Raw genomic sequence first — 62,784 nt, 5'->3', positions numbered from 1 at the left:
TTAACAAATTTGGTTAAAAGAACTAAATTCATGCATTTTTAAAGATGAGGACTAAATTGGTCAAAAGTTTTGAAGATGGACTAATTCCAAATTTCACTGAAACTTAAGGGACCAAAAACATATTTAACCCAAATTTCTTTAATTTCTCTACATCTCAAACCCAATCATCCCCTCATTTCCTTACATTTCCTTTCCTATTTCCGATTATCTCTAGTGCACTGCCAATTTTCATCAACCTTTCTACAAATTTATCTTCTTTATATTTTCAATTCACAAAAACCTTTTCTTTTTCGTTCTTCATCTTCCTCTTCACTACATTTTTGTTTGAGGTAAAAGTTTCATTTTTTCTTTGTCGGATTTGTGGTATGAATTCTTGGGTCTTGTGTGTTGTCCGTGTAGTGGTTTTTGGGCCTCCATTGTGGTTGTGGTGTTTTGTAAGGAATTGATTCTTTTATGATTTATGGTTCTATTTTTTTTTCATTTGAGTTAGGGTTACGCGTTTTGCGTTTATGTGTTGTGCATTTGGGTTGTGGATTTTTGAGAGAAATTAATTTTCTAAGAAGGTTTGCGGTGTTGTTTGTTTTTTTTTTGTTTTAAAGTTGTTTCCCATTGTGTTGTGTATTTATAATCGTGGAAAGCTTTCTGGATTATACCTCTCCATTGTGGTTGTGGTTTTTCTATTGTGGTTGTGGTTGTGGTTGTGGTTTTGCTTTTGGGGTTTCAATTAGATTATTGTTGTGTTTATACATTATTTGTTCTTTAAAGAGAAACCTGATGGAGTAATCACTATAAGAAAATGCTTCATTAGTAACCAATTTTAGTAACCAAAAGTTGTTAGTTACTATAATTACTAATTTAGATACAAGTTTACAAAGTAAAAAAATCATTGGTTACTAAAATAGTTACTATTATGAATAAAAAATTATAATTGGTCACTAAATTGGTTTTTAAAATTAATTACCATAGTTTTGGCTACCATAGAAAATTGGTCACTAAAAATTAGCTACCTAAGTTTTGGCTACCAAAATAACTTAGTTACTAAATTGCTCTCTAATTAATTAGTGACAAATTTAGTGACCAATTATAATTTTTTATTTATATTAGTGACTATTTTAGTAACCAATAAATTTTAATTTTGTAAATTGGTATCTAAATTGGTCACTATAGTGACTAACAACTTTTTTAGTCACTAAAATTAGTTACTAAAAAGACATTTTCTTGTAGTGAATGGAGTAATTAGGTTTGAGCATTTGAAATTTGGAAAAGGAAACAAAGAAACAAATGGCTTTAATCATTCTCTTCTTCCATTCTTACGCTTGAAAATTTACAATTTTAGTGACTACTGCAAGTTTTGATAACGAAATCAAGTTAACAATAATTTGAACAAAGAATAGTTTCTTTCATGTCATATATTCTTTCTTTCTTCTTTCTTTCTGTTGGAAGTCTTTCATCTATGCTTTAGAGATTTACAAAAGGCAACATATAATCTTACAACACTCATAGGTCAAGGTGAATTTGGTCCTGTTTATAAAGCTCATATGTCTATTGTGGAGACTATTGCAGTTAAAGTTCTCTCTACTAATTCTAAGCAAGGGGATAAAGAATTTCACACAGAGGTGAAGATAGTAAATTTTTTTCACTTTGGTATGAGAAGAAGGTTTGATGATATTTAATATAACCTGAAAAATAGTTTCTTTATATGATGTATTTTCACTTGCTTATATTTTTCTTTCATAAATATGTAGATAACCTTGTATGTAGTCAGGGAATGGGTTGCTTCCCAAGATATCAAGCTTTTAGAGTTTTGTTTTACTTCTTGAACACTATAATCAATTGCCTTATTATATTAACACAACATTTCGAGCTTATATAATGAAACTCTAAATGATAGGTTGTTGCTATAAATAACTCAACCAGTTAAAGTTCAACCCATTGAAGTTCCTAATGTACGAGCAGATGGAGTGAAAGAAATTACAGATAAATTTTTTCAAGATGTTATGATTAGAGAGATCTCCTATTGGAATGAAAGAAAATGAATATGTAGGTAAATTGATGCTTAATTGTTCACTTCATATCATGTACTAATAATATGTGTGAATATATACCATGTCATTTTCTAAAGAATTTATAGCATACATACACTATACTCATTCAATATCATGTGTAGTTTCTCACCTTGTGAGGAGTCTATATGTTTCTTTTCTTGATTCTTCTACAAATAGGATCCAAGATTGTTTAATAGTTTAGAGGAACTAAACAAATAACAGAATAAAAAGCAAGATTTGAATTTACTTCTCTACAGATCAAGCAAATTTAGTTAAAACTCATTGCATTCAATTATTATTCATTCTAAAAGAATGAAAGATATTATCTATCTATCTATTTGTACATATCTATCATTTTATGCAGTTGAAGCTAACTAACAGGTTTAATTAGAAATAACATATCTTTTTCTTTTATTTGAGAAATTATATCAAACATTAAAGAAACGTTTTTAAAAATGTGTACTATATTTCTTCGGATTATTTATGGCTTGGACCATTTTCTGAGTTTAGTATTGTTTCCAAATTTGAGCTAATTATGTGTTAGAGGAATTCCTTTCAACATCTCAATTAAGTGAAATATGCAGAGATATAAAAAAGAAAAGTGAAACCAACTCTGATAATATATATAAACTTGATATATACGATTGATAGTTAAACATATATTTGTTGAGTATGATAGAAGATCTATTAATACTTAGATTCATGTGTATTCAAAATTAGATTTTTAAGCGGATCTAAACAATTTAACATTACTTTATGACTCCAGGATAGAGGATTTATACTCTAGAAAATCCTTAGTTAATGTAATGCAATGCAATAATGGAATGCATGTATAAATGGTGAGAAATAAAAGATTGTGGGTAAATAAATTAATCAACAAGCAATATAGTATGTGCATGGAAAAAATAGAGTAAGAAAAAAAGTGGAAGAAAGATGGTTAATTTGGTAGAGGAAAGGTGCACATGCAAATGCCATATTAATAAATGTACATGTATGGTCTTATCTGATGGCATGATGGTGTGATTGTTGACATGAAATATTGGACATGTGACATTGAATGGAAGTGCATGAATTCTAAAAGAGACACTAAGTATTTATTAAAATTGATTTACATGTTTGAACATTATGTTCATCCTTTTTTATTTCCCAAGTTACAACCTTTGCTTAATTCCATGAAAATCCTTTTCTAAGGTGTTAAGTGTTCCTTTTATTTATTTCAACTAATCTTTATAGATTTGATCTGTTTTATTGGTGGGTTTCAAGACTGTGTCGCCACTGAAATCACGACGAGACGACGAACCAAAAGTTAAATTTAAAAAAACAAAGTTTGGAGTCTCCACCATAGTTTATACTGAAAAACTATGGAAAAACAAAAAAGATAAGAGAAGGTCTGCAAAAAACCAGATTTCGAGTCCGGAAGTCGGTTATGCGTGGGGAAGGTATTAGCACCACACAGTGCCCATCCTAAGACGATACCTTTAATTAAACGACATGCAAAAGGATGTGATTTTTCAAAATATTTATTTCTCAAAAATAATAATAAATGAATGTACAAAAGAAACAAAAATAATTTTTTGGTTCTATGGGCCCAACATGACTAATCCTCGCTCCTACGTATCTCCATTTACACTGGAAAATCAGGGTTACGTAGTTCTTTTTGAATCTTTAAAAAATTTGTTGATTTGACTTTTTCTTTTATTATTTTGAAAACTTGTTTTATGTTTTTTTTTATATTTTTAATTATTTGGAAATGTGTGTTATATTTTATATGTTCTGAAACCAACCCTATATGTGTCAATACATTGTGATTGCCAATTGGCAATAACTATAGCTAAAAAGAAGAACTACAATGGAAAGAACATACATATACAATTGAGACATAATTAGGTTAAGCAACTGCTAAAGAGTGGAATTATTTCCATTGATTATGTGAGGTCAGAACAAAATCTAGTAGATCCTCTGACCCTTGGGAAGAAACATGATATTAGAATCATCGAGGGGAATGAGACTTAAGCCACTTGCAAACAAACAAGTGATAACAACCCAACCTTTTTTATTGGAGACCCCATGAATAAGGTTCATATGGGTAAAAACAAGTCAATTGTTAGTTCTAATAGCATTAAATTGATTTTAATCAATTATGTCCATTCTTATGGTGTGCGTGAAAGTGCCAGAGACTGCATTTTTTAGAGGTTAAACTTTGTGATTAAAATTCTCTATGGTGTAAGAATTTTAGTTTAAACAAAGTTTTAATGATTTTCATATCCCTTATGGGTGGTGTGTGATATGTAGCATACACTTGATGAAATCACCTATATGAGTGTCAAGTGGGGCCGCTTGTATGAGATCTTGGCATGATCTCTAGAGCACTCATGAATACTCGGCACGCGCATGGCCTAGTAAGCGCAACACAACGATAACAACAAGTGTGGGGGTATATTGTGATTGATAAACCACTAACATACATCAAGTGTCCTTGGTTCATATAGCTTGCTATACCAACTACACTGTGTGTTAAGTTTCTCAATCTAGGACTGGTTCATATAGCGTGATATACTAGCTTTGATGCATTACATCTTATTTGAGACCCAGAATTTTCGTTCTTTCTTTTTGTCTCTTATCTTTTGCAATATGTGGGGGATTGTTATAAATATATATTTATAACTGTATTACAAAAAATAAAATTAATGTTGTAGTTGTTGCAACGTTCGCAAGCTTTCCTCCTTTTTCAGTCTAATGCATGTTGTTGCAGCGAACTTTCCTCCACAAGTTGATCCCACTTCCGCAAATCATGGGATATTTGCTTTTGTCACCAGGCTTCAACTATAAAGCATGGGATTTTTTAAACCCATTCATCACCTATAAATAGGTGCTTAAATCCTCTTCCAAAACACAACTTTTCTTATCTCTCTTTTCCTTATCTTTTTTCTTTTCTCCTTTCTCTTATATCCTGGTTATACATACTCCATTTAAGAATTATCTTGCTAGTTTCTGAGATCCTCAAAAATTCCAAGAAGTTCATGTTGTGTCCTGGGGGCTTGCGCAATACACCACAGATAAGTCCTTAAGGGTAATGAATCTATACGCCTCGGGAAGTCTTTGGTTTGTGATTTTGTCAATTACTACAATAGTGTATTGGTTGTGTTGTTGGTTTATTTTAAATGATGATGTTTGGTGGCTGATAAGGTGTGATGGAACTTAAGATTGGGTGGTTCCTGCAAAAAACCTATTATTGATGGGGGAGTTTTGAGAGGAAAAAATGAAGTTAGATTCTTCAAGATATCCATAAGACCCGTGAAAATTAATTAACTAAATAAATAAATAATTAATAAAGGCGGGTAGTGAGAGCCTTTATGGCATTAAATATTAATTGATATGATGTGAAAAAGTATTAGCTCAGATGGTTGAAAGTACTTTGATTATGTGAGAGGATTTGGGTTGGAGTCCTATGTATGCCATTTGCATGTTATTTAATTATTATTGTTTTTAATAATATAATTGAGCATGTTGAGTGAGGATATAATTATAGAATTAGATTAATCATCATGAAACATGAATTGGTTGAATGGTTGTGCAAATGATTTGACATTGGCATGGTTATGGGTTCAAACCTTGGTAAACCCAAATGAAACTTTCTTTTTGCCAAAATTTCCTTTGGCATGAAGGTGAAGGGGCATGGAAAACCTAGACGGCTAAGGAGCAGCCAAGAGTGGTTGTAAAACAACCCATAATGAGACAGATAATGAATGGTCATTAACATTCCATTAAGTCTCATTTTCGTTTTGGGTAATTAACCTAGCATTAAGGCACCCTTAAAAGGCAAAATTTAGGTTAAAAGAAAGGTTTTGCAAGGCTGCCACTGTGGTTAGAGCATAGAGAACGAAATTGAGTGTGTATTGTGAGAATTGAGTGAAGCAAAGAGTGAGTGGAGAGAGGAAGACAAAGGAGGCCATTGGTGATCAAGGGAGAACTTTCAAGAGTCAAAGCTAAGCTAAGGAAACCAGGTTAGGGGAGTTTTACACGATTAATTTTATGTTTAAGCATGAATCACATGAATTATAGTATGAACTGCATGAACGTCCCCTTTGTATGTTGAATTTTTGGGTTTCTGGAAAATTCCCAGAAACTGCCTGGCGGCACGTCCTTGGCCGCCAGGCGACGCATGGCTTTGAACCCAGTTATGGGTTTTCTAGAAGAAGGGCCTAGCGGTATTGGTTGAACTGCCAGACGACACGAACCTGTGGTTCGAGTTTTGATAATTCTGTGCGTTCTGGGGTAATTTTGATCGGGGAAAAAGGAAGTCTTACTTAATTATTAATGATGTGTTGGATTACATTATCGAATTACACATGGTTGGGAGTTCAATTTAATAAAATGGTTATGAACACCCTGTAGGGTTGAAATTTGGGGTTTTTTGATAATTTTAGTATGATTGTTGTGAATTGACCATGGAACGATGTTAGATATTGCTGGGTTTAGACAACTATGTCGCGGTGAGTAAGCTGATGTTCAAAACAATGAACGTAGGCAAAGGAACGTATCAAGGAAATGGAGAAGCATAGTGCAGGTGCGAAAAATTTTGGTAAATTGCCAAAACTGTATGCATTGCCTGGCGGCACGGGGCTGGCCGCCAGGCGCCATCACAGAGAGTTGGATTTTTGTGTGGTTGCGAGCGTTACTGATGGTACTGGACTGTGGGGAAACAGGTTCGTGTGACTGGTGGAGTGGAATTTGAAATCGATGGAAGAGTGGATGATGATATGTAGAAATTAGTGGTGAATTCTATTATTTAGAGGGAAAAGGAATGTCATTACAGTGGGGTAAAATTCGCAGAGTGATTAGTGATTTTGTGGCCTAACCCTCTGAGGTATTAATTATATTAAGGGTTGCTAAAGTTAAGTTGAGACTATGAGATTAATTGGAATTGCCAATTTGGAAGAATGGTGTAAATATGTTTAGGCACAATTGTTAATTCATATGCAAATTGATGGAAACTGAGTTACTGATTGGTAAATAACTGAGCATAAAGAGTAGAATAATACAGTGACGTGTTGAGTCTTAGAAAAGTTGAACCTAAGCAATCCTATATTGATAAACTAGTTTGGTGATCCAAAAAGGGAATTGAAGAGTGTCCTATTTTATGAGTTGTAAAAGATGGTGACTAATGTAAAAAAAAAGGGGTACATATATGTTCAAGAGGACTCAGGAATCTGGAAGCATGATAGCCCAAGACTAAAATGGTGAAACTTGGTAAAAAGTTTACAAAACCAGAAAGAGTGAGGTTACTGGTGTGGCGCCTGGCGGTAGAGTCTGGACCGCCAGGCGATGGCCACAAAACAGGGGGGTTTGGTGTGAGTCCCGCCTAGCGGTGAAGATGGTTTAGCCAGGCGGTTGTTGTAACGTCCTAGCCGGAAATTACTTATTAAAATAAATAAGAATATAAATAAAATAACAACCTCATTTATTTATCATCAATTCCCAAAACGCGGAAAAATTTAAATTTAGAAATCCAACGCGCCATTACAAATAAAAAAAAATGAGTCGCATCGTTCATATTACCAACAAAAGTGTCTAAAAATTATTACAATTAAATCCATAGTGCAACATAGTAACTAGTAATAAAATCCCTGAGATATCCCCACTCCATCTCTAAGCATCTGCTTGCTCACCTGCATCAACATCTGCTCCCATGTAACAAGTTACATGATCATCGCCACACACACACAAATAGGGTGAGCTTATTTAAATAAAATCAACAATATAATATTAAATACCATATTAACAAATGTAAACCCGGGTTAGTACACTTTCCCATTTTTTTTTACTACTTCACTTCCAACACTTGCCTTTAGACGTTTATCATTTTTATACCCTTTAGGTGAGAACCATGATCGATCTTCGCTGCACGAGTGTCTACTCGCCCCTCCGACTATAGGCCACCACCTGATAGTCCACACGTGGGAATAATCTTGCCACAACATCTCACCGTGACACCAAGTGGAGCTCCTTGAAACAAACATACTTGTAGCTGTTCCAGACTACCAAAACTCTATCAGAATACTCTGAAGAGGGCAATCACCTGAACCTCGTCGTACGAGCCACAGCTCGCACGCTGCACTAGACTTCCTAAACCACTAGGCTACAACCTACAGTGGTCACATGTTATTCCAATACGGGTTACACTCGTAACTGGACCCCCAACCAAAGCCTCGCATCATGTACCACACCTAAAGCTGTGTAGAACCTTTCCTCGCGCACTATCACTGAACCAAAACCGTCTGGCGCACATCACACGCCACTAGGCGAAACTTAGCTCCAGACCGCCTGGCGGGCATCACACACCGCCAGGCGCCACGCGCCTGCAGTACCCTCTCAGTACCGCCACCGCCTGGTGGGCATCACCACGCCGCCAGGCACCTTATCTCGTCGTCATCGCCTGGCGCATCCATTGCCCACCGCCAGGCGCTCTGCTCCCGCTGTGACTGGTTTATTTCCCGTCCGCCTGGCGACTCGCTCACGCCGCCAAGCGCTATACCAGTAGCACAATGCTACTGGTTTTTGTGCACTTAAACAGATCCCAAAGGATCTCCAAAACATACCAAGCACCCAAGTATAGTACCATTATGATTTTCCAGTCATATACCAATGCCAAATTACATCACACATATTTAGACATGCCAACAATCAAGTATTATCATGCCTCCATGCTCACCTTCGATTACCTCTTTTAAACATGCCTCATACAATTCACGTACAACCAATCATATAATCTTACATTTTGGAACTTATATGAATCATGACACCACACTTTGATCAATATTGCATATGCACCTCAATACAATTTCACAAGCACAAAACCATACCATATCTCACATAACTATCTCATTCTTACCCAATTAACATACATTCTAAATTTTTAACTTGCTATAGGCACCCTGATGTTCCAAGAACTCCACTGTCTATATCATACTTCACATTCTCATTATCTTAATCCCCCTAGTCTCATTTAAGTCAAATTCTTCCTACATGTTAAATTTCCATATCATACAAATATAGTTTGCCAATGAAATACCCAAGGACACGAACATACACACGACTGTCTGAAAATTTACTGCACTGACAGGCCGCCTGACGGCAATTCATGCGTCGCCAGGCGGTGCATACATATCTGGGTTTTGCCCAGATTTTCCAACACTGAGCTGCACCCCGATTTTTCCAATTACAATACCCACTTTCACTCCAATGAGTTTCTATTTGTACACACCATATAGGGTTGGTACAACATTCATACTATAGTCAATTCAGGATAATCAACACACTAATCATTGAAACATTTCATGCTTATTATCCCCAATTCCCGCATAAACCCTAACACCCAATTCCATTCACGAGTTCATGCAATTTCCATCGAGTTAGTTACTGCGAACAATAATTCATCATGCAGTTGATATATGTGCAATAAGAATTCAATCCAATCACCACAACATCACTGATCAACCAATCAAAATGGAGAAAAACAGTAACAGCAGTACAGCGCCTGGCGGTTCACTCCCAATCGCCAGGCGGATCATCCTCAAACCCAGAAAAATGAGTGTAACCACATGTGCCGCTTGGCGGCAGTTCATGCGTCGCCAGGCGGTTTCTGGAAAAATTCCAGAAACGCGAATAACACAAAAAATTCAATTGTTCACAATTCAAACATGATCCAAAATTCATCATCATACGAAATAACAATAAATAATACAAGCAGAACTCCCCTAACCTAGATTTTCCTTAACTTCGCCTTGACTCTCGCAAGCTTTCCCTTGACCACCAATGTCTTCCTTCTCCTTTCTCTCAAGACAGCCCTCAAGCTTCACTCAAAACTCACCCAAAACCCACCAATTCGTGCTTTGTACTGTACCCACACTGATAACCTCACCAAACCCTTTCTACTTCTCCTAATTAGCTTTCTATTGAGTTCTTAAAATGGTTAAATTGCCTTAAAACGAATTTTGCAATTAATCTATCATTAATCTCCCTTAATGGCCTATTACCTTCTGTTTTCCCAACCACTCTTGCTGCCATACACCCTAGGGTTTACGTGCCTCTTCATGTGCATGCTAGAGTAAATTTTAGCAAAAAGAAAATACTTTGTTCAAACCAAGGTTTGAACCCAACACCACACAATTCCACTTCAAATGTACAACTAATTCAACCAAGTCATATTACATGATAATATTCATATGTCAAATATTATATCCTTACCTATCACACCCAAGCATCTCTAAAAAAATTACTAAGAATTTAAATAACACACAATTGGCATACATAAGACTCAAACCCAAGTCCTCTCACACAATCAAAGTACTCTCAACCACTTAAACTAGTACTTTTCCACATTATGAAGGTTAGCAGTTAATGTCATAAAGGTTTCTCTCACTCGCATTAATTAAATAATTAATTATTTAATTATTTAAATTTAGTGGGTCTTACAGTTGCGAGAGAATCAATGGGTTTTTGGAGCGCGTGCGCATGGCGATGTAGGTTGTCCTGCCAGGTGGTGTCTTCAATTATTAGTGGTTTTGAGGCGCTACGTGCCTGGCGGTACGTGTCCCCCGCCAGGCGGTCTGGAAGCGGCAGTGCCTGGTGGTATGTGTTCCCCGCCAGGCGATTTTGCTGCAGCAGCCTTTGGTTGCTGGTTCTGCATGCGTGATCTACAAGGCTTTTAGGATGCTTTAAAGGTTGGCTTGCTGGTGTTCCTTGAGTTGAGCTCGGAACGTATCCCTTGAGTTGAGCTCGGGATAAGGGTTAAGCACATGGCATTCCTCGAGTTGAGCTCGGAATGGCATCCCTCGAGTTGAGCTTGGGATGGCGGATGAACACGAGGAACCCTTGAGTTGAGCTCGGGTTGGCGAGGGTTGCCGATATGAGTGTGCTGGTTGTGGCCAGTATAGATGGGTCCAGATAGATTGTCCTCCTCAGTAGTTAGCTGACGAGTTTGGTAGTCTTGGGACGTTGCAAACTATGTTCGCATTTGTGAACTCCACCTGGCGTTACGGTGTATGCTCCGTAGCATTGGTTTCTCGCACGTAGAAGATGTAGAACACAAATAACATGGTTATGGCCATGTGATATAGAATCAAATGAGGGGATTCCTTTGGGGGTGATTGTATGATATATATGAAAATAAGTGTGTTTTATATATGTATAAATATTTAAATGTTTATTATGTTATGCTCACCATATCTGCTTGTGTTTGGCGATGATCGTGTACGCGGTACACGTGAGTAGATGATGTTGTTGCAGGTGGTTCTAGTAAGGCTTAGCCACGGAGCGGGGAAAGCTTGGGAGTTTTGTATTTTACGATTTGAAATAAGTTGTAAACACTATGGACGTTTTATATTATTTTGAGTTTTATAAATTATGAATTTTGGACGATTCATAGATTTAATGAAGTTTTAATTTTCCCATGTTTTTGGGAAATGAGTTTTCTATTAAATGAAGCTGATGTGTTAATTTCTTATTTTATTATTTAAATCCGTAATATCCGGTCGGGATGTTACAATATCAACCGTGTCAAATGGTTGTTTTGCAAGTGAAACTTCGTTTTGAAAACTTTACGAAAATCTTTTATGTTTGAAAACTAAATTGAAATACTTAAACAAACTAAATGGGTCAGTTGATACAATTTATGAGTTAACTACAATTGTGCAAAGAAAGCGTTAGATTATTGGTTTTGACAAAAGGAGATGTGAGTTTGAGATTATTTGGCTTAAAGAAAAATTATTTTATGTTTTAATATTAGATGATACTTTTAAAAAGATTTAAAAGGGAAAAACTAAGTAGCTGCCAATATTTCTAAATAATCCTAAATTGACGTACTAGTCAAGTTGTTATGAAAGGATTAGACAAGATACTCATTAGAGAGTCATTACCAATTGAGTAAAAGGACTCATAAATTATTTTAAGAGGAAACAAAATGCATTCGTTGAGCGAATAGTATTATCGTTGAGTAATAAGTGTCATTAAGGCTATCAAATAATGGTCACTTCTTTAAAGCATTGCTGCATAGAGAGTGAACAAACAATATAACTAGGTTAAGTCAACCTAAATCGACCTAAATCGTCTTTCGATAACTTCATGAAAATTTCATCGAAAAACATTAGTTATAAAAAATTGAAGAAAAGTTAGAACATACAACAATAGAAGACATGATATTTGAAATAGTAGATGATTGAAAAGAAACATAAAAAATAATAAGATAAAATAGGATAATTCTCCAATTTTATTATAATTATATTATTTATTGGTTATCAAATTATTGTTTGTTATTCATTAACTTGCATATACTATTTGTTAACCAAACAAACTTCAATTAATTTGTTAACAACTTTATTTCATTCCAGATGTATACGACTAGAACTCAAATTATATTTTACTCAATCCAAACATCAATTACTAAAATATTAATATATTCTTTTATTTTTTTACTAAGCAAACAGTATATCTTTTCTATTTATATCAAATAAAAATTAAAACGGTAAATATAGTATGATAAATTAATTTACAGAATCACAATTAAAAAGAATTACAAATAAAAATATATCTCGTTAACATTATAAATAATTTTAAATATATATATATATATATATATATATATATATATATATATATATATATAAGTTTAAATGTTACGTCCCAAAAACTGGATAACCTCAAATTGATAAAACGTCACATACATAAATAATCAGAGAGTACAAAGTTTGGAGTATGCAGGCATACAATACGCCAGGCATTTCCCCAGATTACATAAAAGAGGCTCCACACGGCCTAAACAAAGTACACTGGAAAAGCAAATAACTATACTATGTCTTGTGCGGACAAAAGAAACATAATTAAATAAAATCCTTCAGTGATGTGCCCCACAGTGGGCCCAATACTCATCCCATCCATCAAGCTGTCGCATCCCTATTATCTATACCACTGCCAGGGGTCCTCACATCTGCTCACATCAATAAAATTGATGATCATTGCAATAGAGGAGACCACACACAACATACAAGCAAGCAAAAGGGTAAGCTAGTGTAAAGGAATTTCATATTATAACAGTCCACATGTAATCTCAAAGCCAATCATAAATAACAAGCATCACACCAGAGCTATCAAAACATATGAGACCCCAAGACTTGACTATCCGGATACACATAATGAGGCACCACCACGTGGCAGTGGAATTATGTCCTAGCAATGAGGCGTCACCGCGAGGCCTTCGCGGAATTATACCCTTACAGGAGGCACCACCACGTGGCCTCCGTGGAATTACGCCCTGGCCTTGAGGCACCACCACGACCTCCCGTGGAATTACGTCCTTTTGTCAAGGCACCACTAGGAACTCCCCTTAAGAGGGTCTATGGAATTACGTCCAACAGATGAAGCGCCACCAAGATCTCTCACTACAAGAGTCATGGAATTATGCCCTACCCACACTTTATACATGCTCAGGCGAGGGAAGTCCTCTCGCTCAGGCGAGCCCCTTCTCGCCTAGGCGAGAACTCGAGCAGGGGAGTAGCGGACTCTGCGAGGTCTCGCTCAGGCGAGTCCCTTCTCGCCTAGGCGAGATCACTTCGCGCTAAAAAATAAAACTCCTCGTCTAAGCGACAGATCGAGTAACGGTCCTGGGCGAGCCTCTGTTAATCTTGCCTAGGCGAGGCAAGCTCGCTTGGGCAAGAAAACCAATGTTCGCCACTATTCTCTCGCGCAAAACACAGAAAATACATCGAAACCACATTCTTACCAATATCAAACAGCCAAATCATGAGCGCACCTAAAAAATATAACTCAAACTCAGAAAACATGCGAAGAACCTAAGTGAATCGTAAACCCTAGCTTCCATTACCTGGAAGAGCTAAGCGGAAAACCCTCAATACGCACACAGCGAGCACAACTGTCCTAAGGTGACCAAAGAGGTGGGTGGAATTTGGCTTGAGCTAGATCGAAGAATGTTGGCGACAAAACCCTATCAGAGCGTCGCAGCTGTTCAAGGAGGCAAGGAGGCACTGTTTCTGAAAGTGAGGGAAGTGGAAACGTTAGGGTAGATGGGATCTGTTTTCACTCCTTGGACCAGCTCTTAGACCCATTAGACTAAGGGCAGCCCTTAAAACATTAAGGCGGAAAACTGGACCTTACATTAAACAACTCAGGTGATATATAATACGTATATCATTTAATTTTTTAGTTACAATAAATTAGCTAATTAAATTTAACGAAACAAATAAATAAAAAAGTATATTAACTACGTTATTTTCTGGGAATTATTTTTAAAAATGTGTTTTATTTTTAAATTAAATTATATATTTGATCTTTTTATTTTATGAAAAAAAACGTAAAATATTCTTTTCTAATAAACGGTAAGTAAAATTTATAATATATTTCGTCAGACAAAAATTATTCTTGGGATGTATTGAAAATAATATTTTATATAATTTTGATAACATACAATAAAGCATGATTTTCTTAAATATCTTGATGATGGAAATATATATTTATGAAAATATTAAAATAAATGTTTTCCAAAGTTGTGGCATTAAGCTGACAAGAAGCATTTCCGTTTTCAGATTTTTTGCTTTCTTTTTCAGTTTATTTGATTTATTAATTAAAATTAAAAAAAGAAAAGTTGTAGAAGTTGAAAATGATGTGAGGGACGGCACAACGAAAAGAGCGTGGAGGTTGTAGAGATATGAGAAAATTGTGTTGTGTTGTCTCCATTCATAGGCCTAGTTGTGGGCCAACATCCTTCTTTTTAGGATAATTGATATTTTGAATATTTTTTATTTAAATTTTAATCTATCATTTTAATTAGTTTTAAATCATTACATTATATTATTAAACAAAATTAAAATAAATAATTTAAAAGTAATCGAAATAATAGATTAAAAGTGAGTAAGAAAATTAAATTATAATATTTTTTTATATTCTCAATTTTCTTTTCATTTCTTATATGGTCTCTTAAAAACATCATTATTCTTATTAAATTGTGGTTGAAAAATGTTCGTGTATCATGGGTCTGATTAATATAATTTATAGAAATTATTTTTATTGTTAAAAATTTATAATTGTAAAATATTGTTCAATTTATATCTGAGTTCGGTGGTTAAGTTAGATTGTCATTGTAAGACCCCATTTTTTGTGTTAAAGTGTTGCATCAGCATTGATAAAAAGGTCCAAGGATAACCCATCTTGTTTTTTAGGATTCCTTCCACATGCACATGCTTTCTATTCTGTCTCATTCACCAAAAACAGTTCCCACTCTTCCTTTTAATGTTGAAGTAGGAGTTGTGCTAGGGCAGCTGCAAAATCCCCCTTCCAGTTAGCGAAAACTATCTTTCACCACATAAGTTGAGCTTTAAAACTCTATCCCTTCGTTCTTCTTTGTTTGGTAGCTCTAGTTGTACGTGAGTCTCATTTGTGGTCCCATTCTTGTCTCCCGTGGTTTGTTTTACAACTTTTTAAATCTGCTTCATGTCCCAATGCTTCTCTCTTAAGGGTTTCTTGAGTTATTTTTCAGTTTCGAGGTAAGGGAAGTTAGGGTTAAAGTTTTTTATGCTTATTGCATGTTTTCTGGTTTTAAATCATGTTTATGATGTTTGCTCGCTGTTGTGGTTGCCTGGAAATGGTTGAAATGTTGTTTGGTATTGCTTTTCTGGTTTACATGCGTGAGTAGGAAAGAGTTCTGTTGTTTTCGCCCAAACGAGCAACCTCGCCTAAAAACTCTGTTGCTCTTCTGGTTTTAAATATTTGTTTTCTTGTCTTGTCGGATTAAATAAAGAAATATATCCACAATTTACATTTAAATCAACTTAGATGGAAGAGGTTAATGCATTTAGATGCATTTAAATCGACTTATATCTCACGTTTTTTCTACTTAGAAGAGGTTTAATGCATTTAGATGAAGTCATTCCAACTTCAATAATAACTTTTAAATTGTACCATCTGACCAGAAGTTTTTTTTTTATATAAAAAAATTACTTTCAGATGAAATGATTTTTTTTTTAAATATGAGACTACACAATTCAAAAGCCTTTTTTTTCATGTCAAATGATTTTCGGATTGTATAATCAAAAGTTAGAAATATTTTCAAGATTACACAATATGAAAATCATATTCTACGTAAAAAGGTTTCTAAAATTGTGTAATCTGGAAGACATTTTGACTCCAGTTTTTTTATTGCAATTTTGGAAAAAACTTTAAAACCCATATGGCAAAGTGTGGGGGCTTCTCCCTACACCTCCAAAAAGTTCTAATGCACCCCCAAAAATTAAGTGTGCAGTCCATTTTACCCCTTTGACTTACCTCTGACTTAAGTAGGTAAAAGTAATTAAAATAATTACAGCGTTAGGTGAACTGAGAGTTGAGAGTTGTATTTGGTTCTTATGCTGCACTCTCGACAAGTCACTTTCATTGCTGTTTTTAGAACCTCTACGGCTTTCACTCTCAATTGTCAATTATGTTTGCATTTTCGCTGGTTGCATTAGGTTTATCGAAATGTTGTTCAGTTTTTCACTTGTTTATGTTTTATTATCTTAAGATACGTAAGTTATTGTTTGACGTCTATCATCCATCATTCTAAAATACTATCAGATGCATGCATCTTATAGTTCAACTTTCATATATCAACGCATTTTATACATTAAGCTTTGTATATACCAAATGCATTTTGTATATACTGAATGCATGGTTATGAATGGCTGATTATGGTTATGAATGGGTGATTTGTGTTTCAAGATGCTGATAGATAATGACATGGAAAAGAGAAAAAAAAAACTCAGAAAGCATACACCGACTTTTCGACATCCAGTTGTGCCCAAAAATGAATTTAGAAATTTGTTTAAAAAATTAAACGGATTTCGACATTCGATTTTCGAGAAAACGGATTTAAAAAAGCATACACCGACTTTCGACATTCGGTTGTGTCTAAAAACAAATTTAGAAATCCACTTCACAAAGTAAATGGATTTTGACATCCGGTTACGAATCTTTTATATTATTAAATTTTTAAGTTGTTTATAATTTTTGTGATTTATTATATATTTATTTAATTTATACTTTTTTTCAAACTTATAAAAATTAAATATTTTGTTAAATCTTTAATTCTTAATTTTGAATTTGTTTTTAATACAAACCGGCTTATAACCACAAATTTCATTTTACACAAACCAAAAATCAAAATCCGGTTTTTATTTTGCTTATTTTTCTTAATTTCTATTTTTGAATTTTGAAATGTTTTCTAATTATTTCAAATATTTTGTTAGTTATGCTGATTCTGGTAGTTAGCTTTAGGTATAATATTTTATTTATTTAACGTATTTGTTTTATATTTATATTTTTAATTTTATTAATTGGTTGAAAATTTAATTTCTTTTTAATTTAATGTTCAATAGCTTTTTAATATTTTTTTATTTGTTATTTTATTTAATTTTTTATTTAATGTTTATTGTTTTAATAATATTTTTTTATGTTTTGTTTATTTTTTAAAGTTTTTTATTGTGTATCATATAATTCTTTATATGTAATGTTATTTTTCAATTTTTTTTAAATTTAAAAATATTATTCATTTATAATTATTTTAAATTTTTATTGTGTATCATATAATTATTTATATGTATTGTAATTTTTTATATTTCAAATTTTAAAAAATTTAAAAATATTATTATTTTTTAATATAGTTATATATAATATAAACAATCTAAAATTAAATAATTAATATATAAATATAAAAAAGTTGAAATTAAATCTGATAAATAAAATCAAATAAATAAATAAAAACATTAAAAGCTAAAAAATAATAAATAAGTAAAAATAACTTGAAAGTAATTGAATATAATTAATCTAGATACTATAAAGGCAAATATTTTAAATAAAAATTTGTCATTATTAATTAAAAATTAATAAAGTAAAAATAACTATAAAATATATAATTAAAAAATATATGAAAAATGAAATTAAAAATAAAGTAATAAAATGAATAAAAAAATAACAAATTAAAACAAAAATAACAAAAAATAAATATATAAAAACTCAAGTTCAGAATTAAAAAAATAATAAATATTAATAAAATATATTATAAAAAAAATTAAACAACAACTTAATAATAATAAGCAAATTGAAATTAAATTCTGTATGTAAAATAAATAAAAAAACTAAACAAATGGAATTGGAATGTTGGTATACATATATCAACTTTAAATAAAAAAATAATTTACCAACCGGACTTCATTGCCGATATATAATTTTATTTAATGTAAAATCTAAAATTAAATAATTAATATATAAATATAAAAAAAATGAAATTAAATCTTATAAATAAAATCAAATAAATAATAAAAACATTAAAAACTAACAAATAACAAATAAGTAAAAATAACTTGAAAATAAATAAATCTAATTAATCTAGATATTATAAAGACAAATATTTGAAATAAAAAATTATCATTATTAATTAAAAATTAACAAAGTAAAAATAACTACAAAATTTAAAATAATAAAATTTTATTTAATGTACTTATATAAAATAGAAATAATCTAAAATTAAATAATTAATACATAAATTATAAAATAATTGAAATTAAATCTTATAAACAAATCAAATAAAAAAAATAACAAAATTGAAATCATCAACCAAACTACTAATGCCGGTTAAAAAAAATTGATTTTGAATTTCGGAAGCGAGCTTCGAATGCTGGTAGACAACTCAACAGGATTTCGAATGCCGGTATACAAAGAAAATAGATTTTGAATTCCGTTATATCACTTAACCGGATTTCAAATGTCGATTCACAATTACAAATCTGTTTGTTCATCGAATTTCGAAAGCCGGTTAAAGATTTTACAGGTTTCGAAATACGGTCTACCCAAATTTGTTTTTCACTTCTACGCAGTCTCTGAAACGATCGTACACATAATATATTTTTTCCATGTTCAAACAATAACCAATTCATTCACATTTCCAAGTACATTCAAACAATAACCATAAATAGAAGAATAATGCATACCACTCTTGAGAAAAACAAAGAACCTTTCTTGCAGATTTTTTCAGTGCAACAACCGATGTGGGTTTGGATGCAAAAGGCCTCCTAGTAGTAGCAGATTTCAGATTTCAAATTGGGGTACTCTGAGTGGAAAACATCTCTTTTAATAAAGAGAAAGTGAAGGAGGGAGGTTAAAAGTGTTGGGGTGTGAGATTTATGACAGAACCCGTGACTTTAGAGCAGAGCCAGAGAAAATCTTTTATTTTTTTTTAACTTTTATCACTGAATAGTCAAAGAATTTAGAGGAGTACTATTGGAAATTTGAAATTTTTTGGGGTGCAGTAAAACTCTTTGGAGATGTAAGCCCCCAAAGTGTGGATCTTCACTTTTATGGAAGTGAAAAAGGAAACTATGAGGGTGCAAAAACAAATTTTCTTATCCCATCAACTATCCTGCCTGAGTTCAATGAGCGATTACTTTTGGCACCCCATGGTTTCTTTCTGCACACACTGTAGATTTTCCGATTGTGAAATTCAGAAATATGTTCTGGATTATTGTATAATATGAAAATATAATTTGGTCTTTTTTTATCTAGTTAAATAAATAAAATTTTAAATATATGAAAAGTTATTAAAACCAAATATTTCATTTCGACTGGTTTGATTGACTTAATCATTTAGATTTGACTTAATCCTATTTTTTCATTGATTTTATAATGTTTTAAAAGAATTATTATTATTAAAATAACTAAATTTTATTTGAGTCTTCTCTCCCATTTATTTTTTCTTTTTCATGAGTCTCTAAGTTAATCTCACTAAAAGACATGTTAGTCTTATTATAACAAATTATTATAGAGTACATGAAAAATTATCCTAGAGAGACTTACATGTTATATTGATAAATCTTTAAAAACAACACAAATTAAAAAAAACTAATGTTAAATACTATTTGTAATCAATATGTATTTATGGGTTCGTGATTGGTCGAATTAGCCGTGTTTTGGTATCTTATTCAATATCATGTCTGGTGTAGGTGTTCGAATCGGTGCTTCATGGGTACCTAATTATAGACTACATAATGGTCATGAATTAGATATTTTGAATCAAGATCCAATAAAACAGGTGGAATCTATAATTCATATCTATTTTAATAAGATCAACTTAATTTGAATATTTTTCATAACCAATTTAAATTCGAATAAATCTAGATAAAATCATTTTGTTAATTACATTAAGTATGGTGTGGGATCAATATAATAGAGTTAATGTGGGATCAACCAATGCAATTTGACATGCTTTTGATCCAATGCAATTTAATGTATCGACCGAACATAGACCCTTCTTGATTTGATCAATCTCGATCGCACCTAAGTCAAACTAAACTTGAACTCAATCAAACTCAACTCAATCTTGGCTTGAACCAACCTTATTCTAATTGGACTTAGCTTGACTAGATCCAACCTTAACTTAGCATGAGCTCGAACCAACTTGGTTAGACCAGGGTGCTCAACTAGGGTTTGACTGAATTTTCTCAACCTTGGTTTGGACTAACTCACCTTAACCTCATCCTGGATTGACTCAACTCGATCAGGACCAAGACTAATTTGACTTGACCTTAGCCTTGGCTAACTTGACACAACTTGGTCTTGGGCTAGTTCAATTTGACTTGAGATTAGGTCACTTAGCTAAACTTGGGCTAGGGATAACTTAGTTTGACCTAAACTAAGGCCAACTTGGCTCAACCTAGGTCTGAGTTGACTCACGTCAACTTAAGTCCGACCAACTTACTCAACTTGGGCTAGCATCGACTTGATAAAACTTGACTTGAGTCAACCTAGGCCAAGGCCAACTCCCTTTGACCTTTGCCCTAGCAAACTCAACTCAACCTGGATCTAACAAACTCACCTCAACTATAGATCAAGCTAGCTCGCCTCGACTTGGTCTCAAACCAACTCGCATCGATCTCAACTTGAGTAGACTTGGGTCAAGTGACTTGGCTCAATATGAGTCATCCCAAAACTTGGGGTTGAGCTAACTTAACTTGTTTTAAGTTTGGATTGCTTGACTTGACCTAGACTCAGGACGACTTAACTGGACCTTGGCTTGATCCGATTCATTTCGACATTTGGCTTAGATTAATTTGTCTTGAACTATATTTAAAACCAACTCAACTCGACTTTTAGTCTAAGGTGACTTGATCCAACCTTTACCAATTTAGTTCGACTTAGGCCTGAATCAACTTCACTCAACTTTGAAGCACATTGATTTTGGATATTTAAAATTCAAAAAATCATCTAATCTATATCCAATCCAAATTCAATTAAATTGATTCGACTTTGTTGCCGCATATCACATTTGAGCATAATATTGAAGGAAATTTAAAGGATATATGTCATTTTAGGAAGGTTCTAACCAAGATCTTTGCATGAAAGAAGGGAAATTCTGAAACAGCTTATTCATCTCTTTCTGTTTTCAAAGATGAAATACCATTGAGAATTCTACTAATTTTTACCTACTATTACTAGGAAATAGCATAACAAATTTTGATTTGAACATTTCCATGGTTCTACATTATTTTCATATATAAAAAACTATCCATTCCTCTTTTACATGATCTGATAAGTACAGGATACTTTAATATGATTAAGCATCTTCAGCATCACTCATGCTGACGCAACTCTCAATATGGAATTCAGCGGTAAAATCAATTTCATCAACAATCCTTCCTCTGCTACATGACAATGCCACAACATGCACAATCAGTATAACAAACTATGGAGGATAAAGAAGCATAACTCAAATTGTCACAACAATATACCTTTCAAGAACAAACTTCCCCTCTTTATACTTTTGGCTTCTCTCATGTGCAGACTCCTGAGAGAAAAATGCAATTTTAAAAAGGTCAAAAGTAATATAACAGAAAGCTGAAACAAAATAGTAAAGATAATGCATGAAAAACTTTCTGGTCATCCATGCAAATAAACGTGTAATAGATTTGACCTAAAGCACCCATTCAGATATTTTCTATACCAAAAAGAGAGAGGGCAGGAGGAGAATTACATATTTCCAGCCAACTATTTGACCACAGCAACAACAAAAGATATCTGCCACAGTATGCAGTCCAGAAAGCATCATCCTTTCCTCTAGCACTCCAATCGTGAAGTTCACACTGGATCATGGGGTTGAAGACAAAAAGCATACCCATAAGAATTGGAAACTTCAGACGTAGTTATATTTTCATCTAACAAAAACTAGATCAAACAACTCCTGAAAAATAGCCCAGTTAGGAAAGAGAGCTTAGCATGTTTCTGAAAGAGAAACGAAGCTTAAGCTCAAAAAGGGCGGTGTTGGATTAAGCTTGTGAAAAGGTTGGTAACCATCCTGATATTTCTTTAGCTATTTTCAAGGAATCTGTGATGAATCTTTCTGAAATAAGTTAAATCTAGGAAGGTCACAAGTTTAACCAACCAAATTACGCAAACAGAATAATGGCTAGCTAGTAATAAACCCTGATGTTGATTACCTAAGCATGCCTTTAATCTATTTCTCGTTTTCATTTAACAATAATGTGTGTGAAAAAAGAAATGCATTAGCAAGCATAAAGTTAAAAGACATTTTTGTTAGAAAAAGACTATAATATGAAGTTAAGCTAACTAATTCATGATTAGCTTTTTTTTTTCCTTTCCTGAGCCTAAGTCATTAGTGTTGGATATTAGGTATGAACTATTAATACATAAAATGAAATCATTTCAAATTAGCTTTGTTTTCTTTCTAGGCTCGTGTTCCTGACACTTCATGCATTGCTTCCCTATATTCACAAAATCAGTTAGAATAGGATACAAGTAAGCTTTATTAAAAAGTTATTTTGAATAATACTATTGAATATTGAGAAAAATCTCTCATTCACTATTGAGCACCACACTCTGTTTTGTGCCTCTTGGAATGGCTTATGGACCAGCAAACTATTTTTCAAGCTCTCCTTCCATAACATCAAAAAAGCTTGAATGGATTGAGCAGCTTCTATGGAACTTTGGTTTCTTGGCCAATGGTTCCATCATAACTTTGAAAAAGATCTAAGTGAGATCTCATAAGAAAACTCAGCACAATGGCAAAAGTTGGATTTTCTACTGTGTTCTACTATGGCAATCTATGGAACCCAATATATTGGGAACCCTCAAAACTTTCAAAACTTGCACAACTTTTTGGAAGAAGACTCAAAGTATCTTTGCAAATGACATTTGATGTCTATGATTCTACCCACAAGCAAGCACTTCTTCAACATGCAAATCATGTTATATGATGTCCGTTGAAATATAGGTGTAAATTTTGCACATTTATGGAATATATATTGGTTTGTAACACTATAAAATTAAGTGATTGGGATTAGGAGTTTATCAGGTAGATTTGCTCCTAATTTAGAGTCTTTAATTTTGGATATTTATTTCCTTTTATCATGATTTTGTTTTTTAAATACTTGTGTATTGTTTGTTTTTGTTATCAAGAAAAGTAATTCAATAGTTATTGCTTACACAATTTTTCACAATGTCTTTTGTTGCTGATGATTGTTATGCTATTGAAGAACTACATAACGATTTTTCACAATCTTCAAGATCTACGAAATCTTCAGCCATGTTATCTCCACGTTGAAAAGGTTGATGTGGAATTGGAGGAGTAAGTGCTGGTAGAGGACATCCTAAATTGCCACTCTCCCAAACAAAACCAATGTCTCCATATCTAAGGTTGTTGAACCAAAGTTTTGTAATGAGAGATATAAAAAATATGAGATTGAAATCTAGAGGTCTTGCACAATCATCTACAACTCCTAGTTTGTCAACAATTGACATTTCACAATCTGTGAAAAGTTGACTCATGGTTCTAATCATATTTTTGATAACACCTCTTTGTTCTCTTCTCTTTCCTTTTCTTATAAAGTGCACTTTAAGCTTAACTTAATTTCACAAAATTGATTTCTAAGGTGATGTTTACACCTACTTATATATTATAATTTGATATTATTTCTAGTCGATGTGAGATCTCCAACACCTTTCCTAAAACTTATCTCATAACCCTACCCAATGTATCTAAAGTTTCTTTTTAAGGAACTGGTCAAGTTTCCCTTTCTCCTTCTTTAAACTTAAAATTTGTTCTTCGTGTTCCACCTTGTCTCTTCAATCTTTTAAGCTCACATGGCATTCTACATCACTCTATTTGCCCTCACACACCTTAGCAAAACGACATAACTTGACATAGCTGTTAAATATAGAGAAAAATTGTAGAGTTAGTCTCCTTTTACATCTAAAATACACATAAGGTGAATATATTTATAAAAAGTAGTGATATAAGTTGATATGACAACCAAACATAAATATGATAAATAGAATATATTGTTATAAATAATATCAACAATATCTACCAATATCAAACAATGTCTATGTTTCCCTAATAAACAATAAATCCTACGTTTCCCTAATTAACATAAAACACAATATATCTAACACTCCTCCTCAAGCTGGTGCATATAAATCGTATGCAACTTGTTACAAATATAATCAATTCAAGATCCTCTTAAAAACATAGTGAAAATATATGCTAATTGATCTTGAGTTAACAAACTCAATCTTGATGTCTCTAGATACAATCTTCTCTCGAATTACTACGGTTATCTGAATAGTAAATACCATCAAACAAACTATAACTGATTTAATGAGCCATTCACAGTTTCACAGTCTAAATTAGTTCATACTTACACATGCATGGCTTAATGTTTGAGACAAGCATATGACTATTGGTAGGATCAAACAGCTAACATTTGTAACTGACTTGGGTCCAAAAAGAGGGGCAGAGTCCCGCCTTCAATTAACAAAATAAGTAAAATAACATAAAAAATAGTGGTATTTCACTTTCGCTGTTTCCAACTACCACTTATCTACACCTTTCAAGTCATTTCAAAAAGTCAGATTAGAGTCAAGCTCAATGTGTTTCGTCTTCTTGTGAAAGACATGATTAAAACTGATAGAGTAGTCTGATTATCACATATAACAGTCGTTTGAGTGACATCTCCAAATTGTAACTCTCTAAGAAATTGCTATAAGCCAAACAAGTTCACAAGTGGCTGAAGCCATAACTCTATATTCTGCTTCCGCACTAGATCTTGCCACAACATTTTATTTCTTACTTTTCCATGAAATCAAGTTACCACCAATGAAGACACAATACTTAGAAGTAGATGTTTTATCATGTCCAATCAGCATCTCAATAGAAAACAACTCTTGTATGGTTATTTGAACCATATAACAAACCTTTACGAGATCCTTTAATGTATTTTAATATACGAATGACTGCATTCCAATGTTTTTCACATGGAAAATTGAGAAATTGGCTCACCGTACTGACTGCAAAGAAAATGTCAGGACGAGTAACTATAAGGTAATTTAATTTTCCAATCAATCTTCTATACTGCTTAGGATTTGAGGCCACCCTGATTTGGTAGAAGTTTGGTACTAGGATCCATGGTGTGTCAACAAGTTTTGAATTCATCCACCAAGTTTCCTCCAAAATATTCAATGCACTTCCTTTGATATATAACAATACCATCATTGGATTGCGTTACCTCAGTACCTAAGAAATATCTGACTTTGCCAAGCTTTTCGGTTTGAAAATGGTGGCAAAGGTGTTGCTTCATCTGGGATGGCCTGATACTAACCAAGATGGGCTAAGGCTTCAATAACAAATTTTGGAATGGACACAAAAGAAATAAATGAAAGACATGTATAAAAATGTGAAGATAATCTATGATAACTCAAAGCAATATAACTTGGAGAAGGACTACGAGTAGAATTATACCTTTATGGAGTGAAATTGGAAGGTCAGAACAATTGTCGGAGCTAGAGGAGACAAAATAGTTGACACTTGAAGTGAGTCACTTGGTGGTTGTTGGGGACGATGTCTTCGACTATATACCTGAATAGACGGTGGAGGAGGAGAATCTGACGGTGGATTATGTACAACAGGAGGATCATATATAACAAGAATATTAACTAGAGACACACTAAAAGAAGAATGACCCTTGAATTAAAAAGAAAACTCATTGAAGGAAGATGACATCTACAAACACAAAATAATAGTTAAGAGAAGAAGAAAAACACTTGTATTCTTTTTGTGATCGAGTAAATCCTAAAAAACACATTTGTGTGATCTAGGAGATAGCTTATCAAAACCAGAATCAAAATTATGAACAAAACATGTAGACTAAAAAACTTTCAGAGGCAAGGGATGGAGAGATTCATGAGGAAATACAATAAAATGAGGAATTTTGTTATCTACAACCGAAGATGACATACAATTAATAAGATAACATGTAATAAGAATAACATCACCCTAAAAGGTTGAGTAACCTCACTATGAATTAAAAAGGTACCAGTTGTTTCAATAAGATGTCTATTTTTGCGTTCAACCACCCCATTTTGTTGAGGTGTATAAGCACATGTAGTTTGATGGAGAATGCCATTAAAGGCCATAAATTGTTTAAAAGAATTTGAAAGATATTCACAGCCATTATCACTTCGGAAAGTTTGAACAGAAACACAAAACGAAGGTTAAGTTTTATTATAAAAGGTTTGAAAGATATGAAATAAATAAGTACAACTAGAATAATCATCAATGAAAGTAACAAAATATTAAAAACCTAAACTAGACTTAATACTACTAGGGTCGCAAATGTTAGAGTGAACTAAGGCAAGAGGGGATGAAGCACGTTGTGAGACACTAGTAGGAAAGGAACTGTAGCTATGTTTCCTAATTGACACGACTCACACCAAACTAGACAACTTGGATAAGTTGGGAATAAGCTGTTGCAATTTGGCTAGACATGGATGACCTAACTAGGCATGAAGGAGAGAGAGAGATGGAGACTCCATAACTGTGTCAACATGTGTAGAAGGGCGAAGATATAAAGACCATGAGACTCAATCCGATGCCAATCACCTATCTTGAACTCCGATCGGATAAAAAAACAAAAGTTTTGGTAAGAGAAATAATACGATCAGAGAACAAATTAAAGACTATTGGATAATAAGTTAAAAGGACCCAGGGATATAAAGAACATTATTAATGGATCAAAAAGGAAAAAGGTTAACAGTCCCAACACCCTAAGCTAAAATCCTAGATCCATTAGCCATTGTAATAGAAGAAAAATTATTCGAAGAGGATAAAAAGGAAAACAAAGATTTGTTACCAGTAATGTGATTTATGGCTCTTGAGTCGAGAACCCAAGGACCAATAGACGAAGATTGAGTTAGACCAACAAAAGATGTACCTGTGCATGCAACAAAAGTAGTGGAACTAGTGGATTTACGATCCTTAGACCATTTAAGAAATTCATTGATAATAGCAGATTTGTTGGCAAGATCAGATGGAGGGGATCCACAGTAGATGGTTGTGAGGGAGGATTAGTCTGAGTAACAACAACCAATCAAGGAGGATAATCATGTAATGCATAACATCTATTAATTTTGTGGCCTAGCCTACCACAATGGTCATACTTGTTACGCCCTTTTCCTGGCTTGCGAGAGCGATTGCGATCCTCACGTTTAGATGCCAAAGCAATAAAATCATTGGAAAAAAAGGTGTGTATCATTGAGAGGTTTACATGGCTCATGCAAAAGGGTGGAATAAGTATAAATAAACTAAGGTATAATAGGGGAACTCAAAATCTGATCACATACATTTGAATATTTATTAGCAAATCTGTGTAAAGTCAAAACCATGAAGAACTTTGACTGTTGCACTAATTTTGGATAGGAGTAGACACAAGAGGTAATAACTCATTAAATTCACGAAGAAGATCATGCATCTTACCCAAAATAATCAGCCATAGGGTCCTAATTTCGAAAATGAACAATATTAAAAAGGTCGTAACAAACACTATAAGACATTGAGTATCATTGGTGTATATAATAATTTGCACTCTTCCAAGACTTCAGAACATGTTTCGTAGGCTGGAACATTTGTTTTAAAGAAGATTGGATGGTATATTTTTAGAACCATGCATACCTAATCATCGATTCTCTTCCAACGGGGAAATTATCAGGAGCAATATTAGTCACCTTTTAAGTAAGATGATGAAGATACTACTGACTCTTGAGCTAAAGTTTAATATTTGATGTCTAAGTCGTATAATTCGTGTCATCTAACTTATCAATGGGCAAGTGTGTTGGCACAAGCAATCTTGAAGCAAAGATTTGATAAAGCCAAGTGCATGAAGATCACATGTGTTTGATGAAGATTGATGAAGATCCACTTGAAGATTATGTTTCTAGTGTATTAAATATGGAAATAATGTGTTAAATGTAATGATTAGGTGTTATATCATGTTGATAGGCTATATGACATAAGTTAGATGTCTTGTTAGTCTTAGTGTGTCCTTCATAATCTCTTAAAAAGGGTTTTAACAAGTTAAAAGGCTTATTGTATATAGTTTCTAGTATGAATGTATTCAATCAGTTGAATTATTTCGAATGACTATATAAGCTGTGTTTTTGAGAGCAAAGGTACAATTCTGAGTTTTAGAGGGAGAAATCTTGTCATTCATCACTGAAAAACTCTCTCTCTATCTCTCTCTCTACAATGCACAACTACAACGTGTTGATTGATGATCTTGGTTTATCTTTGGGGCATTTTGGCTTGGGATTAGCTTGAAGAACACATGTATGGTTAGTTAGGGAGAGCCACCATCAGGTTTTGTAGTTCTTGTGCCTCTACTTGTTTGCCTGATGTGATTTCAGGTTTGTAAGTGTGATTCTTGCAGGGTGTTAGTCTAGATTTTTGTGAGTCAAAAATCTTGGGAGTTTCATTGTTCAAAAGTGTAATCTTGGTGTGTGATTTGTAAAACTTTTGAATATAGTGGAAATTAGGCTCATGTTTTGGTAAACTGGATGTAACTCGGTGATTGAGTGAACCAATATAAAAACAATTGTGCAATTCTCTTTCCTTCATTTCACTCACTTTGAATCACTCTAAAAACTCTAGAAAACCAAGTAATCAACTCTTTGTTGTGCTTTCATGTGTTCTTGTGTAATATGAGGTTGTATACTTGTTAGAAATATTGATTGAAACAAGTCTTGTATGTAAAAGTTTATTGTTTGAGTTAAATCTGCAAATTCTGCATTCTGCATAAATTCTAAGGATTTTAGCCGATTGATTTGAAATTTTAATCGACTATTTCATAGGCTTAAGAACAATTTAGTCTGCTGTTTTATTTTTTGACCGATTGAAATTGTACTAGTCATCAACTTTTGTATTCGAATTTCATTGTCTATTTGATTCAATCAAAAAGGGTTTTATGTTTTCGTAAAAGTTTTAAACAACCAATACAACCCCCTTTCTTGGCTTAAATCATCATTTCAAACTAATAAAGTGCAGACACAGTTAGTAAAGGCTGACGGGTCAAACACACAATGACATATGAGATATCAAATTTGAAAGTGGTAGCAGAAGATGTCATGGAGGAAAAGAGAGATAAAATATCCTAAAACACCAAAGAGCTCCAATCGGATCAACATGGCCAAATCCCGAAAGGGGATGAAGAGGTGATGCTGGCCCAGGTGATCGCTACTGAAGAGGAGTGGCCACATGTGGTGGCGAAACATGAGGAGGGGCAACTTTAAACGTCATGTGAGGGAATGGCTACTCTGATGGCGACGATTCTTACGAAGTGGAGATCGCTTGGTCGAGACGATCAAAATTGTGTGGTCGCCGATCGAAAGTAACACTCTGACAACAATTTCGATGGTGGTTGACGACGGCGACAATAGTTGCAATGGCAAAGGCGACGAAAAGAATCCAAAAAACCTAAAGCTCTGGTGACCATGTTAAATATATAGAAAAAATGTATAGGGTTAGTCTCCCTTGTGTCTAAAATACACATAGGGTGAGTTAAGAAGTGGACTGTAAGCCTAACTCAACCCCAAAAAATCGACTTTTAAGGGGAGGTTGTCACTCACACGTATATTATAAATTGGCTTTATCTCTAGTCGATGTGAGATTTCCAACACACCGACACGCTGAGTTATATACATCTCGAGCATGACACAAGACATTATTGGGTGGTCCAATAGTGAGTGGACCAATTTGCCCAAGAAATCTGTAACAATGGCTTTGAAACCATTACATTCAAATAATCCAAGTAATAGTTTTAGCTTTCTTCTAAACTTTTCAGCGTCAGGATAACCATAAAAAAATGTCTCCTCATCCTCAACAATTATATAAGCACAGATTCTTGTAATTGCATCCTCTAGTGTTAGTCGCATTCAATATATCCCAATAGTAGAAGAGAATAGATTTTCATCTTGGCATAGAGTTGTCATTACCTCTGAATGAGTGAGTACGCTCATTAAAGTAACATGTGTAATACGATCATGATGAATGACTGTAATCAAGGCTCACGGAAGCTCAAACAAGGTATTCTAATGTTAAAGATTGTCTCTCATTAGCAGTGTTATTGATATCGGATAACGGAAAATATCGGCAACCCCAAAAACCTTTATAAAGTTATAACGGAAACCATAACGGGTTATGGCGGAAGTAATTATAACGGAAACCATAACCTTTATAAAAAAAAATATAATACCACCACATATAATTTTAATGAAAAAGTAATGATGTTATGTATAAAAATTCAAAACACTACAAATTTAAAGTTCAAAACATAAAATAGCAAAAAATCATTAAATGTATGTATTAAGTCTCTTTCTAATCATCATATTCTTCTTCAATTCCAACATAATTGTCTTCAATGTCATCATCCAATGGGGCATATCCCTCCTCCTCTTCCCCTTCTGAGAGACTCTTGTCAAAGTTAAGTAATCTTTCAAACTCGGAATCAGAGCTATCATGCAATTCATTTTGAACTTGAATTTGAGTCCTCTCTTTACCCTTCTTAGATTGTGTTGGAGTTGGAGTTGGAGTTGCACCTGGACCTTTCTTAGAAGCATGGGAAGATCCAATAACAATACCATCACTTGATGGTTGCTTTCTTTTATTAGTTGTTTGTCTCCTTATATAAACTACTGGTTCTCCAATACCTGAAGCTTCATAAACAGTTGCCCAATTAAGAGCGGGATCATTATGAAAAACCAAATCATTACCTCCCTCTTCATTATCGTTATCATCATCAACTTCTCCCACTAACCACTCATTACATTCATCAATGTCATTCAATAAAATAGGGCCTGTTTCATCCCTAATATTGTATCTTTGAGCAAGTTGTTGATTATACTTTATATAAACCAAATCATGCAACCTTTTGTGGTCCAGTCTATTCCTTTTCTTTGAATGAATCTGCAATGTGAATAAGTAATATGTAAATTAATTTCTTTCTACAACTTACAAACTAATATAATAATGAAATGAGTTGTCTTATTACTTGCTCAAAAACACTCCAATTGCGCTCACATCTCGATGAACTACATGTCAAGCTTAAAATCTTGATAGCTAGTTTTTGTAAGTTTGGAGCTGCATGCCCATAATTCTTCCACCATTGAGCTACACAAGCAATGAAAGTAGCTTAGAATGTAACCATTATATCTTAGCACAATTTAAAAAGTGTTTAAGTGTCTCACCTGGGGCTGTGGTTTTCCTTGATTCTTTGGCAAAATCATCACCAAAGAGTCCATTTGCACTCTTATAAAGAGGCAACTCAGTTAAAATTTTTTGTTGCACATCTTTACTTGGCACCAACCTCCTAATGCAATCATATAATCCATTTGTAACTTCCAAATCATATTCCATGTCTGGGTTGGAATAAAAGAACTCTGGGTTCAAAAAGTGACTAGCAGCATGCAAGGGGCGATGAAGTTGACATGTCCATCTATTATCAATAATTGTAAATACATCATTGTATTTACTTTCATCGTTGTTGAACGACTTCATTATTGTTTCCTTGGCTTTCTCCATTGCTTCATATATATAACCCATAGCTGCTTTTCTTTCCCATCAACTAAACGAAGCACATGAACAAGAGGAGCCATGACTTTGAGAGTAAATACTACTTGATTCCAAAATGAAGGCATAAGAACAATTTTTGTAGCCTCCCTCCCCTTGGTTTCCTTTGATAGCTTGTTATTGCTCCATTCATCAGAAGTGAACATCTTTCTCAAACTTCCATTCTCTTGATGCAACCTTTGTAATGATAAATAGGAGGTAGCAAACCTTGTAACTGCATGTCTTACTAATTCCCTCTTATTTGTAAATTGTCTCAACAAACTCAAGGTACTAGAATGGCTATAAATAAAGCCAACAAGACTAATTCCTCTTTGAATTGTCTTCTTTATCAAAGGAAGCTTTCCAATATCCTCAAGCATCAAATCTATACAATGGGCAGCACAAGGAGTCCAATAGAGATGAGGTCTTTTCTCTTAACAACTTACCAGCCAACACATAATTGCTCCCATTATCTGTTATAACTTGAACAACATTTTCTTCTCCAATTTCCTCCACAAGGGAATCAAGCATCTGAAATAGTTTTTCTCCTGTCTTCACAAAGTTTGAACCATCAATGGACTTGACAAACATTGTCCCTGCAGGGGAACTCACCAAAAAGTTAATCAAGCATTGTTGCTTTCGATCAGTCCATGCATCTGACATAATAGAGCAACCATGTTTGCTCCACTGCAATTTATGATCTTGCAACAACTTTTCAATGTACTCAACTTCCTTGTTGAGAAGCGGAACTCTGATTTCATGATAACTAGGCGTGGGTAAATTGGGTCCATAAGCACCTATGGCATCAATCATATTTTGAAAACTTTTCAATTTCACAAGGTTGAATAACAAGCCTGCTTGGTACCAAAATCGAGCATGTCTCTTTGATGTTAGCTTGCCTTAGTTTTTCCTTTTTTCTCTTCTCTATCACAGCGGCTGGATTTCTGCAAAACATATCCATTGGTCTTTTCCTTCCACCACTATTTTTCCCTTTATCATTGCTAGCCGTAGAAATTTCAACTTCATCTTCACTCTCATGGTTATCATTGGTTGCATTATATCTAAGATTGATAGAGGAGCTATCTGCTTTTTCTTTATATAATTTTCAAAGTTCTTCTCTCACATTTTTCGGAGTCTTGGTGCAAGCAGCAACATTGCCCTTTTTTGCCATGAGATGTTCTTTTGCTCTAGTAACTCCTCCTTTTATGACTTTCGCACAATAATTGCAAATAGTTGTATTTAAATTTGATTCATCCATCGGATGACAATATTTCCATCCCGGACTCCTTTGGGATGTTCTTGAAGGATCATTATCATTGGCCATTATTATTGCTGAAAAATAGGTATATTTTTTACAAAATAATTATAGTAAAATTAGACAAATAGAAAAGATAAATAAAAAAAATAAAAAAAAAACAAACTTGACGGTGGTGGCTGGCGACGGTGGCGATCGGCGGCGGTGGCGGTCGGCGGCCGGTGGCGGTGGTGGCCGGCGGTGGCAGCTGGTGGTAATGGGTGGCAGCTGATTGCAGTGGTGGCAGCGGCAAGTAGGAAAACTTTAAGGACTTTTGGTATTGAATAGAATAAAATAGTGGAGAATGAAGAAAGTTTTACACAAGACTAGGTTAAATATTAGTTTAATGGGCCACACTTAGATTTTAAAAAATAAATATGGTAATTGAAAAAATAAATATGGTAACTAAAATTATGGTAGAAAAATAAAATCATAAGAAAAAAGTAATTTGGACGTAATCAAATTTTTAAGTTTATTATCTGGGAATAGAATAAAAACAGAATCAGAGTTGAAATGAGGTAACAATGAAAAAATATGGACGTGTTTGATCGTGGCTGATTATTAATGAATATTAAATGGGTGAATGAAGAAATTTGGATGGTCAGTGTTGAAATAAGGTAACGGTGTACGTTTGATCAATGCTGAATATTAATGAATATTAAATGGGTGAATGAAGAAATTTGGATGCGGAAGTGGGCCAAGGCCCAATTTCAAACCAATTAGGTTTATTAGGTTTAGGTTTTTAGTTTTTGGCTATCTTCTCTTTCTTCATGCAACCAGCTGCAACCAACACGCCACTGCACAACTTCTTTCTTCTCCTTCTTTCTTCTCTTCTCTTCTCCTGCTGTCCGAGATTTTCGCCACGAGCAACCGCCACCCGCCACGCAAATTCCGATTCGCCCCCGTCTTGTTATGGCGGCTGGCTGGAAAACCGCTACCGGTTTCCGCCATATCGACGCCATGGTCGATATTAAACAACACTGCTCATTAGACAACCTTTGATGTTCTATAATGAGTTGATCTTTGTTTTGTTTATATCGAAGTTTTTTAGTAAGGATAAAAACACCATGCCACAATCGAACATGCAATTTAAGATGCATATTTGTAATCTTGACCCATTTACCAGTGCTTAAAAGGTGGAAGTGACTCTTCTTAATACCTTTCCTAAAAACTATTCTAAGGATGGATCCAACAATTAGGAAAGTACATAAAATATCTCTTTGCAAAGGCGAAGGTTCCAGTTGAGCTTAAAGTTTATCTTATAGGTTTGAATGTATGACATTTGGTTGGGTATCAATATTATCCCAAAAAAAGATAAACCATCGATCTTTTGCAGCCTCACTATAGTAAAAGAGGATGTTGCATGTCAATTTAATGTAAGTTTCTTCCTTCATTTCAATGAACATAATAAATTTACTAGAATCTTCATGAACCTAAAATTGGCGAGCCATTTTCTCAGCTTATCTATGAACATTTTGTCTTTATGTTCGAGTTGAAATTTAAAATAAATTTGATAAAGGTCAAAGTCATCATCATCTTTGCCTAAATACAAGCAACTAAGGAACAACATATTTTGAAAGCAACATTTACTTCCCTATGCTATTTGTTTACCGAAACACAAAAAAGTTGATCTATAAAACTCTAACAATGGCTCTAATACCATCACATTCAGATACTCCAAGTAATTTATTTAGCTTTATTCTTAACTTTTCAGCACCATGATAACCATAAAAAAGTATCTTTCCATCGTCAATAATTATATAAGCATGAATTTTAGTAGTTGAATGAGCTACATTCTATATTTTCCAATAGTAGAGAGCATAGATTTTCAGATTGACATTGTTATTGAAACCACCTTTGCAAAGATAAGAATAGACACAAATTATTGTTGTGTCCTCAGAATAATTGATGACACACATCCGATGTCAGCATGTCTATCAACATTTTTACTGCAAATAGTGAAAATTTTCACCTTGATGCTGCAGTTGGGGATGTAATTCAACTATGTTGTGTTTTGGCAAAAGCATATAATAGAAAATAAATGTTGCTTTCAAAAAATGTTGTTCCATATTTGCTTTGTATAAAGGCAATGATGATGATGACTTTGACCCTTATCAAGTTTCTTCTAAATTTCAACCCTGATATAAAGCCAAGATGCTCATAGATAAGTTGAGAAAATGACTTGCCAATTTCTAGCTTCATGAAGATTCTAGTAAATTTCGTATGTTTAGAGAAATGAAGGAAAAAACCTACATTAAATTAACATGCAAGATCCTCCTTTACCATAGTGAGGCTGCAAAAGTTCAATGGTTTATCTTTGCCTGGATGGAACTAATACCCAACCAAATGTCATACGTTTAAACATATAAGATGAACTTAAATGTCAACTCATTTACACCTAGAACTATCCTCTTTGAAAAGAGAGATTTTATGTACTTTCCTAATTGTTAGATCCATCATTCAAATAACTTTTTGAGAAAGGTGTTCAAAAGAGTCACTTCCACCTACTAAGCATTGGTAAATGGGTCAAGATTATGAACATGTGTCTTAAGTTGCATGTTGGACTGTGACATGGTGTTTTTACCTTTACTATAAAACTTCGATATATACAAAACAAAGATCAGCTCATTGTAAAACACCAAAGGTTGTCTAATGAGAGGCTATCTTTAACATAAGGAAGAATGTCTTGTTTGAGCTTTCCTGAGCCTTCACCGATTACACTTAATCATTATAACCGTATGACACCTGTTACTTTAATGAGTGTCCTTACTCATTCAGAGGTGGTGGCTATATTCAAGTGTGTTGCTTGGGTGGTAGCAACAATGTCATGCCAAATTAGAAATCTATGTTCTCCTACTGGGAAATATAGAATGTGGCTAACACTAGAGGATTCATCTGCTAGAATTCATGTGTTGGAAGTATCATTTCAACTGGAGATAAGATAAATTTACAATATCTAAGTGGGTGCAAATCTTAAGTTACAAGTTTTACAAACCTAAACTTCACTTCTTAATATGGTGAATATATTTATAATAAAGAGTGATACAAGATACCAGTAACTTCTAGCCAAAGTTTAATGTTTGATGTCCAAGTCAGAGGTATTAGAATTGGAAGAGGCAATAAAGGACATCATGGAGGAAGAGAAAGAAAAAAACCCTAAAACACCAAAGAGGTATGATTGGATCAATGAGGTTAGGTCTAGAAAAAGGATGAAGAGGTGATGTCGATGTAGGTTATTACTATCGGAGAGGAGTGGTGATGAATCCACCCAAAGCCCATTACATGGCCCACATTCACCTCAAGGCCCAAGCCCAATCGAAGGCATAATAAGAAGCATGTTAAGAAAGATTTAAATGGGCTTCACTCAAGATGGCCAAAATCCTCATGGGCTTCAAATTCTCTCTTCATGGGCCAAGGAGGATGTTAAAATATGAGAGGTTGCATGTCAAAGTATTAGTATAGACTTTAATTTTGGCCCACTTGTTAGGCCATGCTTTATTAAGGGCTATTGAACTTGTTGACTAGCTTGCAAATTAGGCTAATTCAAGCACAATTGTGCACTTGGCCAAGAATTATTCTTCAAGACTCATCTCCACATGGTGCCAGGCATGAACCAAGCATGAGACATGTGAAGGATGCCACTTGGCGCGTGATCCTTGTCTCCTTTGCATCCAATGGTTTCATGAGCAACTTGGAGAGCAAACCATGCATTTACATTTCATTTCCTTCTCAGTTTCCATACATTAAGGAAGGCTCCTCTATTATAAATGAGAGCTTCCTATACTTGTGTAAAGGTTACTCTTTGAATGGTAATTGATAGATGTTGAGAGCACTCCACATAATTGCCTTGAGAGTCATTACTAGACTAAGCTGCTACCTTAGCTCCTCTAGCCTCCTTCCATAGGATAGTCTCCTTCCTAGAGCTCCACTTCCATAAATCATATCATTGCTCATGGACCTTCAACCTTGCTCCATCATTCTGCTGCCTCCATGGAGTTCCTCCTCTCCAAATCCATGCTTGGAGCTCCATCAAGTGGCAATGTGCCGCCCCGTGCAACGGCAAAATGGGAGGAGACGCGACTTTGAACAATGCGTGAGGTAGCGTGACTGCTCTGATGGCGGCGGTTCTTGTGGCATGGGGGTTGCCTGGTTGAGACAATCAAAACCATGTTGCCACCGGTCCAAACCAACACTCTGATGACAGCGGCAATGGTGGCAACGGTTGCAGTGGTAGGGGCGAAGAAAAAAATGCCAAAAAAAACTTAATCTCTATATACCATGTTACATATAGAGAAAAACTATATAGGGTTAATCTCCCTTATGTCTACAATACATATAGGGTGAATATATTTATAATACATAGTGATATAAGTATATATGGCAATTAAGCATAAATATGGTAAATAGAGGATATTGGGACAAACAATATCAACAAATATCAAACTATGTCTATGTTTCCCTGATAAACAATAGATGTTATGTTTCCTTAAGTAACATAAAATATAATATATCTAACAATCACAAACACTTGGTGCAAATATACATGTCCTTCATTGTTGATGCTATCCTATATATTTGTTTTCTTATTAAGAGAATGTCCTTTTATTCTCATGACAGTAAAATTCCTCACTCTATTCTATTTCCAAACTGATCTTTCATATTTCTCCTAGTGTTTTTGGTTGTGTAAGCTTTCCTCATGACATGTCTGCATGTTTGGATAAAACATCAATTAGAGTCATCAAATATGTTTTCATAGGATTTTCTTATCATAAAAAAATGATAATTGTGGTACTTTTTTGAAACAAAAAGGTATTACATGTCTGCTAATGTCACCCTTTTACACAAAATCCTTTTTTCCCTACTTTTGTATACGATATTTATTTTGTCCAACAAGTCCTACATATGCCATTTGTTGAGTCTTTTATTCTTGCTAATGACAACCTAAATTCCATATTGAATTTGCTTGAACCATCATCACCACCTCTTATTACCCATCAATGGAGGAACCAAATAAGTAGTCCAATGCTCCAAGATGAGTCTTCTTCATAAGGTTCTTCTCCATCATCACTCAATAACATGACTTCTATAATGATGACTTGAGTTGGATCATTGCTTTATGAAGAGGTATTCATTTTAATCGTAATTTACAATTTTCTTAGCTATTACAAGTTGTCCCTACCTATTTTCATTTATTTTCTTTGTTTCTTTTGTTCCTATTTTAAAGAATGTGATAAAAGCACCTAATCATCTTGGATGATGACAAGCCATGATTTTTGAAACGCAAGCTCTTGAACATAATAATATATGGGAGTTAGTTCCTCTTATATTCAAGATAAAGACGATTGGTTACCATTGTGTATGTGTATGTGTATATGCCATTAAAGTTGAACCCAATGGTGAGGTTAATCACCTCAAAACTTGATGGTGGCCAAAGGATACACTCAATGGCCTCAATTACAACAATACTTTCTCTCTAGTGGAATAAATGACTATGGCATGTCCTTTTCTTGCCATGGTAGTTATTCATATTAGTCTCTTTGTCAATTAGATATTAAAAATGTTTTTAATCATTGTGATATAGAGAAGGAAGTCTACATAGAGCAACCTCCTTGGTTTTATATTTTGCAGCTTGTTCTTTGGTCTCAAGCAATCTCCATGTGCTTGGTTTGGAAAATTTAGTCACATTGTCAAATTTAGGCTGAAATTTGGTCTCAAGCAGTAAAGGTAGATCATTCAATTTCTATGGTCATGCCCCCTCTTGATAATGTGTGTATTTAATAGTGTATATTAATGATTTAGTCATTATAGAGAATGATGTTACTAGAATCTCTAAGCTAGAAGAACACTTATGCAATCATTTTCAAACCAAGGATTTTAGAAGTCTCAAATACTATTTGTATTTTCATTGGAAGAAAAATTATTTCTTGGAAAAGTAAGAAATATGTAGTTGCCTATTCAACTGCTGAAGCTGAATAAAGGGCAATGACATCTCTCACTTGTGTGCTTGTATGGGTAAATCAATTCCTCCAAGAACTAAAATTGTGAGATTCAACAAATGAAGATGTATTGAGATAACCGAGAAATTCTTTACATTGTTTCTAATCTTATGTTTCATGAGAGGACCAAACAAAAGAAATGTACTATCATTTAATTCGAGAAAAAGTTGTTATTTAAGGAATTTGATACCAAATTTGTCAAATCTAATGATCAATTTACAAATGTGCCAAATCATTGAGAGGGCCTTAGATTGAATTTATTTGTTCCAAACTTAGTACATACAATCTGTATGCTCCAACTTGCAGGGGGAATGTTAGAATAGGTTTAGAATAGGCTAAGTAAGCTTTATTGAAAAGATGTTGAGTTGTACCTATTTGTACCAAGGTTCCTAGATTTGCCTTTACCTATTTCTACTCTTTCCTTTTCATTGTTGTATCACATATAAGTTTCTGTATAAATATAATAACCTAGGGAGACTTTTCAAGCTATCTGAAATATATTTTCTCCGTTTTCTATTTTTCTAAAGTATGTCAAAATAATTAACATAAATAAAAATATATGGCATACAAATTGAAAGTACAACATCTTTCATTTTAAATATACTACCAATAAATTCTCATATCCTGTACAAATGGTTTAAATGCCTCAGTCTAATACTCCAACAAAAAGTATTACCAAATGAAAAATACGTAATTTCATCCAAAAGTTTAACTTCGCAAAATATGACCATCATAAGTTTTAGACTTCCAGTAGTATCAAACTATGCTTTAATGGAACTTTTAACTAGTATTATGAAAACACTAAATAACATTACTCACAAGACTATTATGTTACTGTATACTGCAATCATTACTTTTAAACACAAATGGATTACAATTGAAAAAATACTCACACATTATTGAAGAGATATGCTTTTCCCCGCTGGCAATAAAATGCCTAAGAAGAATAGGAACCAAATATTAAGATGTGAAGTAATTTAGTCCAGCATAACAATTACAGTAACGTTCTGGTAGAAACCAAGCAAAACCTAGAAGACAAAGATTATACATTCAATTAGAAGCAGGAAAGGTTAATTTTCCATTTCCCCTTATAGTTTACATCTCATCTAAATACTTATATTTTAATTAAAATAGCTACTCATACAGTATATGATAATCTTGAAAAATAAACACCATAAAAAGATGGAATGAGAAACAAATATTATGTTTTATAATTATATAAATAAGGAGTAGATGCAATCTAATACAACGTATCTAAACTATATATGCATTATTATAAACAATTTCATTTTTTCCTATGTCATATGTTTTTTATTGGAGGACATCAAGTCTCCACTGTCTATTGTATTGATTCCATTTTCTTAATATAAATGAAGCATCTATGTTGTCTTAGAAACACAGAGTTTTAGCTCTCTCTCTCTCTCTAACAATAAGAAAGGACATATTACACTAGTGTCAGTGATTTTTTAAGATTTCCCCCTTAATGGTCCGAAAGACATTACAGTATGTATACTAGTTCTCCAAAAAACAAACAACCTTGTGAAACCCTATAAGGGGATTACCTCTACGCAGGGTATCATGTAAACTCTCAAGAAACCACAATAGGTAGAATTAAGACAGTCATCCCGTCAACAGTTAGAAAGACACATGTAAGTTCTTACTGAAGCCTTTTTCTAGTCATATAACAAAGGACCCTCTTTTCACATCATTGTAGCATAATTTTTGAGACAACATATTGATGCTGTGATAATTTCTACCAATAAAGGGGACAAATACTAAGTGAACTCCTCTATTAGCATATCAACCTGCTGTTACAGATGTAATATAAAGTGTTCATCTGTTTTTACCCAATGGATTAAAAATTTTGTCATAGTTAGTTCACCATAGTATCAAATGTTCTGTGGTTAATTAAGTTATGCATGCTTAAAGCCAAAAGAGATCTTGTTTGAGAAGCACGTAAGATTTGATATAAAGTCATTCTTATGTCTTCAATACACAACTTAAGCTTTTGTAGTAATTGCTTCATCAAACTTAAGCAGTCTTATCCAATTATTTCTGAATTTGAAAATTTATCCTCAATATTGAAGTTATAGAGTGAACTAAATTCTCTTGACCGCAGATTGCAATCTTGTCAGCGTACCTTCAATTTATCCATGAACAAGAATATATAGCAAAAGGACTAAAATGAAGGATATTGACAATTCATGCAACAATCCAGTATTTCCCAATAAGATTTGTTGCCATCCTTCATTGTCAAAATAGATGACCCATGAAGTTATTATATTGTAGGCAATCCCCACTCCACAAGGAGACAATTGAAGGATATAAGCCTTTTTTTTTTCCACCAAATTAGCCAGAGTTCTTGTTTTCAATAATGGTAGGAGCTGCAATAGAAATGTTGATGAGAATATCATACTTCCACAGGGATTTTGTACAAGATAACTTAAGAGATGAATATATGATATTGCCACTAATGATGTTCTGAGTTCTACTAAGAGTAAACTTTTCCAACTGAATGAGAAATATAACCATCAACTGTCCTATATGTAACTGTTAATTGTAGCTGTCTTTGCCACAAAAAATCCCAATGACCACTCAATCAAATTCAAGAAGCTCTGGGTACCATTGAACAGACCTCAAAATGCATCAAGTTCTCCAACTTATTTAGTATAATCATATAAATCCATTTTCCACGAAACCAGATGATTGTTAGATTAGCAGGAATCTTACTCAATAAACTTTGATACAAATTTAGACATTAAGTGCAAGGTGTAACTTATCACTGGGTTTTTAAATCAATAACCCTGCCATCCAGATTTTGTTTGGAATGATGCAAATTCAAATTAGAAATTTGAAGGCAGTAGTCAAGGTCCAATCTTCTATGACTCTAGGTTAATAACCAGTTTGGTCCATCGCAGAAAGATATGGTGAAAAATTAAGGGATGATTTTAACATCCAAAAAGTCAATTTTTTGCTATTTCCCAATGATGAACCCAAGGCTTTTAGAAAAATAAGTTTGCAATCATAACTTCAGCTGCAATGTTTGGTTTTTTCGTATCTCCGCATCATACTTGTAGTCCCATCAATTGTACTTGTTCACAATTTTACACAATATCAAGGATATCGATAAATTCATCACCGTATGACCACAAATTAAAATATTGGGTAGACCAAACCGATTGCAAGGACCAAACATTGTTCTTTGCAGTTGTAGTAAATAAAACCCACAATTGTAAAGGCTTCACACCCAACTTAGCATAAATAATCGATTCATCAAAGCTTGATTTCTAACAATCAGGGAAATTCTTCTAGCATATAATCACATCTATCAAATCTCACAAACCCAATAGAAAAACACATAATATTTTCACATATTGACATAAGAAAACTGAAATGAAAAGACATATTTTTCTTAAAATCAGGAAAAAAAATTGCTCTTTTATGCTGGTTTCATCTCACAAACCCCATCTCAAACAACAATATTAGATAAAACATTATTTAACATTGAGTAAAGTTAGAAAGAGAGAAAACCGTACCCGAGAGATGAGATCATCGGTAAGGGCTAGGTGGGTTTTGCAGGACTTGCAACCGTAGGACTTGCCCTCCAGCTCCACCGTGAAGATTCTTCCCATTTTCTTCGGTTTTGAAAGACAACCTCTGATGTCGCCACCACTCACTATTTTTCAACATTCGCTTACCAAGGTAAAGAAAAATGAATTATACAATTGACAATTCGTATGAATTATGACGACAAAGAGACATCTGAAGGATTCTAGCAAGAGAGAGAGAGAGAGAGAGAAGAAAACGCTCACGTGGTATTGAGTTACTGGTAGAATGAAAATTTCAACCAAGATTTTTTCTTTAATTTTTTTTCATCGGTTTTTCTTCCTAACGATAATTTTATTTACATCGTAACTGATGGCCCGTTAATTCAATTCGCACATAAACAATTCTTCTTAAAATAAATCTTAATCAATGATTGCTTTGACAGTTGTAATAATTGTTCGCTTCATTAGTTTCCACGAGAAGGAACAATTAACTCTCCTGATTTTGTTTTTCAATGTTTGTATAATTTTAATTTATTTTAATTAATCTTTTAAAGCTTGCTAGTTTGAAGTAATTTTATTATATGTTAAGATACATAATTTAACTTCATAAAATTGAAAATATTTTATTAAAAGAACTAAACTTTCATAATCAATTAGAATAAATTAAATTTTGAGGTCTCTTGAAAAAATGTTAAATCTAAAGATAAACTAAAAAAAGAAAAAAAAATCATTGTATATACTTATAACTAGTCTTTGTATATGCGCATTGCACGAACATTATTCTAATAATATTTAATATTTAATAATAAAAGTATATAAAATTATTTATATATGATTATTTGAAATATATATCTTTATTTCATAATATTATATGATTTTGTTTTAACTTTGTTATGCAAAAGAAAATGTAACTTTTGTTGTGTTTCATTGTTAGAGAAAGTAGTGATGTAGACAAATCTATTACAAATAACACGAAATATGTAACATCCCATATAATATTGAAAACTAAATAAAAAATTCAATAATTAATAAAGATAAATCCACATACTTATTTAGTATTTATACAATCATCCAAAGGGATTTAACTATACAAACATGAGAAGAAACTTAAGGATTGAACCACTAAGAGTTTCTATGAAAACTATACACACCTCTTGTTTAGTTGGTGTTCTCGACCAACAACTACAAGGTTAGTAAGCTCTCTGACTCTGGGTTTGTTGAGCGAGTAGATACTCAAATAACAACTCCCAAGTCAGTAAGTCCCTAACTTTGGATTTGCTCAGCGAGTGGACTATCGCTCAACGACTCCCAAATTAGTGAGCCTACCTTTAGAATCGTTGAGCGAGTTCATCCTCGATCAGCGAGTCTGCATAATTCTGCATATTAGGATTGTACAAAATCTTGCATTATCAGTCTAATTTAAGAAGTCTACTAGTACCCCAAATACACAACATGTCAATTACAATTCATAACATTCATCAACTTAAATTATCACATTAGCATTTCATATCAAACACCATTTCAAGACTTCATCATACAACCTAAATTATGCAACACTTGGAGATATAACTCCCAATTCAACAAGTGAAACCCATCACATAGTTCAATCATTTAGGTAATTCATAGTAAAATCATGATGTTAGTGATTTCAACATGTTTATAAGATAAAACAATACAAATAGCTTCCCTTACATGGTGAAATTCCTCAACGGACTCTAACAATGCCAAAACCTTTCCTAAGCCACAAGGTACTCTATCTACAAATAGAAATACTAGAAAAATGATCAGATCATATACTCGTGATCATTGATCAATAGCAAACCAAACATAAAACTAAAGGAACACGTGCAACCTCAATGAGAGACGCATGCAAAGATTAATTTTTTTTTACAAAGAAAGAGTTGAAAATCAACTTACTCAATTTGAGAAATTGATTGTATGAACTTGAAGATCTCACCGCAAGGATCACATAGGCAGTCTCCAATCTTCAAAGAGATGATCACACAATTAGAAATTGTACAGAGACGAAAGAGAGCTCTAAAGAACATGTTCTTAGAGAGATGAAATGTTTTAAGTAATAAAAATCATTTATGAAATTTCTATTTATACTTAAGTATTATGTAATTAAAATAATTGAGTTCCATTATTTTAAACATGTGAAGATTTAATAGAAACGTAACAATTTAGTACAAAGAAAAAAAAAAGTTTAACTTAATACAACTAAAATAAAAGTTTACTGTTGAAAAATATATAGTTGATGTATAATCTTGATCATTCAACTTCAAATAGTTACTTAATATTTGTAATTACTACAAATGAAAGGTGCTAGAGATCAATAATTGTCACTCAATATATAAATATGCATTTCAATTTCAATGTTAATATGTATATTGAGCTTTTATCATGATAACAACCTGAAATGTCTAGAGGTTGAACCAATTGAACAATTAAATTACCTATTCAAACATAAGAAGAAGTCTCAGATATTGATGAATTTCATTTATTTGTTGAGAATTTCAAAAGTTAAATATGATAAATTTTATATATTTTTGGCTATAAAAACAATGATAATTAAAATATTTAAATTTTTTTAGTTAAAATTATATTTTTTTAGATATCATAATTAAATTTAAATTATATCTATATATATATATATATATATAAACAATAATAAATGACAAAAAATATATAAATATAAATAACAATAAATTATAATAAATATAAACAATAAATAATAATAACAAAATGCTTCACAATACATAATAATAAATCACTACAGAAAAAATAGTTTTTAGAGTCACTTATTTAGTTTAGTGGCAGTTTAATTGAAATGCCACTAAGTTAAAAGAAATTAAAAAATCATATAAATTTATAGTCAGTTCACAACTAACGAGATATTTTAAATGTGTGTACTATAGCAAGAGTATTTGGCGCCTAAATCAGTTTATTGGCGCGTTTTCGTTGCAAAGTATTTCACATAGCTAAATCTCTTCTTTACCTAGGTCATTTTTAATTCTGCAAGAAAGTATCTTCTTTCTCTCTAGAAGTCATCCTCTCTCCCATGGAAGTTGTTTGTAAATCTTCTTCTTCTTGTGCAATTTTCTTTTCCGAAGTGTTTTTCTCCTCTTAGTAAGTTGATTTTCGCTCTCGTAAGTTATTTTTCTCTTCATATTAGATTTTCTTTTGAAGTTTTCATAATCCCTAATTTCAATCACTATGTGTTTTTGTATTAGATTTAGCGCAAAGCTCAAGAACGCCATTGATGTTTTTCGTTCTCTTTCACTTTCAATTTTCGATTTATATCCATTTCATTTCTCTTTCCCTCTTTTATTCTCTTGTATTCGGTTATGTTTTTCCATAATCATTTCCATCTAATTTCAATCCAAGTCTTTCATCGGCACCACCAATAAAGGCATTGGACCCTGCTATTCCAGCAAGGTTAACCGCAATGGCATCCGAGTGGGCGATTTGAGGCACATGGATACTTTTCCCTAGAAGCTTGATGCTATATTGTCAGATGCAGAACTGAGGTTCAAAGATTTCAACTATGGTTATTCCAGTTCATGGAAAAAAGCTTATCTAATTGGATTGCTTTGATAATAGTCAAGTTTTAGTGATTAATTTTAGACATTAATTGAAACTTAAATTATGTTGATAAATAAATTTTCGTATTGACAACACCTATTGTAATCTTAAGCTTTTCTACATCAATATTTGATGCTCCAAGAATATCAAGCAATATTGGTATTATTCACAAACCATGTCTTTGATGTGAAAGGTTCACAGAGGATTGTTAGATATTGTTGAAGATATGACTAGACTTAGATTTTAAGCATATCTTATATGGAAATGGAAAATGCTCTAGTCAAATTGTTATTGCTTCCTAGATCGGGAATTGGGACTACCACAAGGCTAAAGTGGACTTACATGTCATCACAAAATTTTATGTTGTTTATGTGCAAAGATCTTAAAAGGAAGGATAATATCATAAAAATAGTTGTTGTTCATCATAAGCTTGTGAATTTACTTGATTTAGTTTTTCTTTTATGTGCATTTAGAACTTCGATGCTACACTTGTCCTTTATCTGACACATAGGTCGCATGACTCACTAATAACACTTGTAAAACTTGATAGATGTAGAAGTTCCAGTGCATGCATCATATTAATTGGCTTGTTTGCCTTTCAACGTTATGGCACAAACAAGGTTGGCTTTTTGTTTGCTCTCATAGTTTGTTTGTATGTGTTTATTATGCATCGGTGCCATTGGATTATAAAGCATTATAACTTTTTCACTTCTTTCCCATTTATAACTTTCATTTAGTTTGGTTATGTCTAGTTTACATGCCAAAAAAGTTATTACAAATTAGATTATCTAATTTATTTGATGAGATTCAAACATATGTAGATACTATAGTATTTAATTTGTCAAGAATATTCATCTTCAATGTGTTGGGAGTCAATGGTCACTCTTCATTTCAAATTGCTTGGTAAAATTCCTTAAGTGATGCAAATCATAAATAGTAGAGAATACCCAATGGTGTTGTTGTATATATATTGTACTTTTTTTCTTTGTATAGTATTTATCAATGTGTCTAACAAACAATTATACTAAGCAGTAAATTAGTAAATTGTATACTTTGACTGAATAAAATTATTCCTATATTACGATTAGACATTCTCTTTTTCTTTCTTTTGTTTATATTAATTATTTGTTTCCAAACATGCCACTTAACACCACTTGATTTTCCAGGATATAAAAATCAGTGGGAGAATAAAAATTCTCTAGGATTTAGTTCCAGGGTGTAACAAGGTACTCATAATATTTTGTTGGACCATTGCAAGATTAATGTTTCTATATTTCCTTCATACTTTATTATTTATTTATTTATTTATTTATTTTTAATGTTTAGGTAATTAGTAAAGCACTGAGATAATCAATTTCATCTTTCCATCACCTTTTAGTATTTTCACTCAATGATGTTTGTAACATCCCGTCTGGATATTACGAATTTAATTAATAAAATATGATATTAATATTAAAACCTCATTTATTAAGCTCCATTTTCCAAAACACAGAAAATATAAAAACTTTATTTCATAACAAAAACCACCTCAGAACCAATTATTATAAAATTCAATATATTATCAAAACTGTCTCATAATAATACCAATTTCTATAATTCAATTGATTACAAGAGAAACCTTAAAATTCATAAAATAAACTCTATGCAGAAATGTTCCCATGATAGCCCACGTTCCAGTTCTATGCCTCACCAGATCCACCTGCAACATCATCTGCTCTCTTGTACTGTGTACACGATCATCGCCAAAACACAAGCAGATAGGGTGAGCTAACAGTTTAAACCATACATATAATATGAAACAATTATAACAACACGAACACATTAAAGGAATTTCCATCCTTTGATTCCATAACACATGACCACCACCACGTTACCCGTGTTCTACGTCTTCTAATTAATACCTTAAGATGTCTTACTGCCACACCAACCAGCCACAATTGGCAGAACACGTGCGGGAAGCCATGCTACAAACCACATTCTGTAATGCCAAGTGGAGTTCCCAATACGAATATCATTCGTAACATCCCAAGACTACCAAACTTGTTGGTCTCATACCAAGGAGGGCAATCTATTTGGACCTGTCGTACGGGCCACAACTCGCACACTCACACCAGCAACACTCACCAACCCGAGCCACAACTCAAGAGTTCCTTGTGTTCATCCGTCATCCCGAGCCACAACTCGAGGGATGCCATTCTGAGCCGCAACTCAAGAAATGTCACGTGCTTAGCCCTTATCCCGAGCCACAACTCAGGGGATACGTTCCGAGCCACAACTCAAGGAACACAAGCAAGCCGACCTCTAAGGTATCATTGAAGCATTGTAGATCACGCGCATCCACACCACACAAGTAATTACTTTGACCATGGACCCAGGATATACACTGCTATCATTCCTGCCTCTACGAACCTCCTCACTCGTAGTCCAACACAATGGACCTCTCGCTCGTAGTCCAACATACGTGATCCACCAACTACGAACGTCCTCGCTTGCAACATCTCTCAAGTGTGAGCACGAAACATACGAACCTCTTCGCTTGTATCCCCACACGAGAGTATCCGGATATGAACCTTCCCGCTCATATCATCACGTGTACACCACCAGCCATGAACCTCTCCGCTCATGACCCAAACATCTCCTGGTCCAAGTCCCACAATACAACATACAAAATGCAAGCCACACGAACACATTACACTCTACGCTCTCGCCTGGCATTGCTTAAGCGCCGTCAGGTGACATTCCAGCGCAGACCGCCTAGCGGAGCCTTCTCACCGTCAAGCGCTAAACACAAGCAAAACCTTTGACAAAGGGCTATCGCTTGGCAGGTCACTCATCACCGCCATGCGCCACGCGTTCTAGTGACTTCCTTGGTACTCCTATCGCCTGACAGCTAGAGATGACAAATAAACCCGTCCCCATGGGTATTGTCCGAACCCGTCCCCGTTTTGACGGAGAATCCCCGCATTGACTGGGTATGGGTATGGGTATGGGGAATCCCCGATTTTTTCAATTGGGTATGGGGATGGGGATGAATATATCCCCATCATAATACCCGTCCCCGCCATATCTCCATCCTCATTTAAATTATTAAAATATTCACAATTAATTAAGTAACCCTATATTTATATATATATATATATATATATATATATATATATATATATATATATATATATATATATATATATTCTTTCTTATTTTTATTTTTTCTAAATATTTTGTTTGTCATGAAACTCATTCGCATTTCCAATATATTTTTTTATCTTATCATAACCTTTATGTAATTATGTTAAAATGATGTATGTCAATTAAAATAAATTTATGTCTAACATTTGAATATTTCTATTATTTTTTAATATTTTTATTTATTGTATATTTTCCTTTCACCTGAGAATGTTTAATACTCTCAATTTAAGTGTTTAATAGCATAAACATTTCATTTACAAGGTAATATAAAAAAAATTACTTATTATTATTAATTTTTGTTTCATTTGAATAACTTTTTTATTTCGCTAAAAAAAATTTTGTTATTTCTCAACCACTGAATATATATGTTGATATTTGAAAAGTTTTCTTAGATCTCTAAGATGTTTTTCGTCTTATCATACCATTGATTATACATTTGTTTTTCTTTGTGCAATTCCTTCCAATAGTCTCCAAATTGTTTATAAGACATACATTTGTTAATTTTTTAATGTTTTTATTTTTGTTTATTTTCATCATATAGAATACTATTTCGATAAATTTTATCTAATTATTTTTTATTTTCTAACTCATTACAATCATACTTTAATATTTTCAATGTAATTGTATAAATAATTTTTATTTACTACAATATAAAAATTTAATGTAATTGCCATGAATATTTTTTTATCACCATCCAACATATATTGGAGTTTAAAAGATACAAGATCTATGATAAAATTTTATTATGTTTACTATTTGTTCTTTGCGTCATTTTTTTATCAACCATTGAGTATATATGTTGATATTTGAAAAGTTTTTTTAGATCTCTAAGATATTTTTCATCTTATCATACTTTTAATTATATATTTATTTTCCTTTGTGTGATTCCTTCCAATAGTCTCCAAATTGTTTTATAAGACAAACATTTGTTAATTTTTTTATTTTTTTATTTTTTTTATTTTCATCATGTAGAATACTATTTCGATAAATGTTATCTAATTATTTTTTATTTTCTAACTCATTACAATCATACTTTAATTTTTTCACTATAATTGTATAAATAATTTTTATTTACTACAATATAAAAATTTAATGTAATTGCCATGAATATCTTTTTACCACCACCCAACATATATTGTGGTTCAAAAGATACAAAATCTATATTAAAATTTTATTGTTATATTTATTATTTGTTCTTTGCGTCATTTTAATCAAGTGATGTATTATAACTTTTATTAGTGTATAAAAAATAGATTCATTATAATTTAAAAAATTGAAGTAAACAAACATTTAAAATATATTTTAATTTAAATATTTTTTTCCTTTTATATTATTTTAAAAATATTTTTTCCTTTTATATTTTAAAAAAAATATTTTTAAAAATTATCAACTAGGTTGCATTAATGTTTGCAAATTTAATAAATGTTTTGATTCTCATTAAATTTTATTTGGTATTCTAATCTAAAATTTAAACAATTATAATTTATTTCAAAGTATTTGATATCGAAGAAACAACCATACTCCTAATATTGAATATTTGATAATATTATGTTTCCTTTACCATAATTTTTTATTATTTTATAAAAATTAATTAAAATTAATATTAAAGTAGTAAGAAAACGGGTACGGGTATGGGTACGAGATTATACCCATTACCCGGTGGGGATAGGGATGGGATAAAAGTTTGATACCCGTTGGGTTTGGGTATGGGGATGGGGATGAATTTTTGTTATGGAGATGGGTATGGGATAGTGAAACCCGTCCCCGCCCCGCCCCGTTGCCATCCCTACTGACAGCCTAGCCGAAATTGGCAAAATTTAGCTGAGTCAACTTAAGTTGAAATTTTGCCGAATTTGGTTTAGTCAATTGCAGAGAGGGAGAAAAGAAAGAAAGGAATTCATGGAGGGATGCAAAACTAGTTTTGAGTTGGGAAACAAATAGATCAAAATGGAAAAACAAATGATTAGAAGATTTCTTTTCTTTCTAAATTAATTTTGATGGTGGTTGTAACTGCCGGTAAATATTAGATGATTTTTTTTTAAATTATAATTTTGTTGGCATTTATAACTGTCGTTAAATATTAGATAGTTTTTTTTAAAGTATGATTTTGCTGGCGTTTATAACTGTGGCTAAATATTAGATGAACTTTTTTTAAGTAAAATTATGATTTTGCTAGTGGTTATAACTGCCGCTAAATATTAGAGGATTTTTTTTTTAAAAAAAATTATGATTTTGCTGGCGGTTATAATTGCCGCTAAATATTAGATGATTTTTTTTAAAAAAATTATGATTTTGTTGGCAGTTATAACTGACTTTAAGAGTATTAGTGGTGATTATTCCGACAATTATATTAAATCGATATTATAATACCTTTATGTCGTTAAATTCTACGTCAGTTGATTAAGTGACGGAAATAAAAATGATGGTGGTTAAAACTGCCACTAAACCTCACCCTTAACAAACGCTAAAAATCAAATTTTTAGTAGTGAATGATAATAAAATTGATATTTATTCTTTAATAATATTTTTTTTATAATTTTATCAATTAACTGATAAATATTTTTCGTTACTATAAAAAGGAAAAATAAATTCTGTGTTATTAAAAAATAAAATTTTAATTTAATTTATTAAATAATAATTCAACTTATAATTACAAATACCAAATTTATTTTCTTATAATAAAAAAAATTTAAATTTACTTCATCATGTTTTATATCATGATTTTTACGTCAAAAAGTTAAGAACATTTTTTTAATATAAATAATATAGTTTAAAAGGAAATATTGTTTTCAAAGTAAAATATTTACTGTATCCCAATTTCTTTTACGAATGAGTATCAGTACTTAATTAAACAACATGTTACGAAGAATTTTTAAATATACATTACTGATTTGAAATATTTTATTATAACTCAATTATGTTATTTTAAAATTATTTTCAACATTATTAATTTTCATTCCTTTACAGTATTACGTATATTAAAAATTTGAAGTTAAATTTAAAGCATTATTAGGTATAAAAAAATGATAATGAAAAAAAAATTGTAGTTAAAATTTTATAATTTTTAATAGATATAATAATTAATTTTAAATTATATGTTAAAATAGATGGACAAATCTTTCCTAGTCAAGAGCAGGTGAATTGGTTTTGACAATTTTTATTCAATTTTAAACTTAAACAGATTTAAAATATCTTTAATCAATTGACGTGGCGTATACAAAAATGCATAGGTTTGAACCTTTATATTTAACAAGGTACAAAAAAGATGATAAAAGAAAAGCATAAGATAAACCAAATTTATACAGGTTCGATTTAAATGAATCTATATCCGGTCTCTACCCATCCTAGCTAGAAATTTCACTAAAAATATCAAAGAGTTAGGAGTACAAGATTCACTTATGTAAAACCTACACTCTAGATATACAATCACTTTAAATACTCTTTAAGAATTTCAACCAAGGTAATGCTACATGCAATTACCTATTCCTATCACTACCTCTATGACATAAATACAGAAACACAATGAAAGAAACTAATGAAATGAATACACCTGAGACTTATGCATAATTTAACATCACAATCATTTCAACCACACAATCTTCTTGGAGTCTTGATGAAAACTAGAAAAGCAGTGAAGAACAATGTTGATTTTCTCTCAGAATCCTCTAGTATGTATTGATATGATCATTGATTATAAACAACGTAACCAACAAATGATGAAGAAAGTTGAGTTTTAACCAGGATAAATTTCTGACGAAATTAATTGATTAGTTTATCAGTCTAATCAATTAATCCGATTGTAGTGTTAAGTTCCATTCTCCAAAATAATCTAATTGATTATATTAATAACCTAATCAATTAATATGATTAAAGAATGAATGGTCGCACTTCAGACATAGTCTAATTGATTAGATTAATAACCTGATCAATTAATATGATTGGAGAATCAATGGTCACACTCCAAAAATAGCCTAATTGATTAGACTAATAACCTAATCAATTAATATGATCGTAGAATCAATGGTCACACTCTATACATAACCTAATTGATTAGATTAATACCCAAATCAATTAATTTTACAATTTTAACAATTTTAGCTTGGTCGAGAACACATTTAGACAAATACCTATATCTATTAAGATCTACTAATTCTAAACCATTTATTTCATGTGGACATCATCAAAAACAACAATTTGATCTTCTTTGCTATAGTAACATTATATATATATATATATATATATATATATATTGTCACAACCGGAATCACGATGGGAAGGCGAATCGAAAAAGAAAACGGGTTTAAAAAAAGATTTGGGAGTCGCCACCATAGTTATTCTGGAAAACTATGGAAAACCATAAAGATAAGACAAGTCTGCGAAAAACCATATTTTGGATTCGGGAGTCGGTTACGCGTAGGGAAGGTGTTAGCACCCTACCGCGCCCGCCCGAGGGCGATACCTTTAATTAAAAATACAAAGTTGATGTGGTTTTCAAAATATTAATTTTCCCCAAAAATAATAAGACAAAAATATTAAAAAGAAACAAAAATATATTTTTTTATTTTTTCGGCCCGAAAAGGATTGACCTTGATCCTACGTATTCTCATTAAAAATGAGAAATCAGGTTACGTAGTTCTTTAAAAAAAGACTTTTTGCTTGAAAATGTTGATATTTTTGTATTTTGAAAATTGTATTTTTTTGGGTTTTTTGAATTACTTGAAAATATGCGTCACACGACGCAAGCGGTCGAACAGACACTAAAGGAGAAAGAAACTATTTTTGGTATTTTTTAAAAAATAAGTGTCACACGGTGCAAGCGACCGGACAGACACAATAAAGTGAAAGAGGGTATTTTTACCCCTTTTTTTTCGACTTTTCTATTTTTTGCAATTTTTGATAATTTTCAAATATTTTTTTATAAATAAAAGAAAAGAAAATAAATAAAATAATAAAAGATAAATAAATAAATAAATAAATAAGAAATTAATAATAAAAAAGACAATTTAATTAAAAGATGAAAGTAGAAAACAAAATATGAGAATAAGTGTGTTTATTAAGGGTGGGGGTGTAGTAAATAAAGTATAAAACAAACCCAAAATAGGAGTAAAAAGTGTGTGCAGGGGTGCGGGATTAGTAATTATGGAGGTGCGCGAGGAAGTGAAAATTGGGAGGTGTATGCGTAGTGAAACAAAGGGGCTGCAATAAATGAACAAGTAACACAAATTGTAAATCTGCAGAAATCAAAAACAGGGGGTGCGCAGGGATAAAGAGAATGTGTGAAACTGCAGAAATTAAAAACAGGGGGTGCGCAAGGATAAAGGGGTGTGCTAAGAAAACACAAAATGGAGGTGCAGGGATTAAAAATGGGGTGTACACGAAGAAAAGAAAGGAGGAAACACAACCTAGCATATGGGGTGGATGAGGTAAAAAAGGGGGTACGCGTGGTAATAGAGTTCAAAGCCTGCAGGCCCCTTTTTCTTTTTCGGAAAACCCTAACAGAAGCCAAAGCTTCTTCCCCTCACCATGGCATCTCTTCTTCTTGACACCACCAACACAACCCCAGGCCACCAACAACCTCTGCCGGAGGCTTCACCGGCGACGCCGTCACCCTTCACTCCCCTCTCACGCGAAATAGTCCTATGGCCAACCAAGAACCAGCTGCCACACGATCTCCGTCAGCTAAAGTCGTCGTCAGCCACATCATTCACGACTGGAGCCGTCACCGTCGACGCCGAAAGCCAACCCTTCTCTCCTTCTCTCTCACGAGATCGACGCTCGCGCTTAGAGTCGCTGGGGTGCGTCTGCTCCTCGCTCAGCAACCAAGAACTGCCATACCCGTGGCCGCTGCATCGCGTCACCGCCGTCGAAGACATCACCAGCGACATCCTGTTCTTGGGGGCGTCGTCGTCGAGAACCCTGGAGTGCTCGGCCTTTGCTTTCTCTTCGCATATCGTCTCGAACGACCTCTGTGCGACACCCAAGGTCGCTACCGGTAGCGCATCTTCCGTTTAAAGCTTCGAATGGCCGGTGGCACTGGGGTATATGAGGCTTAAGCGTTTGGCACTGGAATTTGGGTCTATGTTTTTGTGGTTGGGTGTGAAAATGACAATGGAGGAATTTGGTGTTTGTGTGTATTTGTGCAGGTGGAACGCGCAGGCGAAGGTGATGATGCCCGTTGGTGATCGTGTGGGATGGGCTGTTTTGGGTGAGTGGAGTGGAGAAAAACCGAGAATGAAAATGGCAGCTACGTGTGGATGTGTTCCATAAAACATAACTGTTTATGGTGTTCTGTGTGTTTGGATTCTGGTTTGGCAGTATGGTGATGGTGAGGGTCGAAGGGTTCAATCGAGGGTGATAACGGAGGATTCAAACAATGATAATGTACTAATGTATGTAGATTCAATGAACCAAATAAATGACACACAAAATTCAATATACACAACTACATTTTATTCATTCTCAAGCACAACACAACAACATCAGTTTCATCTCAAACACTCAAGTATTCGGATGGAAAACTTACCTCTTACAGTCCCTATTGTCAAACGAAAGTTCCCTGATCAATTGGCTACAGCATATGAATCTCTCCTTTTTATTTTTTATTATGTAACTATTTCCACCTTCCAATCTCGAAATTTGGGATAAGGCTGAGAGCAGATGTTGCTTCCTGCTCCTTCAGTCATCATGACCATGCCACAGATCATTCCCAATACAAAACTATGATAGCATAGCAGGCATGGGTCTGATAACAGAGAGACCTTACGTTATCTCTTTCTTTCCCTTTTTTCTTTTCTTTTTTTTTTTTGTTATTTTTATTGTTTTTTCCTTTTTTATTAAATTAGAATGAGAGACGTAAAACAAAAATGGAGCTGTAATAATAGAAAGGAAAATAAAATAATAAGCCCAAATAAATAAATAAAACAAAATTAAATTAAAAATAAAAAAAAATAATAATAAAAAAATAAACATAGATATTTATTTTTTTTCTCGAACTAAAACATATTTTTCCTTTTTTTTATTATTTATTTATTTATTTATTCTTCTCGATTGAACTTTAATTAATTAATTAATATTTTTTATTTATTATTTTTATCATTGTTACCCGGACGAAATTGGGTGTTGACATATATATATATATATGTATAATATATATACAATAATAAATATATAAACATAAATAACAATAAATAATAGAAATAAATATAATAAAAAGAGTAACAAAATATTTTATAATAAATGACAATAATATAAATAAATAATACAAATAAATATAATAAATAGTAACAAAATGTTTTATAATAAATGATAATATATATATATATATATATATATATATATATATATATATATATATATATATATATATATATATATATATATATATATATATATATTCCCGAATGATATTATTAATTTCCATAAGTTAACTAATACAATTTTCCCATAAGTAAATTTTACGAAATTAAAATGTAAAATTTAAATTTAATTTATTAAATAATATATTCTCCTTAAATATACAAATATCGAATTTATTTTCTTACAATAAAATAAGAATGTAAAAATGCACGTTAGTAGGCTAGTTCTACTAATTTAAAGTATTTTGAATTATATATTAAGGACACAAGTACATAATACATGGCTTGTGTATTACAATATTTTTCATTGGTTATAATATAAATTTTCACAAATATGAATGTATTCTAAATTTGGAGAAAATTTGTAAAACATAAAAAATGTTATACATATTAATGTCTAGTTTCACACACCATTATAAAAATAATTATTTTTAGTTAGGGTTATATTTGCATTTTTGGGGGTTTTAACCCCACTAATGGTTTTACCAAGGGGTTGCAATTCCCCTGAAAGTAGAGGTGTCAATTTGGTCCCTAGTCCATGGGTCAACTTTGCCTATCGTTGTGGATTATGTCTTGAAGTTGACTTCAGCTCTAGAGGCCTGTGAGATAATTTAGATCCTTGAAAGAATCATATAAAAGCCCATAGACCAGAAAATAGATTTTCTCTACACCTTCTAGGACATAAAGGGAGCGTGCATTATTTCTTTATTTTTTTAATCTTTTCATTTTTATCGAATTAAGTGGTTAATTTTCAACTATGTCATATTTGCATCAACGTATAAATAAGGGCATCTCGAGGCGCATACATGCATTACATCCACATCTTGTCTTCATTCATGCATGGTACCATGCATATAATTTTAAGGTAAATAACATTTTTACATTCACTTGACACGTAACATGAATCCACTATAATGCATAATATTCATCCCATTGTTTTTTTCATGTCACCTTGTATAGTACATACCATACATACACTCACATGCATGTGTATAGGTAGTTTTCGAATTTGTAGCATCTTGCATTCTCATGTCACTTTGCATAACACATAACATGCATCAACACCACATCTTGAAAAAAAAAAGTTTCACTATAATAAATTCAAAATTAATTGTTTCCCATTTTTTGTTAATAAATTCATGGAATCTTGCGAATAGTGAAAAAAACATAAAAAGAGAAAATAAATTATTCTTTGGTCAAATCAATTAGTTGAATAAATGGATAATTTTTTATGAAAAGTGACATAATTTTGAAACATCGCTCTAATTTGTGTACATGAAATTGCTCAAATTCATTTCCTCTCCCATCCTCTTTTACCTCACCTTTCTCCCATAAACCTTTTCTTTGTATTCCATAGAGGGTCATCATTAAGGGACATGTGCCTTAGAATGAATAAAAATTGAAGTAAGTCTTTGAACACAGACAAAAAAAAGAAAAAAATGAAGAAAAGTCTGCTAGACTGAAAACCCAAGAGGGTAGTCTAGGCAAAAATTAAGACAATAAAAATATAGAAAATAATACAAAAAAAGTAAGGACAAATAAAGGGCAAACTCTAATGTGATTTTCCCCCCTTAGATTAAAGCTTTTGAAATTAAAACAATCATGAGTTGAAATGATGTGTGGCCATGTTTCTTTATCAAGAAAAAAATGATTTTCCTTTGTTACCCATTTTGAGCTTATAAAAAATCAAAATTTCTTTCTAATTATCCTGAACAAAGGTCACCTTCCCACTGAAGTTAACATAATGTTTGCATCTATTTCATTTGACTTGTAATTCACCAATAAAAAAAATAAAAAAAAGTTTGGAAAGACAAAAAAAAATGGTTATGCAAAAAAAGAATAAAAAAAGAAAAACAAGAGTTGGAAAGTGGAAAAAAAGTGGTGAACAAAGGTAGTCAAATGAGTTTTAGATGTAATGTTAGATAAAGACCCTTGTTTTAAATAACCTTTATACCATCTATTTTGAGCCTTCACTATCCATTTTTTTTATATCCCTTAGCCTTGGCCACAATACAAGCCTAATAAAGTCCACACAAATCAATGATTAATTGTTGTTTTTCAAAAACTTTAATTTAGAGGAAAATATTTTGTCATGTTAAGAGGTTTGTAAAAAAAAAAGATTGAAAAAAGGTGTTCAAAGATTTTCTTTCAAACACTAGGGCAGTTTATTTTGGTTAACCTGTTTCCATAGAGATCAAAATTAGCACGAGTTGTCAAGTTAAATCAAGGTCATGCCCTCTCATCCTCTCATTCTTCATTTGTTTCCTATCATATTTTCTTCTTTGAGCCTAAACTTTGATCGACCTTTCTCCTACCATTACTCATTATTCTCACCTTGAAATAAATTGGGGAGATAGTTTACTTGTTCATACATTATAGTCAGATATCTTGAATTTGGAAAATTATTGACTTTGATTGTCAGACTTACATTGGGGCAACTAGTATGAAGCCTCCAATTATTTTCAACATTCTCATATTATCAACAACTACGGCAAACTCAAACACATTTTGCACCCTGAGACCAATCTATACCCTCAAATTGGGGCAGATTTTAAAGTCTCCATCTTTTTTTATCAACAACTGGGACAAGCCCAAACACACCTCATGTCCTGAACTTAAATCTTAACTATCAAATTGGGGTAACTCCTTAGTCAATAACCTCATCTAAGCCCTTCCAAGAACTTTGGCAATTTCATGTATGTCACTCAAATAGTGTTCAAAAAACAATGGTACAAAAAAGAGTTTCTCAATAAATTGATCAGACCAAGGAATATATTTCAAAGGAAAAAAATCAAAACAGAAGAATTCCATAAATCTAAAAATAACAACAAATTGGGGATCAATTGAAATAAGTTTCATACAATGTAAAAGGTGAAAAATACATGAGGCTATGCTTCATGCATAGATTCATATCTAATCATATATACATCATTCATTTTTGTGAAAAGAAAAAAATATCAAACAAAAAAAATATCAAAACATATGTTAGCAAAATTAGGTTTTATGTAGTATTTGGTTCAAAAAGAAAAAAAGAGAGTCACATGCATGCCAACATATTCATGCATATATCATATTGGCATATTCATGCACATATCATATTATGTTAGCATATTCATGCACATATCAAACTATGTTAGCATATTCATGCATGCATAAATAATCTAAATGCTCAAAAAGAAAAATTCATAACATGTTTTAATCTTCATGCATCATGTGCATGCATCATAGTTCTTTTTCATGAAATGAAAATAAATTCTTGTCACTTTTGGGACCGAAACCCTCTTCATTCACATGAACGGTTGTCGAATCTTCTGTTTCGAAATGATGAAAATGAGAAAGATACAAAATTTGCTTCTTTGATGTTTCTCGGATTGATGGTCCTCTTCATTCATATATCCTCAAGCCCATATTAGTTTGGCCCAAGCCCAGCTTCGCACTAGCCTTCAAGCCCAGTTTTATCTGGTCCCTCAAGCCTAGCTTTGTCTAGCCCTCAAGCCCAGTTTTGTCTGGCCACCCCAAGCCTAGCTTTGTCTAACCCTCAAGCCTAGCTTTGTCTAGCCCTCAAGCCTAGCTTTGTCTAGCTCCCAAGCCTAGCTTTGTCTAGCCCCCAAGCCTAGCTTTGTCTAGCCCCCAAGCATAGCTTTGTCTAGCCCCCAAGCCTAATTTCGCATTGGCCCCTCAAGCCCAGTTTTATCTGGCCCCTCAAGCCCAGTTTTGCATTGGCCCCTTAAGCCTAATTTTATCTGGTCACCTCAAGCCTAGCTTTGTCTAGCCCCTAAGCCTAGTTTTGCACTAGCCCCTTAAGCCCAGTTTCATCTGGCCCCTCAATCCCAGTTTAGTCTGGCCCAAGCCAAGTTTCGCATTGGCCCCTCAAGTCCAGTTTTATCTAATCATCTCAAGCCTAACTTTGTCTAGCCCCTAAGCCCAGTTTCGCACTAGCCCCTTAAGCCAGTTTAATCTGGCCACCTCAAGCCTAGTTTTGTCTAGCCCCTAAGCCTAGTTTTGCACTGGCCCCTTAAGCCTAGTTTCATCTGGCCACCTCAAGCACAGTTTAGTTTGGCCCAAGCCCAGCTTCGCACTAGCCCCTCAAGCCCAATTTTATCTGGCCACCTCAAGCCTAGCTTTGTCTAGCCCCTAAGCCTAGTTTCACACTGGCCACTTAAAGCCAGCTTCATTTGGCCACCTCAAGCCTAGTTTTGTCTAGCCCCTAATCCCAATTTCACACTGGCCCCTTAAGCGCAATTTCATCTGGCCACCTCAAGCCCAATTTAGTTTGGCCTAAGCCCAACTTCGCACTGGCCCTTCAAGCCTAGTTTTATTCGGTCTCTTAAGCCCAATTTAGTTTGGCCCAAGCCTAGTTTTGCACTGGCGCCTCAAGCCCAGTTTCATCTGGCCACCCCAAGCCTAGCTTTGTCTAACCCTAAAACCCAGTTTTGTGTAGCCCAAGCCCACTTTATCTAGCCACCAAGCTCAATTTTGTATAACTCTCAAGCCTAGTTTTGTGTAGCCCTCAAGCACAAATTTATCTTGTTTTTGGTATTAGTCAAGGTTTCTGCACCTTTCTGTGTTGCCAAGGTTTCCACACCTTGTTTTTGTGTTAGTTAAGGTTTCTACACCTTGTCAAGGTTTCCACACCTTGTTTCTGTGTTGGTAAGGTTTTTTTCACTTTGTTGATGTGTTAATCATGGTTCCTACACAAATCCATCTGAGTCATATCTTATTCTTCATGTTTCTAACCTGGGGCAACTTTTTGGGTTTCATTGTTTTCCCATCTGGATTTTTAACATACAATGTTCACATAATCTATCAAGAAAAAAACAGAGTCTCTTTCATTCATGCGTTTTGTTTCTCACAAAGTTCAATTTGACTTTCACATGTTGATTTCATAGTAGAACCCTCTTCACAAAATGGTTGCAAACTTTCATTTCAATATCGACCCTCTGCTAGGTAATGGTCGAGTTCAGGTTTTCTTTTGGTATATCGGCCCTCTATGAGGCAATGGTCGAGCCTAGATTTTCTTTTGATATATCGGTCCTCTACGAGGCAATGGTCGAGCCCAGGTTTTCTTTTGATATATCGACCTTTTGCGAGGCAATGGTCGAGCCCAGGTTTTCTATTGGTATATCGGCCCTTTACGAGGCAATGGTCGAGTTAGGTTTTCTTTTGGTATATCGGCCATCTGCGAGGCAATGGTCGAGTCTAGGTTTTCTCTTGGTATATCGGTCCTCTGCGAGACAATAGTCGAGTTCAAGTTCACTTTTGGTATATCGGTCCTCTATGAGGCAATGGTCGAGTTCATATTTTCTTTTGGTACATCGAGGCCCTCTACGAGGCAATGATCATCGATCTCTTTAAATTAAGACCCTCTACGATGCAATGGTCATTGTTTTCTTATGTCACCTTGGGACCTCTACATGGTAATGGTCACTGAGTTCCTCTCGTTCGGATGGAGACCCTCCCCTTGGGTGTGGTCATGTCTACCTTTAAATATGTTTGACTCTTTTTCACTCTTTTTATTTTTCGTCTATATTTCTTTTTGAAACCCGAACGAAATTAGTGTTTTTATCTTTATTTATCTTTTACTATGATAATATGAAAATTTCACTTTCATCTTATCTATTAAAATCTAAGTAAAGTGGGACAGCTGTCAATACCTAATTTCGTCTGGGTGAATGCATTTTGTTTTGTTAAATAAAAAATAAAATAAAATAAAAATATGTTAGGTTTTTAACTTTAATTCTACCATGAAAAAAAAGAAAAAAAGAAAAAGAAAAAAAAGAAGAAAAAGAAGG

The 62,784-nt window shown here is 33.1% G+C and overlaps 2 protein-coding genes, 1 long non-coding RNA gene and 1 pseudogene across 7 annotated transcripts; 1 reads left to right on the top strand and 3 right to left on the bottom strand.

Annotated features, from left to right (window-relative positions):
• Positions 1-21,490: 21,490 nt before the first annotated feature.
• On the bottom strand, positions 21,491-43,284 carry LOC114169441 (protein yippee-like At5g53940). 5 transcript variants are annotated; one of them, XM_028054589.2, is made up of 7 exons: positions 43,131-43,284; positions 42,855-43,011; positions 40,212-40,255; positions 37,953-38,027; positions 22,111-22,219; positions 21,869-21,924; positions 21,491-21,781 (listed from the first exon to the last, which is right to left on the bottom strand). In XM_028054589.2, the coding sequence occupies exons 2-7, from the start codon at positions 42,948-42,950 to the stop codon at positions 21,694-21,696; spliced, it is 468 nt and encodes a 155-aa protein (XP_027910390.1). In that variant the 5' UTR covers positions 42,951-43,011; positions 43,131-43,284; the 3' UTR covers positions 21,491-21,693. The 5 variants fall into 5 exon arrangements, with proteins under 5 accessions (XP_027910390.1, XP_027910393.1, XP_027910389.1 ...); XM_028054592.2 differs by lacking the exon at positions 37,953-38,027 and having other exon boundaries at positions 43,131-43,277; XM_028054588.2 differs by lacking the exon at positions 43,131-43,284 and having other exon boundaries at positions 42,855-43,124.
• Positions 30,686-37,946, bottom strand: LOC114169440 (uncharacterized). Its single transcript, XM_028054587.2, has 3 exons — positions 31,668-37,946; positions 31,472-31,590; positions 30,686-31,386 (listed from the first exon to the last, which is right to left on the bottom strand). The coding sequence occupies exons 1-3, from the start codon at positions 32,020-32,022 to the stop codon at positions 30,799-30,801; spliced, it is 1,062 nt and encodes a 353-aa protein (XP_027910388.2). The 5' UTR covers positions 32,023-37,946; the 3' UTR covers positions 30,686-30,798.
• LOC146881533 (protection of telomeres protein 1b-like) lies at positions 35,107-36,267 on the top strand (annotated as a pseudogene).
• A 9,619-nt stretch (positions 43,285-52,903) lies between the features above and the next one.
• On the bottom strand, positions 52,904-56,436 carry LOC114168922 (uncharacterized). The gene is made up of 2 exons (XR_003600788.2): positions 56,161-56,436; positions 52,904-53,257 (listed from the first exon to the last, which is right to left on the bottom strand). It is a non-coding gene; the product is annotated as an uncharacterized LOC114168922 (long non-coding RNA).
• Positions 56,437-62,784: the final 6,348 nt, after the last annotated feature.

This window comes from Vigna unguiculata, chromosome 11 (assembly GCF_037176805.1).
Source record: "Vigna unguiculata cultivar grain cowpea cultivar isolate G323 ecotype 2 chromosome 11, ASM3717680v1, whole genome shotgun sequence".
In the NCBI taxonomy this organism is placed as follows: domain Eukaryota; kingdom Viridiplantae; phylum Streptophyta; class Magnoliopsida; order Fabales; family Fabaceae; genus Vigna; species Vigna unguiculata.
This window is presented reverse-complemented; position numbering and strand designations above follow the sequence as displayed.

Bases quoted from the DNA above. Each gene is read 5' to 3' on its own strand.
- LOC114169441 (XM_028054589.2), bottom strand. From the start codon at position 42,950: ATGGGAAGAATCTTCACGGTGGAGCTGGAGGGCAAGTCCTACGGTTGC. The intron at 40,256-42,854 runs GTACGGTTTTCT...TATTCTTCTTAG, and splicing joins CCGATGATCTCATCTCTCGG to GCATTTTATTGCCAGCGGGG. The intron at 38,028-40,211 runs GTGAGTATTTTT...CCAAACATGCAG, and splicing joins GCATATCTCTTCAATAATGT to ACATGTCATGAGGAAAGCTT.
- LOC114169440 (XM_028054587.2), bottom strand. From the start codon at position 32,022: ATGGGTTATATATATGAAGCAATGGAGAAAGCCAAGGAAACAATAATG. The intron at 31,591-31,667 runs GTGAGACACTTA...TTGCTTGTGTAG, and splicing joins AAGGAAAACCACAGCCCCAG to CTCAATGGTGGAAGAATTAT. The intron at 31,387-31,471 runs GTAATAAGACAA...TTCACATTGCAG, and splicing joins ATTGGAGTGTTTTTGAGCAA to ATTCATTCAAAGAAAAGGAA.